Raw genomic sequence first — 60,948 nt, forward strand, 5'->3', positions numbered from 1 at the left:
ATAATACTCCATGAGCTGGACAGGAGGAGCTTGTTGATGACCCCAGACACTTCGGCCACCGTGAAGGAACTGTCCACGTCTGTATGTCAATAGGATTGAGAAGGGCCTACATCCTTAGTCGAGGTCAGCAAAGCCCCGTCCCCACTGTAAACGGTGTGGACCAGACATTGCTTCCCCTTTTTGAGGTGTCGGGCGGTTTCCCAGAACCTCTTCGAGGCCGACCGAATGTCATGCTCCATGGCCTCAACAAACTCCGAACCACGGCCAGAGCCATGTGGCACTTGACCTTCAATCGGCTACCTCAGCAATAGAGGCACAAATATGGCACATTCGGACTCAATATACTGGTTCTCCACCCGGGAGGCGGATGAAGCGAACGGGACTTAGGACACAGGTTTGATGATAAACCTATGAAGTTGATCATAGACCTGCAGGCTAGGGTGTCCTGGTGCCTAGTTACGGTTCACACAGTGAACTTCTAGTCCCAATCATGCCCTCTCCAGCACCCCTCTGATGGGTGAGCTGCCGTTTGGCGCTTACACACAAACGACAGTTAGGGCCCAACCCATAGGGAAATGACCCAGAACTCGATAGCTACTTTTATTGCTATTGACAAGCAGCCCTTTTTTTGTGGCTAAAGTTCCATAACACGCTTGAGCCTGTAAGATTCCTTCACAAAACTTTTTCACCACGAAGGCTGTTTTTGTTTTTATACGTGGGTCTTTCATTTAAATAATTTTTGTTCTAAGACCTGTTTTTGTTTAATATGCTGCTGACAATGTACACTACCCCTGAAAACGGGTGTGATATAGCTTTGGTTCGTAATATTTCTTCCTTTGTATATCTTTTATCTCTGCTGCTAAGAATGCAGCTCATGGATCTCCATTCGAATCATTTTTATATTATTATTCCAGTGTTTTTTTTGTTTTTTTTGTCTTATATGGTGCTAAGTGTAGCAGACCTGTACTTTTAGAAAGATGTTTTTCAATAAAATTCAGAATAAAAAAGGCAAGGAAATTTCTTTTATATCGAAAACATATCAACTGAAACATTAATTTTGTTCATGGCTGCACGTGTACTTATTATGTATTATTATACTACAATTTTGAAGTAATCTGTTCCATATTTATGTTCTCTGATGTGTCATTTTCTCATCTTTACTGCTTTGCTTTGTTGTATTTTTGAGTGATTAATTTAATTTTTACTGTTTCCAGAGTGATTCAATTTCAATTCAAATGTGAATTCCCCTTTGAGATAAATGCAGTATCTATCTATCAATTTAGGATAGTGGTATTTTTATTTTTATTCTTAGTTTTATTTTTATTCCAACGCTACATAATGATTTTTTTTGTTCTTTTGTGTTGTTTTTAACAAATCCAAAGTGCAGACAAGTTGTTTTAAAGCATAAAGTTGTGATGATTTTTGTTCAACTCCAATTCCAAGTGGGGGCTCTCTCGAGTCTCCCGTGATGCCAACATTGTCTCCCCCTGAAGGTTAACTGGAGCAGTGGATGGTAAAAGTCTGTAAGAATATGAGCAGTCCAAAGGGTCGGCTATCTCTCGCTCCTTTCTTTCACAGCACCAACAACACCAGCTCTCGTTTCTCCTCTGTGCCTCATCCTGCGTGTCCCGTGTTCCTCCTTCTTCCTACGCCTCCTGCACCACCGGAGCTTCTTGTTCCTCCTGTGTCTCACGTTCCTCCTGTGCCCCCGCTTGTCCCTCCATGCTGGGCCTTCGAAGACTCAACGCCGTTTCACTCTGTGCATCAGCATTCTGTTCATTCCATTGGTCACACTTGACCACAAACATCCGATAGAACTCAATGAGGACGATGAGGATGTTCTTGCAGGTGAAATAAATCATCAACTGGTTGAGCACGTTTTCCATCACCATGAGATAAAGGCGGTAGGCCAGGAAGGGTCCGTCTTGGAAGCCCACCGTGACCAGCAAACTCCACACTTCGCTGGGGCAGCAGCTTGTCAGACAGTTCTTGCCCTGCCAGCAGACGAAACGTCCTTTGCTCCTTCGGTGGTGGCTGCTCTTTTGGGTGAGCACCAGAGGGAACTGGAGGAGAGCCCACGTGAAGAGGGCCAAGCCCATATATATCACCTTTATGTTATTTTTCACCTTGGGTTCCGCGAAGGTGTCAAAGATATCCAGGATATCTGCACCCAGGCCCACATATACCATGAGCAGCTGGGAGAGTTGGTCACGAGACATGTGGCCCATGGGCATCATCCACCGACCTAACACCAACACGATGAGCATGGTCTGTTCCAGACCAGCCACCCAGCTCTCTGGCTCCAGAGGAATCTGGGGGAAGAAAAAAAAGCAGAAATGTGTCAAATGTGTGCTTTCGATTAGCCTACGTCTACTGTACCTCGACCAATACCGTCAATATCAGTCAACAAATTTGGAGAGTTTATTCTTAACCTAATTGTCAGAGTAATATATATTATAATACATTATAATACATTATAATATAATATAATATAATATAATATAATATAATATAATATAATATAATATAATATAATATAATATAATATAATATAATATAATATAATATAATATAGGGGCGGCACGGCGATTCTAGTGGTTAGTGCGCAGACCTCACAGCTAGGAGACCAGGGTTCAATTCCACCCTCGGGCATCTCTGTGTGGAGTTTGCATGTTCTCCCCGTGCATGCGTGGGTTTTCTCCGGGTACTCCGGTTTCCTCCCACATTCCAAAAACATGCTAGGTTAATTGGCGACTCCAAATTGTCCATAGGTATGAATGTGAGTGTGAATGGTTGTTTGTCTATATGTGCCCTGTGATTGGCTGGCGATCAGTCCAGGGTGTACCCCGCCTCTCGCCCGAAGACAGCTGGGATAGGCTCCAGCACCCCCGCGACCCTCGTGAGGAAAAAGCGGTAGAAAATGAATGAATATAATATAATATAATATAATATAATATAATATAATATAATATAATATAATATAATATAATATAATATAATATAATATAATATAATATAATATAAAATAGAGTTCATTCAGTGGGAGTTCACTAGCAAAACTGCTAAATTTGGTATCGATCTGATACCAACTGAAGCCTAAGTATCATTATTTTTACATTGGTATCAATCATTATCAGTGTTGGGTACGTTACTTTAAAAAATTAGTTATAGTTACTTCTCAAAAAAAGTTACAAACCGAGTTACTCCACTACAAAAGTAACTAGATACCAATAAGTAAGTTATTTTAAACGCTGTTATTCCCATCACTGATCATTATTTGTACCGATTTTGGGATCAATATTATCGATAATTGGACACTGTCTTGGAATTCATTCGTAACGGGCGTCTAAGTCCTTGCAGCATAAGAGTAAATAATACAAGTGTATCGGTGACTCTGTGGGCGTTATTTCATGTCTACTAATTATGTTAAATTGTTAGAAAGTCACGTCGAAATGAAAGTATTCCATGTGTTTGCAGAGAAATATTATGGGATTTAAATCTTAACTCAGACAACAAGAATCTTAATATGGCATCTGTATGGTTTGCATTCAAAAACATGACAAATTTTAGTCATTCTGTTGATTCTTGTTATGTTATGTTAACAAATGCTGACGAATCCAATTTTGAAAAGCGGCCAACCTACATCTGGCAAATCAATTGGTATCGAAGTGATCTGCAGTGTTTCGTTGGTGGGAGTCTGCACCAGGTTCAGCTCCAGGAGCCAAATGGAGGGGACAACGGTGCAGAGGTAGAGGAAGACCATGGGGGAGAACCTATGAGAGAAGAAATATTGGTCGTGGTCACAAGTCGAGAATTATTAGTCTGAAACCAAGGTCAAGAACTGTACAGTGAAGGAAAGGAACAGCCCATGGTCCAAAGCATACCACCACATGTGTCAAATATGGTGGCCTATTGTAGGTTTTCCATCTTTTAACAAGTAGGATTATTTATGGATAGATGGTCCAAAAACTGATAATACGGCATTGGCGTACATTTTTAGTGCAGCCACTAAATAAAACCATCCATTTCTTTCCTCCAAGAGAAGCATCATCTTTCAGAGGGGCAATTATTCTAATCATAAATGCAAATTCCACTTGACAGTGCAAAGCCATTTGTGCATGAGAAGAGAACTTCAAAGTAGCAGTAATACTTTGAGAGAAAAGGCAGAGGCCCGAAGAAAGCTGGCATCTCAGGATGTTCAGTCAGCTTTCCATTTAGAAGGTATGACAGGAAAAGCTGACATCCTTTAGAAGCTTGATAATGGAGGCTAACCTCAGTTTATGTTTACCCTTGTCAAATACAGCTTGATTAAATGGCCACCTACAAAAAGAGCTGTCTACGCTCGCCGAACCATTACAGAAGCACTGGACATTTCAAACTTAGACAGTTGGGAATAAATTCATTTTTTTAATGAAACATACTACAATTTATTATATTTGATTAGAGCAAAACTCTTCAACATGTTATGCCCACATAATCGACATCTCTAGTGAGCAGATGTGGTTTACTTAAAGGGGACCTATTATGCTCATTTTTTTGACTGATTTATAGAATCCCATAGAGCAGCTACACACAATAACCAGCACAGAACGCTTTCTAGATCTTCCAGAATTGGCACCTATTCTAGCTATATTCCTTTGAACTTCGTGCTTCCCGCAACAACTGTCTGTTTTAATTTATTCATTTTATATATACAGTAAAGTCTCGTTATATCGATATCGGTTATAACGAATTACTACTTATTACGATACTATTTTCATTTCCCGGCAAATTTCTAGTCTTTTATGATATAATTAGCTCCGTTAGTACGATACACGGTTATTATGATAATCCGGTTACTAGGATGCCCTTTTCATCTCCCGCCAGCCAATTTGGTCTGCTTATATCGATACAAAAGCAGCTTAAGGATTTCAATACCAAAAAAGAACACGGCGAACGGCTGCTTCCAGTCAACTTTATTTTTCACACTTCCACCACCAGAGTGCAGCACACACAGCGGAAAACACCCGTCCCTCGCGCCTACCCCTCCGGGTGGCAACACCTTCCCTATCGATAGTTCCGGGGTGAATTATGTCCCGCTAACCGGTAATCACTACAGCGTAAGTTTATTTTTATTTACTGTAGTACAAAATGTATTGTAGTACAAAAGCATGCTAGATACGCAAGGAGAAAATTACATGCCATATCAAAGATCCGCCCACTTTTAATGCAGTTCGGCGCAGGATCGGATATATGGATAGTCCGGTTATATCGGTATTTTTTCCGACTCCCGAGAATATAGATATAACGAGACTTTACTGTATATAGAAAACATATTATTATTGTTTTGTTTTTGGAAACCGGCTCTTGGTATTTGGTGACCCGTGTATCAAATGCACCACCTGCCACTGTGAAGTGTAGCCCAGTGACCAGTAACCACCCTCATTTAGACCGAGGTTCGTCCATTTGCCTCTTTGTTCAATAACAATTAATAATCCTCTTATTGTGACAAGCTTTTGTGAAATATGTACTTTGCTTGTGTGAGTTACCATTTCCATTCTCCGTGATCTGTGCACCTCAAGGTGATGAACATCTCAATACCCAGTAGACCCACTCCAGATAAGAGCAGCCAGTACATGTCTCCTTTCACTAGCACCACGCGCCATACTGTCACCGCCCCGTGGACAGCAAACAGGATGCGGCTCACCAAAGCCAGAATGATGTCCAATAAACGGCACATAGTTTACGACAGAACCTGTGTACCACTGTATGTTTTACGTCATGATAATAGAACTGCAATACGGTGTACGATGGGGGATGCGCCAAAGACCTGATCAAACTCACACGGGACTGGTCAATGTCAGACTGGCTCATGTGAGAGCAGACAACTAATTGTTGAAACATATGCTCACACTGCACCATAGGAGTGCAGAAACCTCCTTTCCTATTAATTAGCGGGCGGAATTAAAGGGCCTAAGCTTGAGGGGAATAAAAAACGTGCGGGGAATGGAAAACAAAGGGCTTGTCGGTGGATTACAGTGATGACTTGATTATGACAAAATACATGTCATACTTTGTATGAAGAAGAGAAATCCTTGTCATAATACTTTAATTCAATCCTGCAATAATTCCCCACCAACCAGAGCGAGATTCGTAGGTAGTGATTAGATTTTTAATTATAAACCAAGGATTTTCTCACACTTCGTTCATTCTTATTCATTCTTCAGGAATGAAACAACCCCCTTATGATATGTTTGGGAAAAAAATCATTGGCCAGAGTGTCTCATCCATGAAAACAAGTTAGTATGTCTGTTAAATAGAAATAACTCTGTTAAATATTCATAATGTGTGCAAAATTAGAAATGTCTTTTTTTGTTTTGTGCATCAGTGAATGAATAATGAATTGGCCCCATGGATACCCGGTTTTGTTTTGAGCTCAGGAGCACATTGTCATGTTTTTTCTTGCTTGTCTTTTCCTTGGCTGGAATGGGCAATGCCATATTTTGTGAAACCTCTAAAAAAATATAGCTAAAGTTAAAAAAGTTGTCAATCCTTGACATAACCGCACAGATGCATGCAGTACTAACCTACAGTCCAAGATGGTATCGACGCTGCTTCAGATCACTTCAGTTTTGAGAGAAAGCCGTGTTTGAAGTTGGTCTCCTCCGCCGTCGAAAGCTGTCACCAACCTGTTCACTGGTCTGAAGAACATTGAGCATCTAACACCCTTTGAATGAGGGGGCATATTTACCCCCACTGGGTAAATATATAGCAGGGTATAGCAGTACAAGAATGAAACTGAAAACCAATTAGTGCAGTACCTGCACTGCTCCAGTCTATGACAAGGCTATGTAATCCGTGATAACTCAAACACAGCAACAGTAGATAAAATAAATTAATCTTAAAATTGCTTCGATATACAAATTGCTGTATACGGTGTTTTGATTTCTGTCTGCTCTCGTCTAATTTCTTTTGAGAAAAATACAGTGAACTAGGCTAATGGACTATTTCCCTGTTTGGCGTCATTGCATGTTTGCATGAATCACCAACTTACAGATCACTTACACATACACAGTGCACATTTCGCGGCTTAATAATAAATATAGCAACTTCTGATCAATCCATGGCAATTTCACACTTAAAATTCATGTACAGATGTAAGACCTACACATTTCTGGTTAAACCATACCCGCCCACCGCGGTGTTTCACCTTCAGATTGTAAGTATGCAATGCGTAATGATTATAAAGAGCTGCCTGGGTTGGGCAAGATGTCTTAAAAATACTTGTAATTTAACATCACACCTCAGGAATAATAATTGTGGCATCACAGTAACTGTATGGCATTACATACTGTAAGAGTCAATATTGCTATCAGTTGCTATTAGTACAAATGGAGAGCAAACAAGCATGTTTGACAGTCAAATTGCATGTTGAGTACTATAAATACACTACCGATCAAAAGTTTGGGATCACTTGGAATTTTTTTTGTCCAGTCTGAGATATGGCTTTTTCTTGGCAGTCCTGCTATGAAGTCTATTTGTCTTATTTGTCTTCTTGCACAGTTGTGCAGCGTTTTTCTGTCCATGTTAGACCCAGTTTGTGCATCGTTTTTCTTTCCTTGTTAGACCCAGTTTGTGCTCCTCTCTGATGGGAGTAGTTAACAGCATGGTAAGAGATTTTAGTTTTAGTTTAGATTTTTAAATGGATTTTCTAATAATCTATTAGCCTTATAAAATGATGAACTTGGATTAGCAGCCATACCAGGAGATTGATGCAGAGGACTGACAGTTGTTGATAGTAGGCCTCTATGCAAAAATGTACATCCTTCTTTGAAAATCATCCGATTCAATTTAATTGTTTGTGAAATGGATAAAAATGTTTGTGAAATGGAAAATTTATTGTTCTTTGGAAAAAAGACATTTTCAAGTGATCCCAAACTTTTGAGCGGTAGTGTATGTGTACATATTGGTAGATCTGCATCTGCCTCCTGTCCTCCCCGCTGACAGTTTCTTCTGAACCCCCCTGGGAGGATCCACCCAACTATGTGAGAAGCACTGGTGACCCACTTTTTTTTTTAATCACATTTTTTTGTAATGCACACTCTTAGACCAGTGGTGGAAGAAGTCATTTAATGGCGAGGGACCAGGCAAAAGTGGAAAAAGGAGATAAGACACTCTGGACAGCGTCCAAAATGAAAAATGATTTGAAAAAAAAAACAGGTAGTGGACCAGAACAGGGATGAGGCCGGTAAGGCCACAATGGCAATTAGGTGAAAGAGTTATCAGCCATGCAGAATAATAGGAACACATCGTCATCATCATCATCATGGTTGACAGCATCTTGTCATACTTGTTTGAGTGGCGTCACATGACAACACGCGTCTCACTCCTGACTGCAACTCCAAGCGAATAGTTGTGTTGGAAGGACGTGTGGTCACTACTGCAGGGTGAGGAAGCTGTTAAAGTTGTGGCGTCGCTCTCTATCTCACTTATGGCTCACCGAGTCCCTTTTGAAGGTCTAATGCCTGCTTTGGAAGCTCACAGCTTTCCTTAAGGATCTCGTTTTCCATTTTGACAGGCTGGGATACTTTGTTTCATTTCCTCTCATCATGCCATTTTTGTATATTTCCCACCGTGCTGCATAAGACTGTCAATTGTATCGGATTATTGGATGGCATTTACATGTTTACATAGTGTATGCCACCCAGTAGATTACATTGACCACGGCAAACGTGAACGGGAACACGGCCCTGGCATATATGTCGATTGTGTCGGCGTCAATCGGCTTGCAGACGCACTTGGAACAGCATTTCTTCTCCTCTTCCTCACTCTCTCTCATAGACCTCCTCCTGGACTCTGACTCCTCAGAGACGCCCTCCCCTGGGATCTCACTGCTGGAGCGCTGGGCTCGGCTGTGGCGATTGGAAATGACCACGCCCTGGTTCATACCGGTGACGGACAAGGAAAACAGAACCATGGCCTGTTTGCCGTTCTTTACTATGGCCTGGAAGGACACACAAGGACACACGCTGAAAGACAAGGTCAAAACGGTCTGAAATAGAATGATTCCATGTGCAAAGACAACGATAATTTTATGTAATCGGGCTATGCGGCATTATTTAAAACAATACAGTCAGCATGCTTATTTTTGTATTACAATTTTTTTATTATTAGCATATTAGCTCTTAAACTCGCCCACCAATGTAATTATAATTTAATTAATATTTATTAAAAAACATTAATATTCATAAAATAGCTGAATATTATTTTATTACAATACTGTAGCTATTACCTAGAAATGCCACCGTTTTTTAATGTTTCATGCGAGCTGTGATTTGTCCTGCTTTGTTTGATGGTCATTGAACACACCATCTACCATTCTCTGACGCACAGAAGGATATATGCCCACCAATGTTCAGCAACAAAAAAATGTGAGTGAGACCTCTCACACTAACGCAAACATGACTACAGTTTCAGCTCAAAATAAGATTTATGATACTGGTTTTAAATTCTGAATGTTTGACTAAAAAATCCTTTTGGGGAACATTAATTAATATTAATATTTATTTTGTGATATTTAATATAATTATAATTTAATTAATATTTATTAAAAAATATTAATATTCATAAAATAGCTGAATATTATTTTATTACAATACTGTAGCTATTACCTAGAAATGCCACCGTTTTTTAATGTTTCATGCGAGCTGTGATTTGTCCTGCTTTGTTTGATGGTCATTGAACACACCATCTACCATTCTCTGACGCACAGAAGGATATATGCCCACAAATGTTCAGCAACTACAAAAAGTGAGAGTGAGACCTCTCACCCTAACACAAACACGATTACAGTTTCAGCTCAAAATAAGATTTATGATACTGGTTTTAAATTCTGAATGTTTGTGACTAAAAAAGCCTATTTGGGAACATAATATTATTTTGTGATATTTCATATAATTATAATTTAATATTTAAAAAAATATTAATAAAATAACTAAATGTAATTTTATTACAATACTGTAGCTATTACCTAGAAATGCCACTGTTTTTTAATGTTTCATGCAAGCTGTGATTTGTCCTACTATGTTTGATGGTCATTGAACACACCATCTACCGTTCTCTGACGCACAGAGAGATATATGCCCACAAATGTTCAGCAACTACAAAATGTGAGAGTGAGACCTCTCACCCTAACACAAACACGATTACAGTTTCAGCTCAAACTGGTTTTAAATTCTGAATGTTTGTGACTAAAAAAGCCTATTTGGGAACATAATAATATTATTTTGTGATATTTCATATAATTATAATTTAAGTAATATTTTCAACATTATTAATATTAATAAAATATTATTTTATTATTATATTCTTTTTATTTTATTATTTTATTATTTAGAAAGCCCACAGTTTTGAATGTTTAATGTGAGCTGTGATTTGTCCTACTTTGTTTGATGGTCATTGAACGCACCATCTACGTTCTCTGACACACAAAGGGATATATGGGTGAATTTGGATGTATTTTTCCCCCTTTTTCTTTCACCTAATATTTGCTCCCAAATACTGATACTATGTGTTTATTTAAGCACCTCCCTACTTATCTTTAAATAATTTTTGCACCCTTTCTGTAAATCCTAGAAACTTCATTTCACTTCTCATCTCTCACTGTGTTCGTCTGCTTGCAAGGCATGTTCCCTTCTCCCGAGAGCGCCTGCAGCAGTTAGTGGTTGACGGGACAACATGTCGGGTATGAGCTGCTCACCTCGGAGCCGAGCTTGTTAGCCTTCACCTTGGCCTTCTCTTTCAGTCTGTAGTCGGCATTGTAATGAGCAAAGGCATACTCAATTAGCGCGGCGAACACGAACACGTAGCAGATCCAGAAGTAGACATCCAGTGCCTTGATAGCTGATGCGCGAGGCAGAGACGAGCGGGCACTCACCATCAGGGTGGTCATGGTGAGGACGGTCGTGATGCCTGTTTGGACGGATACATCACGCTTGAAACTAAAAACTATTCACAACAGTCGAGCGAACCGATGACCAATAGTCAACCAAATCTGTTTAAACTGATACCGACCTAAGGACACACGAGCGGGGACTGCTGACTGACTAATCCAAAAGGACACCCAGGACATGGCCACCAGTAATATGGAAGGCATGTATGACTGGATGATGTAAACTCCTCGGTTACGTCTCAGCTGGAAGCGAAGGCTCAGCCGTGGAAATCTTCCCGCTGAGAAGAAAAAGACAGCCTCTGGTTAATTGTTGTATTTTTTTTTAGAAAACTAATTATCAAATCTCTTCTGCTGTTCTTCACAGTCATGCTGCTATTCAAGAAATATCAAAGTTTAAAGTATTATTGCTGCAGTATGGCTGTATCTGTATACCATGTCAGTCCATTCCTTCTGTGCATAGAGTAGACCCCCTCAATTGAAAATAACTAGTTACTTCATAAAGATATATAAGAAGAACACAATGCCTGAAACAAAAATGGATCCTCACCAGATTTGAAATTCATCATCTCTGTTACAAAGCGATAGTCTGTGATAGTGAACTGTGAGAGCTCCAGTTTGTCCAGTCCATGGATGTGCCTCTGACTTTCCGACCAGTGGTAAACAATGTCCTCAGAAGAGTAACCGTCTGGAACAGAACAAAAACGTGAACATATTCAGCAAACATACTGCCGTCTTGCATGCAAGCATGTCCATAATATATGTGTTGCATCCACGTAGTAAATAAGATCCTCTATGGGTGACTACCAGAATACGTGGTGATCCATCTTAACACCTTAAAGTCACAGTAGGTCTTTTGTAGGGCTCATGCAGGTTTAAAGTTGTGTGTAGGAGCTTACAGCTTTCCAGGTCGAGCATACACTCCTGTTCGTCCATGGGATACTTGGTCAGGTCCATGTCACATGCCACTGTTGAGGTAATTCTGGGAAGGAAACAATCCAAATGAATCCAAACGCTCCTTAAAAACACTAAGTACAACGAAACTGGACAAAACAACACAACTTTATTGAATCATGATGCTGTTAAATAACATTCATTCATTCATTTTCTACCGCTTATCCTCACGAGGGTCGCGGGGGGTGCTGGAGCCTATCCCAGCTATCTTCAGGCAAGAGGCGGAATGCACCCTGGACAAAGCCAATCACAGGGCACATATAGACAAACAACCATTCACACTCACATTCATACCTATGGACAATTTGGAGTCGCCAATTAACCTAGCATGTTTTTGGAATGTGGGAGGAAACCGGAGTACCCGGAAAAAACCCATGCACACTCCACACAGAGATGGCCGAGGGTGGAATTGAACCCCGGTCTCCTAGCTTTGAGGTCTGCGTGCTAACCACTCAACCGCTGTGCAGCCCTGTTAAATAACATGTGACATTTATTTTCTAGGCAATTTGTACCGGCTAACATTTGCAGCATTTCTTTGGTATGCTGGCTGTTAACTGTAATAAAGTCCAGCATTTCTTTTCAATGGCTTTCTGTGAACGCACATCATTTTTGCGCTGTTCCTTTTGTATTTACTTTGATGACCAAACATCCCAGTGTATATTGACTGTCAAGACAAAGGCTCGGCATTTTGATGCATGTTTTTTTTTCCTGCCTCCCCCCACAGCAGTGGTCTCCAACGTGAGAGTTACTTTTACAAAATAAAAATGGCCGAAAGGTCATTTTTGTAACATTTATTTTTATAGCTTATTTTAATTTGTCATAAATTAGTAAAAAAGTTAATTTGTGCCCAAACAGAAGGTGGCCACACTACAAGCTGCCTTCTGGGATACATAGTGGTTGTCTACAACCATGTGTTCCTAGTCATGTTTGATTTTGTCATCGTCTAGTGTCTTATGGTTGCAAAAGGTTACAACGCACAAGTAAAAGCTTCAGAGGTTACCATAGAAACCGTGGTTATCGGTGCTGTGAATAACAAGGACAAGAGACATCAATTCACTCGGGTTTTCCAACCTTCTGCTTGTGCGTACCTGCTGCTGTACAGAATAACTCCATTGGGCTGCAGACGAATCAATTTGTTCTCCACCGTCACGTCGTGGAACCAAGCAGATTTGGCATTGACGATGAAGGTGTCAGGCAGCCAAAGCTTGTCCACGAAGCGACTATCCAATCCCAGCGTCTTGTTGGTGTGGTTGTAGGACAGGCGGTCATCATGCCAGCTCTGGCGTAGAAACACGGTCATGGTGTACTCCTGCCAAAATCAACACACACACACACACACACTCAGGCTGCGTCACGGATGTACCAACACATTCCATATAACGTGTGAAGGAAGGAATATTTTTCCATATACACTACCGCTCAAAAGTTTGGGAACACTTGGGAATTTTTTGGGCCAGTCTGAGATATGGCTTTTTCTTGGCAGTCCTGCCATGAAGTCCAGCATCCTGAAGTCGCCGCTTCACTGTTGATACTGACACTGGTGTTTGACGGCTACTATTTAGTGCAGCTGCCAGGTGACGACCTATGAGGCGTCTTTGTCTTAAACTACACACTCTCAGATATTTGTCTTCTTACACAGTTGTGCAGCGTTTTTCTGTCCTTGTTAGACCCAGTTTGTGCTGCTCTCTGAAGGGAGTAGTTAACAGCATGGTAAGAGATTTTAGATTTAGTTTAGATTTTTAGATGGCTTTTCTAATAATCTATTAGCCTTATAAAATGATGAACTTGGATTAGCAGCCATACCAGGAGATTGATGCAGAGGACTGACACTTGTTGATAGTAGGCCTCTATGCAAAAATGTACATCCTTCTTTGAAAATCATCTGATTCGTATTAATTGTTTGTGAAATGGATGAAAATGTGTTCTTTGGAAAACAAAGACATTTGCAAGTGATCCCAAACTTTTGAGCAGTAGTGTATGGATGTGTACTTTTGCAGTATACATACTAGGGATGAGCGAGTACACCACTTCATCCCTAGTATGTACAGTATTCTAGCCCCCAAATGTTTGTGAAATTGAAAAATTTGTTTTTGAAATGCATGAAAATTTGTTTTTCCTTGGAAAACAAAGACATTTGCAAGTGATCCCAAACTTTTGAGCAGGAGTGTACATAAAACCAACGCTGACTTACATTTACGTTTAATATGTGGCAAGAGATGCTGAACGCACTCAACACCTTCTGAAAAGTTGGCAATTATTTCAAATGTGATATATAACAGTAATCATGCCTGCAGTCCAGCACTGCACACAGCAACAGCATCTGATGGATCAGCTCCTCACACAGGTAGGCTAAGTCTACCTGTCTCAAAATGTCAATGGAATCACTGAAAATCCTGCTGATAGTACACCTGTTTAAGTTGTCCTTTACCAATAAAAGCTACTGTAATTGATATATTGTTTACACAGTGGTTTTATTTCAATATGATAACAAGCAGGATATATGTATAGGCAAGCCTTTAAAGCAAAATAACTGTGGATTGTAACATGTTCATATTTAGTATCTATGCACGATGTTTCATACTACAAAGTGATGAATGATGAAACAACTCGAGCAAATATGATAGCTTCCCCCAAAGCCGTCCAGAGGGATAAATGAGGATTGTGAAATTATTCAATGTTTGTCATCTGCGGCGTGTAGAGAGGATGGCAACATTACCATGTTGGCTTCAGAGATGTGATCAATGCTGGCCACTTCAATCGCCATGGCCACGTTCACGGGAGGACCTGCAGGGGGAGACATTTGAGCAGCAAAACAAACATGCATTCTCGCTGTTCCAGCCTACTTCCGCATACACACATAGGGCTCTGTTTTCGTGGCGCAGCGCAAGGAGGCGCGCCCCGTGTAGTGGTAATTTCGTCCAGCGCACCATTGTGTGCAACCAATTTGGTAATCGCACATTTTCAGCTTGGTGCAATGAGAATTTCATGGCAAAGCTCGCCAGCTCCGAGCTGGTCTATTTAAGTGCAAAGCGCACCCTGAGGAATGGTAAATTGGCAACTGTGCACACACGTGTCAGGCACATTTCAATGCAATAAACAATCACAGCCATCAATATTTGTACATCAAAGGTTCTCCTACTTGGCGATGAGCAGGAATGCAGATGGACCACAAGCATGATGCATGGATTAGCCTGCTGCTGTGTTTAATGTCAATGTCAGGAACAGATGGCATGGTTTATGTGGTGCATGACGCACATTGTGGCCTCTGATGTGCAGTCCATTGGGCCCTGCACATTTAAAGGCAATGAGAGGCGTTCATTTGATTGGTTAAGATTACACTCGGCTGTGTTAACTCCTCTCATGCCAAAAGTTTGGATTCAGTGGTATTTGGGAATTGAAGGAGTTGAGACTTCTTCCATTTTATGTTAAGCCCTGGTGCCCCCCAGCCGGAACATAACACCTGGTATACAAAAATAGAGCCCATAGTGCTAATCCTGCATCCTTGATAGCCTATCTAGTTCCCTTCCACATCTCCAACACTCCTGCATTGCAAACAGTTTTACCATGATAAGTGGTACATCACACTGTGGGCCATCATAAATAGCACTGAGCTTTCATGGCCTCACAGGAGGCCAGCTTCTGCTGGTGTTCCAGCACACACGCAGCCTGGTACTCCCTCTGCTGCTTGCCATATGATTAGCATGGAGTGTGCCTGCAAGGCCTGAGGGCACAAACTACAGGGGAGCTCAGCAACGCAGGCTATTTAGGCTGAACATAAAGGAATCATCCCTAGCCATACCCACACCATTCAACACCTTGCTCCAATTGTTTATGGCAAGTCAAATTCAATCGGCCAGATACTGTACATACTAGGGATGGGATAGTGGTGTACTCGTTCATCCCTAGTATGTATACTGCAAATGTACACATACATACACTACCGCTCAAAAGTTTGGGATCACTTGCAAATGTCTTTGTTTTCCAAAGAAAAATAAATTTTCATGCATTTCACAAACAAATTTTTCCATTTCACGAACATTTTCATCCATTTCACAAAAAATTTAAATGAATCAGATGATTTTCAAAGAAGGATGTACATTTTTGCATAGAGGCCTACTATCAACAACTGTCAGTCCTCTGCATCAATCTCCTGGTATGGCTGCTAATCCAAGTTCATCATTTTATAAGGCTAATAGATTATTAGAAAACCTATCTAAAAATCTAAACTAAAATCTCTTACCATGCTGTTAACTACTCCCTTCAGAGAGCAGCACAAACTGGGTCTAACAAGGACAGAAAAACGCTGCACAACTGTGCAAGAAGACAAATATGTGAGAGTGTGTAGTTTAAGACAAAGACGCCTCACAGGTCGTCACCTGGCAGCTGCACTAAATAGTAGCCGTCAAACACCAGTGTCAGTATCAACAGTGAAGAGGCGACTTCAGGATGCTGGACTGCCAAGAAAAATCCATATCTCAGACTGGCCAAAAAAAATTCCCAAGTGATCCCAAACTTTTGAGCGGTAGTGTATTTTTTACCATGATGAAAACTTCAACATGACATTCACAAATATGTTGCAGTGTACAATTCATGACGTTTCAGCTGTTTGTATACTATAATAATGAGACATAATTGTTATGTATTTCAGTTGTAGGACTCAAGGAATATTTGTGAATGTAGATTGAAATGAATGGTTTATACTTTTGGAGACACCAGTGATGGAAGTGAGTTGAATGAGAAGAATGGCAGCAGACAACAACAACACATGATTCCTGAATGGTCAGCGCAGCCCGTCATTTTATCCAGCATTGAGCACAGGATGCATGATGATGGTCATTGTGCACAAATTCACTTTTGCACAACTGAGTTAAGCTGTGAGATTGAGAAATCTCTCTGCGTGGCCATTGGATGGTTCACATCATGCAGCCATTCTTAGCAAGATGCATCATATTCCATCTATTGTTCTTTGTGGTTACTCAATTGAACATTAAAAAAAAAGCATATTAGAGTGACAACATGGTAAGGATGGCTGTAAAATGTCAGTGGGATGAAATGCAATCCAACACCACCAGCAGAAGATCTCACACTCACCTCCTATCCCAGGACGAAAGTTTCGGGCATAGCCCTTCATTAGATCATCCAAATTGGGTAGCCAGGATATTTCAATGTCTGTACCTACATAGTCTCCTATGTCACTCAGCATGGCCCTGAAGGAGACACAAACAAGGGCAGCCTTTAAAGGACATTCAGTTTAATACAGCATCATTATTACACAAGCATTTATAATGTTTGATGTGTCTTAATTTTGTGTTTATTGTGTTATTAATCATTTTGATGGTTATATCTGTGATCATTATTTATTCCATCCATCCATTTTCTATACCGCGGGCATGCTGGAGCCTACCCCAGTCTTCCGGCGGGAGTCGGTGTACACCCCGGACTGGTCGACAGCCAATCACAGGGCACATATAGACAAACAACCATTCACACTCACATTCACATCTAACTACTCGTCCACCATGCAGCCTCATTATTTATTATGGTTGTATAGAAAAATCACCATTACATCACCTTACAATTTCTTATGCTTCTTTCTACTCCTTTTGGACATGTGGAACTGTGAATAGAATTATGTGATGCATTCAATTGGAATCTGATGCATGTTCAAATGAAATTAAAACATTACTATTCAGGAGAGACCAATTGAAGTACTGGAATCTGTGTATTTTGTGAATATGACATACAATGACTTTACATATTTAGAAGTAAACAAAATAATCTTGCCAAATTGGGATGTTTTCTTGTGTCATATCCACTGGCGTCATTAGGCCTATTTTAGGCAAGGTAATTTTATATTTTTTATTGATTTTTTAAATTTTTTTAATAGATTTTTTTTTACCAAAAAAAATCTCTGACAAATTTCATATAATAAGGCAAAAGCAGGCTAATAAGCAAGCCAATAAGTAGGCTAATACTAGCCAACTACTACTACTACTAGTAGTAATAATCAGAAGAAGAAGAATGATGATAGTAATAATAATAGGCATATTAATAATATAATAATAATTATTATATAATTGATTACTGTCCACAGGACAGAATAGTTGCAGAGCTTGAGCAGCGGTTCTTGCAGTGTATATTGTGTGTACTTGTGTAAATGTAATGGTGGCCTAAAACAATTGAGTATCTCTACTAAATCTGTAAAAAAAGTGGGAAAGTTATATCCTGGTTCTTGTTCCTTATTTGTTTTTTGGATATTTTGGATTTTTGGAATGTCTACTTCATTCATTCATATCCTGTGCATCTCCAGGGGGCTAAGCCCCCCCCCCCCCCCCCCCCCCCCGTCCTCAGAACCTAGTGACGCCCCTGGTCATATCCATACATACGTATATGGCGTAAAAACAAGCCGTCAGCAGCTTCAATCTGAATACAATGCAGTGCCTAGGCAGTAAAGTGCAGTGTGGCTATACAACCACCAGGAGGCAGTGTTGCACTCCACAACACAGAGCCTACATCATGGACGTCATCTTTCATGCAGACAACAGTCAACTCTGCATCTTACTGCACTTGACAGAATGTCAAATCCATTCCACCCTGTCACTGGAAGGGCCCATGTTCGATAATGAGTTTTCACTCGATGCAAAGACCCGTCATCAAAGAATGACTCTGACACGCAGAAAATAAATCCAAGCAAACACTGGAAAAGCTATCGCTGACATGCAGTCAAGAACGTCTCATATCGGCATGGAGTGGGAATAAGGGCTCAATGGAAATCATTTATATTTGTCCATCAATGAAAAACAAGCACGCAGCATCTGGTTAGAATCCTTTGAAGAGTCACTTCCATATGTTCTAAAAGCATACTCAGACAATATCTGCAATCATCCATCCATAAAAATAGCAATTCTAAATAGATTTCTGCCATCATTCCCTAATTGGATACATTTTGTAGTAGCAGTAGCAACAATATTTTTAGCCTGGCAATCACTGCCATATCTGAAAGAAACGGGAGTCTTGTACAAATTAATTAATCACTAATTGTGCTCACAAATTGGTGGTTCGGAATGTGAAAATGCAGAGTTATTATTTTCCCTTGTTCTCTGAATATGTTAACACAGCAAGGTCAAACAGGCCTTAGTTCTCATGACAGATGTGAATGACAGTGACTGCTGTCGTCTGCACTGCGTTTCCCAAATCTCTTCCTTTTTTTATGACCATAATCACAACACAAGGACAGCTAAGCATTTATCTACATGTAAGCAGGTTTGACTGAACGGGGTCGAATTTCATGGCACGGCGCAAAGTGGCGCAAGGTGGCGCACCCCACACAGTTGTCATCTCGTCCAGCGCACCACTGTGCCCAGCCCATTTGGTATTTTGGACTGGGTGTGTGTATTGAATTTCAATACAGTGTATTAACTTATTTACAGTACATGAATTATCAAAAACTGAAAACATAACAGAAGAGGCTGGGGGTCGGGGGGGTTAACTGCACAGAACACAAACAATAGTCGTGGTGTCAGATAATGTAATAATATCATGTCATGATGTTGAAAACTTCCATTAAAAAATATTAATTTAGTTGTCTGTTTCATCCGTGATATTGAATATTTTTACTAAAAAAATCAAAACATAAATGAAACAGAATTGTAAACATTTGCACCGCCATCGACGACAAACAACTCAGAGAGTCTTTTTCCACTCTTTCAAGGATCTTCAGCCATCTGTGTGAGAGCCAACATTCAACAGACGGGAGAATGAGAAGAAACTCGGGATGAGCCGGATATTTCTTAGGAATGAGTATCCGTTACAGATTATGCATTTTTGACAAGTATGAAACATGAATATATACCTGTCAATTATGTGTATCTGTAAGGGAAATCCTGATTGTGTTTGTATACTGTTCTGTGGTTATCCAATGGCGTCATTAGGCCTATTATTTTTTATAATTTTTATAGATTTTTTTCAATATTTTTTATAGATTTTTTTAATTTTTTTTTTTGCAAAAAAAAATCTCTGACAAATTTCACTGTCAGAGATGAATCATTAATAGTGATTAATGAATTTGTACAAGGCTCCCATTTCTTTCAGATATGGCAGTGATTGCTGTGACAAATACTCATTGGGTAATGTATTCACTTTTCAGTCTGTGATTGGCCGACCTGCAGCCATCAAGTCTGTCTTTATTGTGTTTGTGTACATCCAAGTGCGTTCTGTCGAATTGCAAAAACGTATGCAAAATTCAGGGATCCAGACGTGGTGAGTACAGCCTGAGAGCGGATTTGGGAGGTACGCACTTTTAGTAAAGGAGGAACTATGTTATTAGGATACGCTTTCGCTTGGGGCTGCACGGTGTTCGAGTGGCTAGCGTGCAGGCCTCGTATGTTTCACACTGCCCGTGCTGGAGTTTGAACATAGGACCTTCAGAATAAGAAACAAGGAGAAGCGGCATAGAAAAGAGCTGACCATTGACCCAGCTTTTAGCGCAGCTCTTAAGACGACGATGGGATGATGTTTTGCCAAGTAGAATTCTTAGTTTATAAATGGAAGGTTTTGGGATTTAGAGCATAGAAACCCTGTTCATGACCTTCTAAATAGGGTATTTAACATGATTAGAGCCCTCTCCACATGAAATAACACCCCTATAGTCACCTTTACACTCATATTACCCAATATAGCAGATTAAATAACACATAAACAAGGACTCACACTTGTTTAATATTGGTTTAATATTTTTACATATCACTGTCTTTCAATGCACTTTCTTGTATTTGTATTTTAGTTCATTTTAGGTCATTTTTATGCTTGAAATGCTTAATCTAGGCCAAAAAGACATAAAATGTGATTAAACAAGTATATTTTGAACTAACGATTGTGTCATCGGTCGAGTTGTTAGCGTGCAGGCCTCACAGCTAGGAGATCGGAGTTGAACTCCACCCTCGGCCATCTCTGTGTGTTCTCCCCGTGCATGCGTGGGTTTTCTCCGGGTACTCCCGTTTCCTCCCACATTCCAAAAACATGCTAGGTTAATTAGTGACTCCAAATTGTTCATAGGTATGAATGTGAGTGTGAATGGTTGTTTGTCTATATGTTGCAGTTGATGTTTGCTAAATACAAGGATGAAGAGTCTTGAACCAGTCATGATGTGCTATATATATCACTATATTGACACTTACTATGGTACCCATTATGTCATTGTATGGTCATATAAAATTAAAATTAAAATTAAAATTAAAATTAAAATTAAAATTAAAATTAAAATTAAAATTAAAATTAAAATTAAAATTAAAATTAAAATTAAAATTAAAATTAAAATTAAAATTAAAATTAATTAAATAAAAACTATATTAGGAAAGCAGGAAGTGAACAAATGTAACAGTTACTGATTGTCTATATGTGCCCGTTGATTGACTGGCCACCAGTCCAGGGTGTACCCCGCCTGTCACCTGAAGACAGCTGGGATAGGCTCCAGCACCCCTCGCAACCCTCATGAGGATAAGCGGTAGAAAATGAATGAATGAATGCTTTCGCTTCATAAAATACAGTGAAAATGTGCCTGTTTCAGACACAGTTGAAAATGCTGATTAATCATGCTGAATTAATTTACACTCGAGTTAATCTGATTCCAAACGTTTTTCATTTCACATTTCACCATAAAAGAAACATAAACAAAAGAACATTAAAGTAGCCAAAGACACTCCCAAAGTACTACAGCGGACAGTTTACATATTCAAAAAGAATAATCTATTGATAGATAGTGAATCGGCAGGTGAGTGACAGGTGAGCAAAAACAGCAACTGACATATCAAAACTGCCAGGCGGCAACTTTAGCCATAAGCAACTTCAGCAGACTGGAGACATGTGGAGCTGAAAAGCAAAGCAAAAAAGTAACATTATTTTCTCAGATGGGTAGGCGGTTGTGGTGATGCGGGCAACTTTAAGTGTGTGTGTGTGTGTGTGTCCGAGATCTGACACACAACGAGGTGGAAGAAACACAGCCTACGCTATGCATTGTGCTGTGAAGAAAACAATATAGTTACTAGAGGGAGAGCGAGAGAAATCTCATCCTCCCAATAGACAGCCAAAAGGGAGAAAACCAGTGATTTGACCAAATTCAAGCCAAAGCTTAAGCAGCTTCACCCTTTGGCCTTTCACTTGAGGCCCTTCCTGCCATATAAGCACTTTGGGGAAATCACAGCTCAGTAGATTATGTTGCTTATCCCAACAAATTGTGAGAGCTTCAGTTATTTTTTACAGCATGAACATAAGTACAATCAATGAAGTCCATGTATTGTATATAAATATTGGCTTTACCGATTCCTGCTTTATGTGCTATATACACTACCGGTCAAAAGTTTAAATGGATAAAAATGTTTGTGAAATGGAAAAAAATGTTTGTGAAATGCATGAAAATTGGTAATGGTTTTATTTCAGTTGAACATGCATCAGATTACAATTAAGTGCATCCCATAATCAGTTCACAGTTCCACATGTCCAAAAGGAGTAGGAAGAAGCAAAGCTTATTAAATCCTACCCCTCCATCTGGTACTTTTACAATCAGTAACTGTTACATTTGTTCACTTCCTGCTTTCCATAATACAGTTTAAGGTTTTTTTTTTGTTTGTTTGTTTTTTAATAATGTACCTCGTACCGAAGTACAAGGTGATATGACCATCCAATGACATAATGGGTACCATAGTAAGTGTCAATATAGTGATATATATAGCACATCATGACTGGTTCAAGACTCTTCATCCTTGTATTTAGCAAACATCAACTGCTTGTATTGTTTCTTGAATTGGCTTGAATTGTTTGACTTCCTTACTCAATCCATTCCATAGTTTGATTCCACATACTGAAATGCTATGGCTTTTTAACGTAGTCCTAGCATATAAGTGTTTCAAATGTACTTCTTCCCTGAGATCATATTTCTCCTCTCTTGTAGAGAAGTATTGGATGACATTTTTAGGGAATTGGTTATTTTTAGCCTTATGTATTATTTTAGCTGTGTGAAGATTAACTATATCAGCAAGTATTTGTGATTTTAGAAATAAGGAGTTAGTATGTTCTCTGTAGGCGGCATTATGAATTATCCTTACTGACCTTTTTTGCAGTACATTTAGCGAGTGAAGATTGCTTTTAGTTATTACCCCATATTTCCACACAATAAAAAATCTGTTTTTCTTTGGAAAACAAGGACATTTGCAAGTGATCCCAAACTTTTGAGCAGTAGTGTAGGTGAAAAAAATCTAATTAACAATATTGTTATCCTTCAATATTGATATTTTGGCAGCCTACCCAACATGTTTTGCAGTTAAGCAATTACGGTATTTTCTGGACTATAAGTCGCTCCGGAGTATAAGTCGCACAAGGCCAAAAATGCATAATTAGTTAGAAAAAAAACATACATAAGTCGCACTGGAGTATAAGTTGCATTTTTTGTGGGTAATTTATTCTATGACCAAAACAGACATTACGTCCTCTTGGAAGGCAAGTTCTAACAATAACAAAAGAATAGAGAACAGGCTGAATAGGTGTAAGATATGCTAACACAATGGTTATTCAGATACACAAAAAATAAACATGAACAGAAAAGGTGTCCAGTGTTTATGTAACATAAACAGTTTTTTCATTTATAAGTCGCTCTGGAGTATAAGTCGCAGGAACAGCCAACCTATGAAAAAAAGTGTGACTTATAGTTACGTAGAAAGCTTGCTTCTCCAATCATCAGCTGTTTTGTCCACAGACCACACCCACTCTGCTTTTTATCAAAGCCACTAGAAAGCACAGTCTCTAACGTCTGAAAGCATTGAAATAGTTTTTTTGACCACCGCAGATACCTCAGCCACATTGATGGAACTGTCCGCGTTTGTGTCCTCTATGACTTCCTCTATAGAAGGTATGTCAGTGGGATTGAGAAGGTCCTTAAAGTATTCCTTCAACCATCCGAGTATATCCTCAGTCAAGGTCAGCCAGAACCTCCCACAAGCCATCCATGCTTGTTGGACTCCTTCTTCAGCTTGACGGTGCCAGCCCTGACCTCTGGTGTCCACCATCGGATTCAGGGCTTCCTCGGCCACCTCAGCAATGGCGGCACGGAATACGGTGAAAATTGAAGACTCGACAAATGGGAGACTGCCAGGGTAGATTTGAGCATGAGATCGACGGATGGATTGGAAGGCAAAGTCTACTGGTGGATCTACTGTATGTTCCTCATTCTTCATGACTGAAAGCCCTAGCCCTGGGATGGGCAAACTATGGCCCGGGGGCCACATGCGGCCCACCAAGCGTTTGAATCTGGTCCACCGGTTGCTTTCTAAGTATTTCAACTTTTAACATAAAAACTGGCAACATTACTTGCAAGTCGGATGTCTAATTTAGTAAAATAAAAAACAACAAAACTGTAAAATTAAATGACATTGTTTGATCTGATGGCCTGATGTTTAAAGTGCTCCTGAAAAAAGGGACATGAGAACATACAGCTGATAGTATAACACTTTTACAGATACAATTAGACAAAAAATAATTCAAGGAAAATTCTAACCATAAAATATTTGGCGGCTGGATGGCAAGAGAAGTTTACAAAAATGAACAGACAATGGATCCCATCCATGAAACCGTCTTCACCGCCTAGAGTGACATTTATTCTACAGTAAACCTCGGATATATCGGACTCAGATATATCGGAAATTCGCTCACAACGGACAGATAAAAAAGAACCAATTTTTCTGTAATGCATTTCCAATAAAAATTCATTGCATATATCGGATTTTTTGTAACCGATTTCGCCTATTTCGGACAAAATCTCCAGTCCCGTTCCAATGCATTCCATTAAATTTCCCTCGCATATATCGGATGGCCGCATCGTGGCGCTCCGATTCGCCGAATTGTGACAGGCGATTTATATTCACGTTTATTATTCAGATTTAGGACAAATATAAAAGTGAGTGACGTCAATAATACTAGCACAGCAGTGAATGAGATCTTAACCTCACTATTGGAAATAACGTAGGCCTGACGGGCGTAACAGGGCCTAGCTTAATTAACAATTTGTTATGCTCAGAGTCCAATAAAGTTAAATTCTCATTACCTTACGTCTCTTTTCATTGCCCAGTCCAGGTACATTGGAAACATAGTCAAGGAAGTGCCTTTTTATAACGGATAAAATCCGATTTACGCATATACCGGATATAAATCCGATATATGCGTAAAACGGACATTTTCCGGTATACGCATATAACGGATTTCGCTTATATCGGACAAAACCAGTGGGAACAATTGAATCCGATATATCCAAGGTTTACTGTAATTGAATCCCTTTTTTTTATCTGTGGTCTTGAACATCACTTTCATGGTAGTTTGAAATAAATTACTCAAAATATTTTTGTCTCACTTTGATTTGGAAGTTCGACTCAGAGCCCCCTGAAGAGTGCTAAATTGAATTTATTGCAAATTTTGATCTGGAGTGTATTGTCCCTTCCCATAAAGTACTATGTCCTATTCTAACTGTCATTGACATGAATTGGGTTTGTTTCCAAGCTGGCACACAAGGATACCAAGGTAAGACCGCAGCTCTTAAAAGCAGGTGAGATGAGTCTGTCTTTTCCACCTCCTGATGTTTGACCCATCCCGCCCCCGTGTGTGAGGATGTGGGTGACATTGCCTTGCCACCACACACAAGGGAAGGCTGCACCTGACCACCCTCATGTAGCATACATCTCCATAACAAACAAGTCACCTCCTGCCATGCATATGCATTATGGAAATGCTGTCAGAGGTAAAGCAGGCTGTTTTGTGCTTTAATGGCAGTAAGTTTAAATCATAATTCAGTATTGTTCATGAATATGTATGAATTCAGGAAGGTGCAACGCGGCCTCTGAAGGCATAAACACAATTTAAAGTAAGGCTGATAGCAAAATATTGTCCTCATTCATACGTGGAAGTTGTTTTTCTTACTTATGCATTATTAACAGCAAGCAGAATGTTGTCAAATATGGACACCTGCAATAGTAAAATCAATAGTCATCTCACCTGGTGAAAAGATCCCTTCCAAGAAGCAGCAGAGCAAGGCTCGTTAGAAAGAAATTTGGCAGCTCCATCTTCCCACAGGTTTAAAAATGAAAGCAAATGAAAGTTTTTGCAGCAGTGGAAATCAACGCCAAAAGCCCGAGTTATTCAACTGCATTCAAGGGAGCTCTCCTCCTGACCCAATGCTGCAAAACAAAGTAAAATGTGCTTTTAATGCTGAGAAAGATGGCGGCAATAGTGATGATGAAGATGACGAGGACCCCATGTTCCCGATCCCTCTGCGTCCTAGGACGCACCGACCGGAGGAAAAGCACCAAAGTCCCAGACGAAACCGCAACGAACCGATCCAAGCAGCAGCGCGCACAGCCTCCTCCTGCTCCCCAGCACCAGGCAGAGAGGAGGTGAGGGGGGGTTGGGGAAGGGGGGGCGAGGGGTGTTAGAGCTCCAGAGAGAGACAGAGAGAGAGTGAGCGACACTAATCTGTTCTCCTTCCCTCCATGGCTTGGCATCCTAACACCACACTCAATCTGGCCACACAGACACGAATATGGGAGTTTATGCGTATATTATAATACGGCATATTATGTAATGTCATGCAGTGGCAGTTCTGGCTGGAATGACACCCTGGGCGGACCGAGGCTGGAGCACCCCCACAACGCAATTTCTTTGTATAAAAACGATTTTTTAATGAAAAAAATAAAGTATTAAGTTATACATTCACACAAAAAATGCAAAATATATAAAAAAAAATAAGCTACAAAATATTAAACACAAGAAAAATATCTTTTTAACCCCTCCCAGGCCCCCTTGTCCCCACCTCCACGCAGAAAAGTGTTAATTTCCTTAAATCCGCATTTCAATTATTCATTCATTTTCTAACGCTTATCCTCATGGGGGTCGCGGTGGTGCTGGAGCCTATCCCAGCTGTCTTCGGGCGAGAGGCGGGGTACACCCTGGACTGGTGCCCAGCCAATCACAGGGCACATATAATAAGGGTAATGGTTTTATTTCATTACAATTGAGTGCATCACATAATCAGTTCACAGTTCCACATGTCTAAAAGGAGTAGGAAGAAGCAAAGCTTATTAAATCCCACCCCTCCATCTGGTACTTTTACAATCAGTAACTGTTACATTTGTTCACTTCCTGCTTTCCTAATATAATTTTTATTTTTATTTTTATTTTTATTTTTATTTTTATTTTTATTTTTATTTTTATTTTTATTTTTATTTTTATTTTTATTTTTATTTTTATTTTTATTTTTATTTTTATTTTTATTTTTATTTTTATTTTTACAATCAGTAACTGTTACATTTGTTCACTTCCTGCTTTCCTAATATAAGTCTTTTGTTGGTTTTTTGGGGGTTTTTTGTCACATACCGAAGTACCCGGTGATATGACCATCCAATGACATAATGGGTACCATAGTAAGTGTCAATATAGTGATATATATAGCACATCATGACTGGTTCAAGACTCTTCATCCTTGTATTTAGCAAACATCAACTGCAACATATAGACAAACAACCATTCACACTCACATTCATACCTATGGACAATTTGGAGTCGCCAAATTAACCTAGCATGTTTTTGGAATGTGGGAGGAAACCGGAGTACCCGGAGAAAACCCACGCATGCACGGGGAGAACATGCAAACTCCACACAGAGATGGACGAGGGTGGGATTGAACTCGGGTCTCCTAGCTGTGAGGCCTGCGTGCTAACCACTCGACCCTTGACTTTGCCTTTTCCATGTTTATTGACATCTACCATCACCCAACTAGCAGCCAAGGCTAAACCAAGTCAGTAGTCAGTGTACAGCTGTAGCGGTATATCTTTTTATTTACAGTGTTTACGGGTTAAGCTGGAGTCTATCCCAGCTGACTTCGGGACTGGTCGCCAGTCAATCACAGCTTATACAAACACGCATTCATAGCATGGACATTTTGGAGTCACCAATTAACTTGGGGGAGGAAGTGACTCAAGAGGTAAAGCTGGTTGTCCAGAAACCAGGACCACAGCTGTGGCTACATTTCATTATTTCTGGTAATCTATGTTTATATGTAGGGATATCCGATATTGACTTTCTTGCCGATATCCAATATGTTGATATTGTCCAACTCTACATTTCTGATATCTTCTGTGGTGGACTTAACACATATCGGTTTTATGTTATGGATTGAACATCAGCAATAAGCCTTATCATCACGGCTGTCAACAGCTGTAAAACATCTGAGAAATACTTGCCATTTCCATCCCTCCTCTGACACACAAATTATTACACACTCTTACTAAAAAACCTGCGGATGCAATAGTGATCAGCTGGAATGCACTGTCAATGTTTTTTTTTTCTTCAGAGGAGCTTCATCAGATAGGGACAGTATCTTGCATGCATAACAAAAGATTTTGCATAGCTCACAGATTTATCCTTCTTTCTCAACCGGTCCAGACATTTTCTGCTGATTGTGGCTCTCGGAATAGTATAAGTCATAGTTCTGCAGTATGACATTGGACTGGTGGTAAAAGGAGTGTGTTGCTATACTACAAGAAATCAAATGGATTTGCGAATGTGATGCAATGCGACATTATTGCAATTACAATTGATGTACTAGGGATGAGAGTACACCATCTGTTCACCCAAATGATCTGTATCTGTAGCTGTACTAGGAGTGGGCGGGGCATAAACCGGAAGTGGGGGTCTTCAACCAGAAAGAAGTCTAAAATTTACATGGCTTGATGAGAAGTTACAATTTAGTTACAAATTTATTATCAAAATACCTTTTAAATTACAAATCTAGTCTTTTGGCCCGTCTATTTGAGCAATTAATGGCATTCCTAAACACAGAAAGGAAGTCAGTGCTTAACTGCAAAGTAAGAGTCTTGTCTCAATTCTGTGAGTAATAAAACATTGAATTAAATTCCCAATAATTGGCCAAAGAATGTTAACAAGAAATAATAACACAATTTACGTCACAAGTCATAAAATTGATATTTTTGGGATACTGCGAGTTAGGCTGCATCTTTTTAAAAAAAAAAAAAATTATTAACAAACAGAATGGCATTACAATAAAATACAGTATTTATAAGCAAAACAATTTAAAATGTAAGTATATAATTAACAAAATAAAACGAAACTAATAAGACACCGGAAATTAGGCTGCACCTGTCGCTAGCACGTGACTTGTATGCACTTCCGGGTTAAAATACCGTTGCCGGGGAAACAGTAACAAACATGTCTGACTGAAGTGTCGTGAGGAGTAAAGAACGAACGGGTAATTTACATTTGGATACATTTTGGATACTTTTAGCAACGTCCTAATAAGTTCGTGTTGCTTTGTATGTTATTTTTGTAGCTATTTTCTGGTGGCTGCTATATACCTAGCCTTCGATATGAATCTATCGCAATATTCAACATATAGCAATGTTAGCAATATAGCAAAAATAACGATTTTCATTCGTTTACATGTTAGGTAGATTATTTGTTCATCTTAGGTCTCGAGTGAATAAGCAATGGGGACCATAAAGTCACTATTTTCCCGTATTTTCCCCTGCTCTAACTGCATTCATATTTGGGGTAGATAGTGAATGCAGTATCAAATTCAAATAAAAGTCATGCTCTATGAGATAGAATTATGATTTTACAAATTTCAAAATGTTGTCAGCAACAAACTGCCTTTGATTGACAAGGTTCCTTTGAGCAGCTGTCCACATATGGAATTCCATATGTTGACAGCTACAACGTTAAGCTAATCCAAAGCTAATGTTTTCAGGCAAAATGGAGGAGGAAGACAAAGGATGCTGTGAAGTCAACACTGACCACCTTAGCACAAATGATGACAATGAAGGTGAGTCTTATTTAATCATAATCAATCAGATACATACTGCATGAAAGTTCAAAACGGTCAATAATCTTGTTTAGTTGAATACTGTCATCGATCTAATGTGTATATTGTACCTAAACACTATATCTAATGTTGTTGCCATTGAAATATGTCGACTGATGTTTGTTTATCAAGACAAGGACGAGGATTTTAAGGATGAAGCAGAAGAGCTTCCTGATCTTGAGTGGTTAGAAGAGTTGTCCCAGTGAGTATTTATTTATTTTAGACAACATACAAAGTTATTCTGCTTTTGTTTTCATCTAATTTGGGCTGTAATATCACCGTAGAGCTCTATTTTAATATACTTGAGTAAAATATTGTACATATTGCATATCACGGATCATGTTACAGAATATGGGGATTTTTAAATATTTTTTTGTGCAACAATGTACTTATTGACAGTTTTTATCCTGCCCCCAAGGGACAATGAGAGTGATGATGACCTTGTGGCTGAGCAAGCAGACGTGAAAGACATTACTTATGACGAGGCAGCACGGATGTTCAAGCTGAGACGGAACCTGGACCAGCTGGACAGCTTCCAGAGACAGAAGGAGTGTGCCTTCTTGAAAGCCAGGTTTGGTCTAAGCAACTAAAACCGCTCTACAGCTTCCATGTGCCTCGATCTTTGCTCGAGGCCCCATCAGTTAATTCCTGTAACAACCAATTTTACGGCTTGTCATCTCACCTGCAGAGAAAAAGTGTTTCCAAAATGTCAGCTTTCTTCCCTCTGCATGATGCAGTCCCAGCAAATGTGTCTGTCATTTTTCTTCCACACTACATTTTTCAAAGTCATCACAGAGCTGTGCCGGTCTCTGATTAAACATGAGTTAAATGGAACTCGAGCACTCACAGCTTTTAACCCTTCTGCGGCTTTTACCACATGCCATGCGCCATTTCATTTCCTTTTCATGATGATCAGCACTCCTTCACAAAACTGTTGGCCCACTGTACACTGCATTAGCCTTTTTATTACATCGCCTTTTACTGCAATGGTTGAATATGTGAGATTTCACATTGTATCACTCTGTCAACCTTTGCAATATGTCTGTCCCTTCTCATGTTTGTTCCCATTTCAAGGGAGGACCTTAACCTCTTACATGAGCGCATTCAGAATCTACAGGAGCAGCGGGATGTCTTGGAGCATGAGATAGAACGCCAGGAAGCAGCAGAAAATAAGTCAGTTAGTTCCTCATGAACAGTAATGAATGAGTCGTTCTGTGTTTTAAAGCCCCAATTATAGCGTTTTAGAACAATTGTAAATTGTAAAATCTCAGAGGTCCCACAATAGTATATTGAAAGTATGTTGGCCAGAAGTTTTGGGAACTCGAATAAACTCAGCACTTCCCCGATGTAACTGATGCCATATATGACATACAAATGGACCAGGATTACCCAAAAATGAGCAACACTAGCATAGTGCTGAAATTAGTCACGTTTTAACAGCTATGTCAAGCTAGATAGCCTATTTGCTGAAGAGAAATACAATTTTGAAAGTTTTTAACATTATTAAAAACCCTTTGGCTGCACGGCGGGCAAGTGGTTAGCGTGCAGACCTCACAGCTAGGAGACCCGGATTCAATTCCACCATCTCTGTGTGGAGTTTGCATGTTCTCCCCGTGCATGCGTGGGTTTCCTCCCACATTCCAAAAACATGCTAGGTTAATTGGCGCCTCCAAATTGTCCATAGGTATGAATGTGAGTGTGAATGGTTGTTTGTCTATATGCGCCCTGTGATTGGCTGGCCACCAGTTCAGGGTGTACCCCGCCTCTCACCCAAAGACAGCTGGGATAGGCTCCAGCACCCCCGCGACCCTTGTGAGGATAAGCAGTAGAAAATGAATGAATGGATAAAAACCCTCTTTTATGATCATACAGTCAATAATAACAACAGTTGTTTTGTTACATTCTCTGCACTTACAAACGTATTTTATCTCATTCGGCAGCATGGCACTGTATCGTTTGCGAGCTCAGCATAAGAATCTTTGCGCCGCTTTGCAAAAGGAAGTGGAGATGGAGACCCACACCAGCAATGAGCTGAGGCAACAAGAGTGAGTGCCTGTGGGGCAAAAGGGAGTAACTAACTCAACCACTGAAAGCTCATTCATAAGCAGTCCCACACCTTGCAGATGATCTCCTGTGTAAATATGCATTTCAACTAAATCCACTTCTATTTTGTATTATGGCTTTTATTAAGCTTTCAAACATATGCATCCATCTCCCACCATTTTTTCCTTCAGTGTTGCCAATGCTCTAAATGACACTTGCTACACCTACTTCAACTCAGCCACTCGTGTTTTTTGTTTTGTTCTATTTTAATACAGTCGTGTTTTCAGTCTGATCGGCAGTTTACATAACACTTTCTACAGCAGCAGCTCCACAGTGCTAAAGGCATCTTCTTTGGAGCAAGACAGTATATACATATAATGTGTGTATATAAGTGTGCTTCAGGGTGCATTCAAAGTGAAGTATGTAAATGTAATGAACAACACATAAATAGATAGGTTAGTCTATCCTATTTTTCCAGATCTTAAAGTGCTAGTGCAGTGCATGGGCCGTGGGCCCTGTTGAGTGAAATATTTACAGCCCCAGAGCAGCAGTGCTATCTATCAAAGTGCCCAGTCTGAGTATATTTCCCACCACCACCACTCTTTTTCTCGAAGAGCATTGTTCTTCCGAGATAGTATCCTGCAGTGGCTGTGCTCCGCGACCTTCCTCTGTAGGTCTTGCTGCTCTGCATACTGAGCGGGGGACTTGTGACCCACATATACTGTTGTTGGTCTGTTTACTAGAGACCTGCTATGTGGCTGATGTTTTGAGTGGGCTGGGTAGCACATTCGGTTCAGAAACGTCAAATCAGCTATGCTGCGCAGTTACAATTTATTTTAAATACAAGTGAGTTCAAGCTATTTAAAATGGACTGTCAGAAGACTGAGATGGTGTAGTTGTGTAATAGGAATGTCTTATTGTAAATGCTGGACATTGCATACAATCAGAATCATTTTTCTAATCTTTCTGCTCAGGCTGGAGCTGAGTGAGGTGGGGCTACAGGTCGAAAAGTTCTCCATGTTGCGGCAGGAGGTGCAGGAAGAAGAGCGGGTCTTCAAGGTCTTCAAAGCCCAGAAGGCAGCAAAGAGACTGCAACAGGAGAGGAAAAACAACCAAACCCTGCAGCAAAAGATTGTACATCTCAAGAAGTAAAGACCATTCTCCTCATTTTTTACTGAACTGCTTTTTTATGCACACAACAGAAATATTGATGCTGCAATACCAAATGCAACCATTGTGTACTTTGTGCCGCAGCTTTCACTTATTGTGTATAAACCATGAAAACAGGGATGTGCTCACTGTGGTTGTGTGCATGTTCAAGATGAATTAAACCATTACTATTTGTTGTGATGACAGAAAACAGGCAGACAAGATGGAGAAAGAAGCAGGTGTGTGTCAGAAGAAAATGGAACAGGTCCACACGAACCAAAATATCGCAGCCAAGTACTTGAAAGAGACCGTCAGAAGGTAACCCTGTCAACATTTAATAGTATGAAAGTGGATTTATTGAGGTGGACAAGTGGGATTATGCCACACACACCCCTCCACTGCAATACAGGGTGTATCAAAAAAGTGGACTGTCCAAAAAGTAGCCACTATAGTTATTCATTCATTCATTCATTTTCTACCGCTTTTTCCTCACGAGGGTCGCGGGGGGTGCTGGAGCCTATCCCAGCTGTCTTCGGGCGAGAGGCGGGGTACACCCTGGACTGGTCGCCAGCCAATCACAGGGCACATATAGACAAACAACCATTCACACTCACACTCATACCTATGGACAATTTGGAGTCGCCAATTAACCTAGCATGTTTTTGGAATGTGGGAGGAAACCGGAGTACCCGGAGAAAACCCACGCATGCACGGGGAGAACATGCAAACTCCACACAGAGATGGCCGAGGGTAGGAATTGAACCCTGGTCTCCTAGCTGTGAGGTCTGCGCGCTAACCACTAGACCGCCACTATAGTTAATTATAGTTAATTGCTTCATGCACGGCGAGTGGTTAGCGTGCAGTCCTCACAGCTAGGAGACCAGGGTTCAGTTTCACTCTCGGCCATCTCTGGAGTTTGCATGTTCTCCCCGTGCATGCATGGATTTTCTCCAGGTACTCCGGTTTCCTCCCACATTCCAAAAACATGCTAGGTTAATTGGCGACTCCAAATTGTCCATAGGTATGAATGTGAGTGTGAATGGTTGTTTGTCTATATGTGCCCTGTGATTGGCTGGCCACCAGTCCAGAAGACAGCCCGAAGACAGCTGGGATAGGCTCCAGCACCCCCCACGACCTTGTGAGGAAAAGCGGTACAAAATGAATGAATAAATGAATGAATGCTTCATTTGCATATGTTGGTATGGACATCATACTTCAGCCCAGAACAAAAGAAGAACAAAAATTGTCTTTTTTGATACACCCTGTACAACTATTCTTACTTTTCCGAATAAATAGAAATCCCGAAACAACACAACAGTTTGTGTATTTACTACCTACAGTATTGTACTGTGTCATCCTGTGTATGCTTCTTTTAGGATATGGAAGCAAGAGGCTGTGAAAGAGCAGCAAAGGAAAGAGGCGCTGGAAAAGAGAATACAGGCTGTGAAGCGGCTGAAATCTAACATAGAAGCAAACCAAGTAGGCAACGAGAACGTCCCGTATCATATCCTATTTTGGGAATTAGAACACACGCATCATATCTTGAGACTGTCTTGGTAATCGGAGATCAATAAGAACATGAAATATGCATCTGCTGGCTTCATAGATGCTGTGATTAAAGCCAAACATTTTTTAAAGCAAGATGGTGTTCACAGTTGTGGATGCTGAGTTTCTGCAGCCATGGTAACCAACAGTATTGTCTGTTTGTTGAGCCTCTTTTTGCAGAAAGGAGGCTCTACCAACAAAACAAAAAAATTTTGTTGGGGTACCCAAATGTATAAAGTCCCCAATTAAAATACATGAACTGACTGACCTTATTTTAATCTACTGATAAGTATGTATACTGATGAATATGTACAGTATCTCTTCTTGTTTGTTCTTAAATGTGCAGCCGTCCCTTAAATCAGGAATATTTTCCAAGTCTGCCTGCATGGAACAGGTTGTGGTGGTATTGTTCCTTATACTGTAAATCTTCTACTGTTGCTTTAGGAGAACTTACGGGTCAGACAAAGCAAAGCCAAAGCAAACGACCTGAAGAAAGAACGTCAACAGAACCAGCTGAAAGAAGCCCTGCAGGCCCAAGGCTTCAACAGCACCAAGCACATGTTCCAGCAGAAACAAGACGAGGAGATAAAAAGAAAGCAAGAGTATGTCCTTTCCGCTCCCTTTCTCACATGAATTTAGAGGGAAATTTTTATGAAAAATTGTGTATTCGAAGCAGCACGGCGGTCGAGTGGTTAGCGCGCAGACCTCACAGCTAGGAGACCAGGGTTCAGTTTCACCCTCGGCCATCTCTGTGTGGAGTTTGCATGTTCTCGCTGTGCATGCGTGGGTTTTCTCTGGATACTCCGGTTTCCTCCCACATTCCAAAAACATGCTAGGTTAATTGGCGACTCCAAATTGTCCATAGGTATGAATGTGAGTGTGAATGGTTGTTTGTTTATATGTGACCTGTGATTGGCTGGCCACCAGTCCAGGGTGTACCCCGCCTCTCGCCTGAAGACAGCTGGGATAGGATCCAGCGACCCTCGTGAAGAAAAGCGGTAGAAAATGAATGAATGAATGAATGACTGAATGTGTATTCGAACTGGACACATGAGCATCACTTTGACTGAGCAGGGCTCCAACCCTCGCAATGGCACACTCCCAAAAACGCTATATTTCACCACCATTTGCATTATTTAAATCAGGTTTGTGTCAATTTTCTGCTAATTACAGCAGATGTTTTGCACAAAATGCGACTCATTTATCACAATTACATTCTCCCTCGCCTTCCCTCTCCTCCCCTCGCCCACGTGCATGTTCTCCACTCCCACTCTGTGGAGAGGTGTGTAGGTGTTTTTCTTTCGTCGTGTGCTGATGTCTATGTGACCTCATTTCTGTATAAACCATGCTGATGTTGATGTTGTGCTCTTCTCAGGGAATTCAAGGAGAGACAGAAGGCAAAGAGAGTTGAGATTGTGGACAAGATCCTTTTGGAAGAGCAGGCGCTGAAGAGTAGAAAAGCTCAGCAAGCACCACCGCCAAAACCCCGCACTGGCCATAGCACCCTTTCCCCAGGGAGGATTAGAGAGAAGCTCCTGCGTTACCTGGATTGCACACCACCAACGTGCGCAGATAGAGACGCAACAGTGGGTGGATCTCATCATCATAACATTTGTGTGAAGTAATGTCACAAAGTCAGTACACCACACACATTTTTGAGATCATTTTTATTATTTACTGTGGTGTGAAAAAGTGTTTTGTCACACTTAAATGTTTCAGATCATCAACCAAATGTAAACATTAGTCAATTACAACACAACTGAACACTAAATGCAGTTATTGAATTAAACTTTTCACTATTAAGAGAGAGGGGGGATACTCAAGTTTGTGATATTCTAATAATAATTTTAATAAGAACATTTTCTCAACAGTTAAGAAGCGTCAGTGTCAGCAGCGGCTCATCATCAGAGTCCCAGTACCAGGAAAGCACCATCCAGAAGGGTACGCTAAACCTGAGCCTTCCTGACAGCCTGGAAGAGCCGGAATTCTGTGGGCTGTGGGACCAGAACTACAAGGTTAGGCTAAATGGAATCCCCCAAAATACACTGAAGTGAAAATAATTTCCAGTAGCGTCTCTATGCTTTAAACAAAACTGTGACTGTCTAGTGCCTTTAGTGCCTATTAGTGCATTCCAATAACTGCAACTGGATGGGAAGCAGGGAATTGTCTTGCTTTCATGTGGGAATATGTTGTTCATTTTGTGGTGGAATGGTGGAAGAATGTAAATGAAGGTTGGTGGGGATACATCCGCACGGTCCCATGCCATGTGTTTTGTGTACACCCTCCACCCCCCCACCCCCCAGATCGCATTTAGACTCATTCAAAAGTTATTTTTTCATACAGCTTTTTCATTGCAACTCATTAGATTTTCCAAGTTGTCGCCATGTTGCAGCAGGTTTGTAGTGTGCCAAAAGTGCTGCAATATAAAATGCTTTGCTCAAAGGCTCACAACTGCAGTGTATCTGACGGGTGCTCTCCAGCTCATCCTAGAGCCCGTACATGAAATGTAGGGTGACAGACATCACTTCTCATTGTGCTGGTGCCTTTGATACCTCGGTGCAGCTTCAGAGGCCTGAGCCTGCGACAAGTGGAGTGTAAGTGATCTAATGGACCCGACGCGTGCCCTCATCAAAGCTCCGTCCCAGCACAGTTAATGGCCACCGTAATAGATGAGCACAGCAATAGGAGCGAGCAGGCTTGTGAGATGCGGATGATCAAGTTTACAATATATAGGATGAAACCACTTTTTTTAATATTGAGGTTCTCCATTTTTTGTCTTTCTCTGTGAAAAGTGTGAATAATTGGCATCAAATGTACTCTTGATACACCTAATACAGTCACGTACTGAAGATGAGATAATTGTCAATTTATCATTTGTCTTACTGTGTTTGAACATTGGCTTGGAGGTTTTATTTTTATCCATTCGTGTGTAGCAACCAAGATAGAACTATATTTATGCACAAAAATGTCTTTTTCATCCACTGAGTGCTTTGCTCTATAATAAGCAGCTCTCTTTTAATGCCACTGACCTTTGATTGTATTACGTTAGTATGTTTTATCAGTAATATCATCCTTGTGTGCTTACAGTTCCCTTTGAATGAGAAGAGAGTGTTGGCGGCAACAGTTTTGAAACAAGAACAAACAAAACCAGCAGCAACTAGCCCAAAGCTTAGCATAACATCCAAAAAACTTGAAAAAAAGCTGAAAGGACCATCATTCAGCAGTAAGCCGGAAGTCATCCTGTTTAAGGTATTTCACTAAATTAGCTTTCCTAGAGGTTTGAATCATACTTCCAAGCTATTCCAGCGTAATAATGAATATTTTCATCGGTTAATGTTTGCTGTATGTTTTAGGACTTTGAGGTGGGGGAAACGTACAAAAAGAAAGTAATTCTGACTAACATCAGCTACTTAACGAATCACTGCAAGCTCCTCGGGATCTCCGCTCAACTGCAGGATTTTATCCTGATCAAGTAAGTCACCCGACAAAACAATGGGCCAGGGTTCAAAGGTCACATTGCGCGTCACCATGTGACCGGCTCTACGCTAGCGCAAGATACTGGATATGTAGCACCTGAAATAAACTGTGTATGGCTACATTTTGTACATAATTTGGAACATTTGTCCTTGATTCCTGACTCAAGAGCTTCGGGGTTACCAACACATTTAAGCCTACAGTATACAAGCTGTGACACAGCAAAGCTTTACCACAACCGAGAGAGGGAAGGAGAAATGCTCAGGCTGCTTCACACCAGCCCACAGTCCAATATACGCCCCCAGAGTTTCTAAAAATGAACCACCACGCCCCACCCCTTGGCCAGCGTGGGTGCAATTGTGCCACAACATGTCAGAATTACCTCTTATCTGGCTTCCCACCACTAGAATGTTACAAGACTAAACCATATTTTACAAGTTGTATGTTTCTTTCTTTCTTTTTTGTTTTGCTTTATTGTGGGTACTGTACAGTATTGTAATGAGCTAGCAGAGCGGAAGACACCCCTGTGAGATCTTGTGTGGTTTCGGCTTGAGCTGTGAGCTAAAGCTGTGCTACCAGAGCTTAGTGAGAATGTCTGTGCTTGACCACATCTCTGAGCGTGCAATCACACCTACCATTTATAATTGGCTCAAATCATGCCAGCATGAGAAACATTGCTTCCACTCCATGAGATGAAATTGGGGAATTTTTATATATTGTATTATAGTAGTACTGTCACTGGGCCACAAAGTCCCATTTGTTATATTGTGCTATTGTTGGTGCTGAATTGTAATGCATCACTCACAGAACGTATGTGACTTGGTTCAGAGACAACAGAGAAGTAAAGGAGGTTTAGAAACCCATGGAGGAAAATAGAGCATTATGCAATGATATCAAGGTTCTACAGTATGGATAAAGGCACTATTGGAAGATAATAACAGAGAAGTAAAGTTTTGTGTGGACCTCTTAAGGAGGTTTAAAACCCCTATGGAGGAAAATAGAGCGTTATCCAATGATGTCAAGATTCTACAGGATGGATGAAGGCACTATTGGAAGATAATAATATAGCGGTAAAGTCTTGTGCCGAGCTCTTAAGGAGGTTTATAACACCTATGCAGGAAAATAGAGCGTTATGCAATGATATCAAGGTTCTTCAGGATGGATAAAGGCACTATTGGAAGATAATAACATAGTGGTAAAGTCTTGTGTGTAGCTCTTAAGGAGGGTTAAAACCCCATGGAGGAAAATAGAGCATTATGCAATGATATCAATGTTCTACAGGATGGATAAAGGCACTATTGGAAGATAATAACAGAGAAGTAAAGTTTTGTGTGGACCTCTTAAGGAGGTTTAAAACCCCTATGGAGGAAAATAGAGCGTTATCCAATGATGTCAAGATTCTACAGGATGGATGAAGGCACTATTGGAAGATAATAATATAGCGGTAAAGTCTTGTGCCGAGCTCTTAAGGAGGTTTATAACACCTATGCAGGAAAATAGAGCGTTATGCAATGATATCAAGGTTCTTCAGGATGGATAAAGGCACTATTGGAAGATAATAACATAGTGGTAAAGTCTTGTGTGTAGCTCTTAAGGAGGGTTAAAACCCCATGGAGGAAAATAGAGCATTATGCAATGATATCAATGTTCTACAGGATGGATAAAGGCACTATTGGAAGATAATAACATAGTGGTAAAGTCTTGTGGGGAGCTCTTAAGGAGGTTTAAACCCCCTATGGAGGAAAATAGAGCGTTATGCAATGATATCAAGGTTCTACAGGATGGATGAAGGCACTATTGGAAAATAATAACATAGCGGTAAAGTCTTGTGCCGAGCTCTTAAGGAGGTTTAAAACCCATGTGGAGGAAAATAGAGCGTTATGCAATGATATCAAGGTTCTACAGTATGGATAAAGGCACTATTGGAAGATAATAACATAGCGGTAAAGTCTTGTGTGTAGCTTCTCAGGAGGGTTAAAACCCCATGGAGGAAAATAGAGCATTATGCAATGATATCAAGGTTCTACAGGATGGATCAAGGCACTACTGGAAGATAATGATGCCTTGCAGCAAAGCCAGCTGCCAACTTCCTCCAACAAAGGAGGTGGATGCAACACCATGGATGCTAGCATCCCCCTTTATGGTCGAAACAATACCACACCCATCATTCAAAACTTCAATTCAGGTATGGGTATTTTACTTAATAAAATAACTGCTCTACATACTGTGGGTATGTTAATCACACAATGTTTCTTCATGACTGGACAAGGTTATTAATGCAAGGACAAACTATTGATTTAGAGGAGCCACCAGAGGAACGTCCTCTGAGGATCATAGTGTGTGCGTGTGCGTGTGCATGTGTGCATCATCATATCAGCCGTCTGCACATATGTATGCTATCCTACTGTATGGCCTCATTTGCAGCACTTTATATAGTGCTGTAGTAGGCTTTTTCCAACTTTGTCTCATTCAGCATTAAATCCCCTGTGAACTGTTCCATTTTACATCATGTTCCTTTTCATATCGGATCTTGGAAATGGAACAGACCGAATGACACCCATACGAAGGGGATTTGCCAAAAACAGACTCGGAGAGAGAGGAATTCTGTATGTGTTTATGACAGTGAAGGTCACTCAAACCAGGTGGAATACCTTCATACACTGCCAGATCACAGTGGTGAGCTGTATGGTCGCTTCGAGGTTCTTTGTTATCTGGGCAGCTGGACCAATGCTCAATGACTCAATTGCAGAAAATAAACACAATTGCTGCTTAGTGATGATGCTCACAGTCGATTGTTTGCAAAGAAAAAGGAGGGAAGTTGGGATTGATCAGAAGTTGCAATGTGTGTTGTTTATTATTCAGCTATATGTGTGTGTGTGTGTGTGTGTGTGTGTAAGTGATCCTTGAGACTTTATTCTTATATTATTATTATATTATATTATTATTATATTATGTGTATATTGTTGGCAGATCTACACTAATATTAAAACTTCTCGCTGCCCCCACACCCAATCCCACCCCACCCCCGCCCCCAACAGTTCTGTTAAACGTTGGCTTGTTTCTGCATGTCCAACTGTAATATATATTATATAATAATATTATTATTATTATATATAATTTATATGTATTTATATATATATTTATATTTAGATATATTATATATTTTATACCTGTAAAAAATGGCTTTGGTTAGCATCCATTTTAGACCTTCTGGAACGAATTAATGGTACTCATCAAGGTTCCACTGTATTTGCAATTTAATGCACTTCAATAACCTGACCAATCTCCCTTGGAATTATGATACTTACATTGTTTTCCATTTAAAATATATATTTTTCTAAGGCTCTATGGTTTTCCCTAACAATTGTCATCTTTTTCTGCAGCTTTCGACCTCCAGGTCCCTTATCTACTGGGATGTCCTGTGAAATGCATGTTACTTTCCACCCTTCGGTTAGTAATCCTGTTATTATATATCTCTTTGGAGTTAACACTAGTTGATGCGTTTGAAATACTTTCTCTTACACTGTTTAATTCATTCACTATCAAAGACGTATTTATTATCTGGTGTTTTTGTGGGGTTTTTTCCCTAAAGGCAAAAAAGAGGCAATGACACATCTCCTGAAATAGTTCATAGTGTTATATTTGTAAATGAATTGGTATTCATAGACCCACTACATAAAGCATAGAGGTCCGGTACATTGCGTTTTGGGTGGCGGTGGAGGGCGGGCACCAGAGCGACCTGGTCTTTGGCGGCCCAATTTGGTTCTTGGGACATGGAATGTCACTTCTCTGGTGGGGAAGGAGTCTAAACTTGTGGGGGAGGTTGAGACATTTTGACTAGATATAGCCGGATTCACCTTGTTCTACCGTTTCTTGCTTGATCCCTTCAGGTCAACGAGGAAGTGGAAGGAGAAGTTCTGTTTGCGACAGCAGCCGGTCGCTATTCTGTGCCCGTCAGATGCACCATAAAGAGATGTGATGTAAGTGGGTAGGTGTTGATGATGCCACCGTATGTGATGTTCCACTCAATGTTACCTGCCTTGTGACTCTATCATCCAGCTGGAGGTCGACAGCCAGTTTATAGACTTTGGTTTGCATGTTGTGGGCCAGACTATTTCACGGACGATCACCTTGACCAACAAGGGTGCATTGGCAACCTACTTCAGCCTGGAAACCACAATCCCCATTTCAGAAAATCACCAGCTCTCTACCAGCACATGCCAGGTCAGATGGACAAGTGTGGTTTGTTATGGCCTCAGGAAGTGAATTTGATTGCAGATGCAGTTATGGTTTGGGTGGATTACTATTTAAATGTAGAAACATTCCTTTATAGTCTGTGTAACAACAAAGCAATGTGCTTGACAGGGCACATTTACTCAACCTGTTTCAACTATTACACATGAGGATCTAACCAAGAGCTCTACATCTGTGGCCACCAGAGAACCACAAAAAATGGATCAGGTTTCAGATAGGTCCACGGTATCCCAGAAATGTCAACAAGGTAAATGTGCTAATAAAAATGTATGTTTGTCATACATTTGTTAATTAGTCTTGTGGTTTGATAGCACATGCTAATGTCTTGTTGTCCTTAACACTCAAAAGTACACAAAGACGGTCACATAAAGTAGGCTTCACCTTGCTGTCACAGCGAATGAGTTTGAGGCCCTGTCTCTCAATTGGCGTGTGTCAGATCTCTTCATCGCTGCTTTCAGCACTTTCCCCACCGATGTTTTGATAAGCTTCTCCCTCCCTCCTTCTTGCTTTAACATGAAGTTGTTTAGTTTGTTCATCATTTTCTGCCTTAGCACAGACAAATGTTTGTGCTAAAACTGTAAAGAAACAATACCAGTGCTCCGGTGACAGAAATTGGTAATATTATTTCATGTTTTGTCAGAGTCACAGCTTCTGGCTGCAGATCCAAAAGCTTCTGAGATGCGTGCGTCTTCCAGCATGGACGCTCAGATCGAAGAGAACATGTCTGATCCCTGTGACATAACTATCGGGAATGTAAGTATTATCATTGTAATGGTCATCAGTGGCATATAATGGAACTAATTTCCTTTGATCCAAAGTACATATCCATTTATAGTACCCGTCATATACCATTTGGACAATGTAGAAATCAAGTTTTCTCAAAAGGACTTTGGAATGAGTAGCTGTGCTATTCTTGTCAAATCACATCCAAAATATGGTCTGAGCATCCTTGATGCCAGTGTTTCCAGGAGGCTACATGATTTCGTTGAAATGTCAGTCACGTTGGAAGCCATCCGGAACGTCAAGGTTACTTTGTTTTCAACGTTCAAAACTTTTCAACGTCACATGTTTGGTGCAAATTCCAAACAGGCCTTCAAAGACATTCATTGTTCTTAAAGCCCTTCTCCCACAAATGACCTCTGATTGCTATTTGACAGCACCAGTAACAACCTTGATTTGGGCCAAGGATTGTCTCGGGTCTTGGCGGACTTCCAATCGGACATCCGTCCCCTGGCTCAGGGACAGTGACAATTCAGCAGCAATTGCACGCTGTGAGAGGCCTTGCTTATGCAGCCGAGGAATGTGACCACCAGTGGTTTCATCCACATCACATGGTGGACCTTTGGTCGTGTTTGGGTATCGCACCTGTAGCAGCCTGTAGATGCGTTCATTTCAATGCAGACCTACCAACATGTACAAATGTTTAGTACTCAACATGCAATTTGACTCTTGACTCCCATTTAAAGTTGCTCAGCTTATGTGAAAAGTAATGGTTGTCTCCTGTATGTATCATTGTGTATTCTTTTTTTCTTTGTTGCATTCCCAACATTCTATAACTCTATAATTCATTTACTGTGTTGCCTCCTACAGGTAAGGGAAGGGGAGATTGGACCTTTTGAGAGCATCAAACTGGAGCTTATATTCTCTCCGACTGTCCCTGGAGAAGTCAAACTCGACCTGTACATAATGTTTTCCGATCCCACCAGCAACCCAGTAAGATGGTTTTATTTATCATCTTTCTTAGTCACATGATTACACAAAGGTCATTTTCTGGGCCGAGACTGCTTTTTTTTTTACAAAACTGTTCTCAATGAAGATGGCCGTATACGTAATGCACCGTGGTCAGTGTGAGCCCGGCCGTTGACCATCATTTGTAAATAACACATGGTGTCTTTAACAGATACCCATCCAGGTGAAGGGCGAGGGAGTGGGCCTTCCTGTGTGGGTTTTGGAACCCAACATTGACTTGAAGATCTGCATGTTTGACCGCCTTTATCAAGATGTTCTTACGCTCCAAAGCAGGTATGTCCTTGAGTATATTGTGGCAGCTTTGTATTGAATAGAAATTGGATGCATATGGCTGAATAGTGGTCAACTGTAATGCAGTATAAGTCTCAAATATGAATGATTAAACAATTGGTGGAATCATTTGTCTTTATTTGAAACATTAAAACATTTATTATACTTTTGTGTGGATTATAACACGAGAAAACAAGTTAATTTGAGCTAGCTTACAATGCTGTAATTGGAATACACTATGGTTTGATAGCCATGCTGTGATCATGCATTAACACTTACACTGATGATAACATGTAAAGGTTGCAGTATCTTTCCACAGCCATAGACATGTAATTTCTCTGTTTACAGAGTCTGCTCTGTGAGTTGTTTGTCCGACATCCCTGCAGCCCTGTACAGTAGTGTGTACGGTATAAATACTAAATAATGAAGGAGTTACTGCATAATTCAGGAGCATGGTAACACATGGACTATTACAACAGAAATAAATAAATATTTTGGCAGAGCAGCAACCCTGCCAACAGAAAGTACACCACATTCAAAAGTCAAGCATTGTCAAGACACGCATTCATGAGATGAGAAATGCCTTCGCCACAGATTGCATTGCACAGCACGTTTGACTGTAGATGAGATGCATTATGATGCATGCAGCAGGTTAAGCACAGCACAGCAGGCTGGGATAGTAACACTGGTAGGAGTGTGCTCTACCACCTATACAGTCATCGTGACACAACATGTGGAGGAGGAAGCACATGGGTGCGGGGGCTTGGGTGGGGGGGGGGGGGGGGGTTGGGGGTTGTGACAACCGCCATCTGGTGCGTACATGTGACAACATGACAATGACTACAGGCGCAGTGTGGACGGCGGCTCTGAAATATGTCACTCTGTTTCCAGTGAAAAATAATGGCTTGACAGTTTTTTTTTTTTGGAGGCTGGAAAAATCGGTTATGAAGAGGTTATTAATAGATATCCTAAATGCACAGAGCTTTGGGACAAAAATGTTTAATTACAAAACGTTTAATTACAGTATGTCCTCAGAAAAATCCCATATTTCTTTTCCTAGTCTGTGATTTAAAATTGACAGCCCTATTTTGAATTGAATGTTTTTCTTCCTCAGCATCATTTTCCCGTTTTTAAGTTTTACAAAGGTGTGAAGCTAGGACCGGATTTTTGGATTCCCATGGTGGAAATCCATTTATAAGTTGAGGCTTACAGCTGGAGGCAAACCATCTGTTAGAGCTCCTGGAAACGCGGTGACCTAATTGATAACGGAATTGGAGTGCAGAACTCGATACCAGCCAATCTGTGGTTGTGATGCCTATAACAATGTAGTCATTGTGAATGTGCTAAAATAATTTTATTTCATTTTAGCACCAGCGCGGCCTTGAAGCTGACCTTTGACCTGTGCCCGGAGATGAGGAAGCACATCGAGATCCTGCCAAGGACAGGTTTCCTCCAGGCTCAGTCGAGTTTCACGGCTCACCTCAAGTTTGTGCCGAGGTACAGGAAGATAATGGATAGTGGAATTACGGTGGGGGGGTGGGGTCGTAATCACATTTTTTACTTTACTCCAAGCCTGTAAGGATTCTATGGATGTGCAAAGGAACCTGTGGCCCAATCTAACCCATATAATAAAAAAACACTAATACCCTCACAGATCAGCAGAGATAAAAATATGACAAATATTACTAAAATGACAAGGTTAGGCGTTCCCCAGTTGTTATTCGACGGCGAGGCAGGAGGCAAATGTAGGGAAAATGGCAGTAATCTGCTTTAGTGAATCAGCAGAGGTTTTAATGTGAGGATTAGAGTGCAAGTCGTGCTGCTGGTGCTGCATTCACGAGCACCACCAGCAGCAGCCTCAGCCTCCACCCCCTCCTTAGCTCCTCTGTCCTCGCTGCTTCTCCACTGCCTTCTGCCTTCTCCCACTCGCCCGCACAGACTTGTAATTTTCTTAGCCTTTCACCTCTGTGCTTTACTTTTGTAGACCTTTTTTTTTCCCTGATACAACAGATCTCCCTCGCGGCTCCTTCACGTTCTGCTCTCCCTTCAAATCCGTTGGGTGTCATTGGCAAACACGCTCATCCCTCCTCAACCCATCGTGCAGAGGCAGCGCTGTTTGTGAGCAAGCCCTTATTCCACTTACGTAACACCAGGAGATCACACTCATTGACCACAGGCTATTTCAGTGTTTGGCTAGTATTGTCAAGATTATCCGACTCATCGAAAGATATGCAAGTCCAAAAGGCCAAATTATAAAAAGTCATTAAAAACAATAGCCTCACACTTGACTACTTAGTTTTCACTTAGTTTTCATTCATTCATTCATTTTCTACCGCTTTTCCTCACGAGGGTCGTGGGAGTTGCTGGAGCCTATCCCAGCTGTCTTCGGGCGAGAGGCAGGGTACACCCTGGACTGGAGTAGGAAGAAGCAAGGCTTATTCAATCCTACCCCTCCATCTGGTACTTTTACAATCAGTAACTGTTACATTTGTTCACTTCCTGCTTTCCTAATATAGTTTTTATTTTTATTTTTATTTTTATTTTTATTTTTATTTTTATTTTTATTTTTATTTTTATTTTTATTTTTATTTTTATTTTTATTTTTATTTTTATTTTTACAATCAGTAACTCTTACATTTGTTCACTTCCTGCTTTCCTAGTATAATTTTTATTTATTTATTTTTTTTGTCACATACCGAAGTACAAGGTGATATGACCATCCAATGACATAATGGGTACCATAGTAAGTGTCAATATAGTGACATATATAGCACATCATGACTGGTTCAAGACTCTTCATCCTGAACTCTTCATCCTGAACTCGGAGAAAACCCACGCATGCACGGGGTGAACATGCAAACTCCACACAGCTCCTAGCTGTGAGGTCTGCGCGCTAACCACTCGACCGCCGTGCAGCCCACTTAGTTTTCAGTGCATAGTAAATCTATACCGCAACACAAGATGTACACTGACTACTTTAAAGTACATCCATGTGATGGCTTTGTAGTCTGGTTGATAGGCATTGAGGCCTCCTATAGTTACAGACAACTGTTGAATTTCCAAACCCGCACTGCTTTCACTCATCGTCTTATCCCCCCCACACACATACATTTGTGCAGTGTGCTGTTAAATCTAGATTCTCGGAATGACTCATAGCATTCATCCTTTGTGCAGGTCTTTGCTTCTTGCTCTGCCTCCTGTCCATAGTCTTTACTTTGGGCTCCGAAAGAATACACACAACCTACCCACAGCCTTCACCAGCTCTCCTTCCTCTTCTTCCCCCACTTAATATTTGTCACCATCCAACCCACACATTTCCCACAGCCTGCTCCTTCCACTGTACCGTACATCCACAGTATTGTTCCGTATTCTCCTTAATCCCTTGTGCACAATATCAAGGCCAGTGGTTCATATGCTAGTGACCCTGTTCAGCTTAGAGGATTGTTATTTATTGTCATTTAGATGGGCACGCAATGTTTGGCATTCATGTCAAGATTTTTGTTGTTTTGCTGCTTCATGACGTGATAATTGATGCGATAAATGTAAACATGAATTATGCTGTCTCACAAAAAATTACAAAGGAGTCATCTTTTCATGACCAAGCTGAAACCAGTTTGGGTTCTGCAGCAGGACAATGATCCAAAAGTCAATGCTGAGGCATGACCTTATACAATGTGACTGAATGACAACATTCGAGCGGGCCAAAATTCCTCCACAGCACCCCACAGTGGTTCTCAAATTGGGTGGGAATTAAAGGGGTCCTTTTTTTACAGTTAACCCTGTGCCTTATACCCTGCCACTTTACAGTATGTAAACTCGCTATAATCAATTGTAGAGCACTGCTTATGGATGGGGCTGTGGATAATCTTGCCACATGCAGGGACAAGAACACACCAATCTGTGCAGGACGTTGATAAACTTCAAACCTCATCCTTGCCCAAAATCCTCCAGAGCATATGGGCCCGGCGACGTCCCACCGGGCTTTTCCACTCGAGCCTGCCAAGCCATTTCAAGAGTGACTCTCCAGCAGTGATTCTATTAGCAGGCAGCACCAGAGTGCTTCCTTAAATACACCCTCTGCACCCATTGGTAGGGCTACAACTACTCATTTTCATCACGCCCCTTTGTTACTGCAGAGAATTCATTTGGACATTTGAGGAAGTGATGTTTTTCACTCTGAGCTGCACTCTGAGTCTTGGAGTAAAAACAGCGAGTAGTAACGTGACACCATATATCAAATAAACACTATAAAAATAAAATAAAAACACATGTGACAGATTTGTTGATGACAAGGCTTGCCTCTAATGCTACCGGAAAAAAGCCACCGACATCTGGAGAGCCTTAAAAGCTGTGCAGCATTAGCAGCTCTCAAACCATCTACCATTAAGAGTACAAAAGAGAGAATACATTTTGCAGAAAAAAAAAATTGGAATGCAAAAATATGTGAGAGGTGAGAAATGGATGTGTATTTCCAACCCTATCTGACATTTGACCGCATGCATCTAGCCATGTACTGTACGTGTTTACCAAGAGGGCAAATTGAGGTACTGGATTTTTTTTACATAAGCCTGTGCATAACTATTGGGCCTCTTTGAATCATACTTACGTCTTCCATCACCATGGATACAACCTACAGCAGTGTGGAGGCGTGCTCTACATCGCTCTCCTGCTTTCCCTGGCGAGCTGATCCCACAGTCGTGGGTTAAAGTAAAATAATGGGCCTTCTGGGTCTCAATCTTGGGTTTTCTTTGAAAAGCTTGTGGCTTTTGACTCTTTGTATCAAAGATACAAGCGGAATTGTTGGGTTTGTCTTCTGCGCTTTTCATTAGCATGAAACCTTTTTATTCGGTAATGCTATACATTTGTTCTGTTTTGATTCTGAACCAAAGGTCAGAGGGCGGACATCATAAAACCTTCACTAACTGGAAAGGCAATGTTTACATAACATTTGTCATGCAAGTATAACAATAATAATTGTTAATATTCAAATTGAAAAAATCTTGAGTTTCAATACTATGTCTTTTTGCCTCCTTGGTAGACAGTCCTTATCCCAAGATGCCAGCAAGTATTTTGACAGCGCAACAGGAGTCCTGGAGGTTCCAATGACCGTGCAAGTTGCAGGGCAGGTGTGTATTGTAATTTAGACCAGGCTGACAATATTTTGATCAGTGCTGATTTAAAAAAATATTGATTATGATCTGTTTAAGATATTTTTAGCACATAAATATTGCTGAATATAATATATGAATGTAATATAAAATATTACCTTGAGGTATTTTCATTGAATCAAAATATTGATCAGGATGATTGGCCGATGAAGGAGAGGGAAAGGGGAACGACAAGAGGAGAAGAGCGGGAAACAAATGCAATTCCAGACTAAACTTCTAATGAAGGAACACAGTGTCGGACTGTTACAAAGCCGTGGCATACTTTTTTTTTTTTATATACAACATGAACACAAGACGAGTTCCACGTTCCACAAAGGGGAAGGGTTCCCAGTGCGGCCAGCAGCCAGCCACAGCTACCTGCGTTGAACTGCTGCTTCCGTCTTATAAATTCTGCGATACACCAGGGCAGTGCAAAAGGTAGCTAAGAAATATACAAGTTTAAAATAAAAACAACAGCTGTCTTAATTTATTCAGATAATATGTTTGTTCCTAGCAAAGCATTCCATTCAGAGCATTTCAATGACGATTAATTAATTCATCACAATTAATCTGTGACAACCATAATTTTAATGGGTCACTCGACTTTAGTCCATTTTAAACATCGTCAATGTCATGCTAAAGGAAACACTTTTGTTCTTCGTGCGTTGTCCCAAACACTAGCAAGCAGAGCCACTGGAGATTGTAACCTATTTTGCCGCTTAGCTAAAATTATCTCATACCCCCAAGGCCCAGTTGCTCCATGGGCGTTAGCAAGCCAAGCATAAAGGTTGCTCTGTATTGTCTGAAGACAAATGTCTCCAAATATGGAGAAGCAGGAATGCATTTGTGTAGTCACTACCGTGTCCTTATCCTATACTGTATTGTACTTATTGCTCCTTAAGTCTAATTTAGAATTTGGAAGGAAATAACTACTTGGGCTCCTTCAGCAAGTCGACAGAAGCCTAGTTTGCAAAACACAGAGCAGCTGCTTCAACATTTGTGTCATATTGATTCCAGTTATTTTTTTTCTGGAAATCTAAATTTGTTTCATCTTCTCGCCAAATCATCACCTTCCTCTTCCTCATTATTCCCTGTCGCTGCAAAGACAAGGAGAGAAGAGGCAGAGCTCTGACTGTGAGCCAAAGACTGGGCCAGGCTTCTCCTGTGGAGCACCAAATGTGTAGCCTACAAGCCCTTCGAGGTCTTGGCATTAAAGCACATGCACACATTGGCTACGTTGACATGCAGTCATATAACCGGAATATTAGCAATAACCTGGTTGTGCACGGCCATGTAAACACGAATAACCCTTTTGAGAAACCTGAATAGCTCATATTCGGGTTTTTAAAAACCAGAATATTCCCCCTGGGTTACTCCTTTTCTAACCGGAATATTGACCGCATGTAAACGTAGTGATTGTTATTAACTGGTCAAGAACAGCCTCCTGGCGTGCCTGGAGGAGGGGGCGTGGCTGGAATAAATTAAAACAGATTGTTTTGGAAATCCAAGGAAATTCAGCTGGAATAGGTGCATATTCAGGAAGATCTAAAAAGCTTTCTGTGCAGGTAACGCATGCAGCTGCTGCAGTGCCAAAAATGTGCATAATACGTCCTCTTTAAGATTATGCACACACCTTAGACATGCACTATTTAGATATACAATATACTATTTAGGGCTGCATGGCGGTCGAGTGGTTAGCGCACAGACCTCACAGCTAGGAGACCGGAGTTCAATCTCACTCTCAGCCATTTCTGCGTGGAGTTTGCATGTTCTCCCTGTGCGTGCTCCGGGTTTTCTCCCACATTCCGCATGCTAGGTTAATTGGCGACTCCAAATTGTCCATAGGTATGAATGTGAGTGTGAATGGTTGTTTGTCTATATGTGCCCTGTGATTGGCTGGCCACCAGTCCAGGGTGTACCCTGCCTCTTACCCGAAGACAGCTGGGATAGGCTCCAGCACCCCCCTGTGACCCTTGTGAGGATAAGCGGTAGAAAATGAATGAGTATGCCATTAGCACAAATACAGTTAGCTGTTAGCTGACTAATAAAACACTACAATTTGTCCATAAATGTCTGCCACATTTCCAATGTGTTCAAGGTGCATCCTGTCATTTACACAATCCAAGCAATCGTGACATCCTCTGACTTGAAGTTTGACCAGCTGGAGTTGGACTTTGGCTACTGTTCCATTTACCAGTCCGTCAAGAGCAGTGTACGTCTGACAAACATGTCCCTGTTGCCTCAGGAGTTCGGCTTTGTGGCCATTCCAGAGGTACGCCGTCTTAGCTGGATGTGTTATATACTATTTTTTTTTTTTTTTGCTTTGCTAGCAATTACGTTTATGCTCTCCTCATGCAACAGTGTGTTGAAGTCCAACCAAATGATGGCTTTGGTACTCTACTCCCACAAGAAACGCTGGAGATTGATGTGATTTTCAGCGCCAGCAAAGCCAAAGAGTACCATTTCCAGCTTAGCTGCAAGTCTGGAATTAACAGGTGAACTTTAGTCCAGTATTACATCCCAGAGAAATCTATATTAAACAATTTTGTATATTTATTTGTTTTTCAGGGTTTTTCCCCTCGCGTGTCGTGCCATGGGTGTGTGCCCTCCATTGGAGCTCTCCCATTACCTGGTCCAGTTTGGGCCCACGGCAGTCGGCGACAACTCCACAGCTCTGCTGTACCTGACTTATAGCCAAACTGGACAAAAGCTGCCTAAACAGCCCGTGTGTGCTGAGGGAAGACTCTTCTCCTTCACACCATCTCGGGACTCCAGTTTCAAGATCTCTCCTGCTGCAGGACGCCTGCTACCTGGAGAGGTGAGGGGACCCGGTGGCTCATTTTATGTCCTCACTCAAACACTTGGCACTTTTTGTACACTTTGTGTCAAAATCGTGGCTTTTCTTTTTTTTCATCCACCCGTTTTTTATTCCACTTACGCTCATTAGAGTCACAAGGGTATGCTGGAGCACATACAGTATACACTATATACAGTGTACACACTGTACACACTGTATCCACTGTACACACTCACATTCATACCCTTTCTTTTTTCAATCTATGCATATGCATGAGAATATATGCATGTGCTTTTGTTGCAGAATGTGTGTTGCCTCCCTGCCTCTCAATACAATCCCTATATTATATTCCTAATAGGGTTGCACCCCCCGCGACCCTCGTGAGGATAAGCGGTAGAAAATGAATGAATGAATATTTATAATAAAGACATAATGATTACAGTCTCCAGCATACCCCCATGACCCTGATGAGGATAAGCGGCATAGAAAACTGATGGATGGATGCATGGATAATGATTACAATAAACAACCACCCCAGAGTTCAAAATAAGAAGCCTGCCTTAGTGATTGCTGGCTTCATGGTGTCAGGGCGCCATCTCCTGGAAATATGGCGGAAGTGAACATCCTTAAAAGGGACCAATTATGTTCAATAATTTTTGTGCATTTTCATTCAACAGAACTGTGGCCCAATTGAAGTAATTAATGATTTATATAGTATTAATTGTAAGCTATGTGGAGGAGCTTACATTATATAACATATATATAACATTATAGTGATTTTAACTGGTGTTTCTCCACCACTACAGAGATGTCTGATCCAGGTGACCTTCAGACCCAAACTGGAAGACGAGGACATCAAGGAAGAGGCTCAACGTCTCCTCCTCAAAGCTAAGCAGCTCACTGAGGAGCAAAAACTCCTTGAGGATGAGGTACTTCTTTGTTCTCTGTTAGCGGGCACACATATATTTTGGTTGGCATTCATGCCACGCTTCTCTGAATGTTTTGTTTTCAGATGAAAAAGGCGAGCACCGTGGATGGAAAAGGGAGGAAATTATCTAAAAGCAGCAAGCTGTCTGACAAAACTGTGAGCCCCATAGAATCACCACCTCCTGACAACATAGAAGCAGGGTAAGAGTGACCAAATATCAGGGCATAATGCTATACTGTATTGGTGAGTGCATTGTTTCGAGGACGCCACTTTACCAAAAAGATATTTTGGCAAATGGGTGGGACAGCATTTATGTCTTCTTTTCCTGTAGAGCAGTGATTCCCACTGGTACTGCAGGGGAGCCATTAGAGGTCATTAAAAATATTCATTTTTGCAAATATTATTTTTATTGTAAAATATTTATTGCACGATTAAAACATATTTATAGGCATAAGTAATAACCTATTGAGTGACCTGTCCCAATAATAAAATGCAGGTACCTTATACAGTTTATGATTGGAACGTAGCTCTCTGGTCATCATGCCAGTCTTGAATGCGGTTATGAAAAGTATGAGAATTAATTCTGTCTTGTGTGTACACCACAGATTAAAAGTTTGGGTTTCCTTTATCCCCCTGCTTTCATTTCAATCCTGAAACTTATAATAATAATAATAATAATAATTTAAGTGCTCTGAGAATGCAGTATTTCGTCTATGTACTGTTTATAGGACAAAGGTGGGCCGCAGACATTTTTTAGATTTTCAAGTGGGCCCTGAGTTGGTAAAGTTTGGGAACCCCTGCTTGTAGAGTCTTTCCTGCAACGATCCAGTATAATGTATAATGAACATTTCAGAAAAAGAACATCATACCACCAGTAAAATATGGTGGTGGTAGTGCGATGGTCTGGGCCTCTTTTGTTGCTTCAGGACTTCACCAGTAAAATATGGTGGTGGTAGTGCGATGGTCCGTGCCTATTTTGTTGCTTCAGGACCACCAGTAAAATATGGTGGTGGTAGTGCGATGGTCCGTGCCTATTTTGTTGCTTCAGGACCACCAGTAAAATATGGTGGTGGTAGTGCGATGGTCTGGGCCTCTTTTGTTGCTTCAGGACCTCACCAGTAAAATATGGTGGTGGTAGTGCGATGGTCTGAGCCTACTTTGTTGCTTCAGGACCACCAGTAAAATATGGTGGTGGTAGTGTGATGGGCCTATTTTGTTGCTTCAGGATCTGGAAGACTTGCTGTAATAAATAGAACTACCAAAAATCCTGAAGGAGAATGTCTGGCCATCTGTTCATGATCTCCTATTATGCCTTTTTGGCAATATGGGTAAATTAATTCTGTGTGAATTAAGCTTGCTGCCATTCTTTCATTCTGCTGAATTCTTATTCCTAGATCTCAGAAGTTTGAGGAGGCAAGGACATCTTTGCTGCACTCCTTCACCCCGAGCTACAGAGAGTACACCATCTCCTGCTTTGTGTCAGATGGCGACCCCCCAGAGGAAGACCGGCAGGTCCAGCCAACATGGAGGTAACACACTGAGCTTAGGTTTGATTCATTTTTCAGAAACAGTAGAGAAGAGGACACATTCATGTATTTTAAAATAACATTGTTTTTGGTTCATTATTACTCTTTTCATATCTTCTTTCATTTCATGTGCCCTCAGTCCTCTAAATACGCTCTACCTGAAGCTTCAGTGTCCTGTTGTACAGCCCCCTCTAGTGGTGGTATCCAACAACATCAGACATTATGCCTTAGAGTTCCAGCAAGTGGCTGTAGGTGAGTTCATTTGTTTTGTTTTAAAAGCATTTTGAACATACAGTACATGTGTAGTGTTGTGTGTTCTATTTACACAATGCTTTGGGGCCTTTGATTTTTAGGAGAGAGAGTCATTAAAAAAGTTGCAGTCCAAAACATTTCAGAGGAATCTTTGGAGGTATATTTTCACTACCAATAATTATTACTATTGCAGTTGAAAATGTCTATTAATATATTGATATTTGCAGTTGAAAGTGTCTATTATTATGTCGATATTGTTAATAATATTATAAAATGTTGTATTTGATTTATTTGTCACATATTGAATAGCCCCTGCTGTTATGACTCTAATCCAGGACTAACATGTCACCCTGTTTTTCTTTACATGTTTTCAAGCTAAAGTCATCATTGCTGGACATATACGGCCCCTTTTCGCTTCTTAATTCTCTCAGAGTCATATCACCTGGAGATAAGCACATTCTCGTATTGGCCTTCTGTCCGATGCTGGAAAGAACGGTAGGTAAATAGTTGGAACGATCTTATGTACTTAAATGTACCAAAGTGGTTCATGCATGGATAGCAGCAAACTCTTAAAACTCAAAATAAAAAGTGGGCTTTGGTGACCCAAATATTGTAATTTAATACTATAATTTTAAATTCGACAAATACAAAAAGTCAAACTTTTTTCAATATGGGACCCCCGACCAGTCCACCCTCCATCGCCTCCAGGGAGTGCAGAATATAGCAGCCCTCCTGTTGACACTTTTTTCCACTTTTCTGGCCTATAAATGTAGTTAGAATGTAGTATTCTCATGTTAAACCATGCCAAAGTTTCAGATAATGAGGTTTGCGCATTTGGAAGTGAGCCCTGAAAGAAGTTCGGGATGGCTCTGAACGCTCAATTTCAAAGATTTTTTTCTAACACGGCTCACTGTGACTCACTGTGACACTACTTCTCCATCCAGACAGTGACTTCTTCATATGGGCGTGCCCGGGTACAAGCTGTTAGTCGTGCAGCCTGAGTGTGACCAATCCAGGCTTTGTGGGTGGAATAGTCGAATCCTATGACGTTTATTGCCTATTTTTATTATTTTTTAAATATTTTATTTATTGGCTGCATAGCGGTCGAGTAGTTAGCGCGCAGACCTCACAGCTAGGAGACCCGAGTTCAATCCCACCCACGGCCATCTCTGTGTGGAGTTTGCATGTTCTCCCCGTGCATGCGTGGGTTTTCTCCGGGTACTCCGGTTTCCTCCCACATTCCAAAAACATGCTAGGTTAATTGGCGACTCCAAATTGTCCATAGGTATGAATGTGAGTGTGAATGGTTGTTTGTCTATATGTGCCCTGTGATTGGCTGGCAACCAGTCCAGGGTGTACCCCGCCTCTCAACCGAAGACAGCTGGGATAGGCTCCAGCACCCTCCGCGACCCTTGTGAGGATAAGCAGTAGAAAATGAATGAATGAATTTTATTTATTTATTTGTTTTTTATTTAAAAAAATATATTGCCTATTTTTAGCTGTTTTATATCTTTAAAACACACAGAAGAGAGAAAGACTTGTGTTCATGTCTCACATTAGGATTGTGGATGATGGGCAAAATCACCCTCAAAAATGCAGTTTTCCTTTAACACCTTGCTGAATACTGTTTTTCATTTGCATATTTATTTATTGTTTACTTTTGATTGTTACTGTCTTTTTGACATGACTTAACTTGATAGAGCTTTTGATTTTTAGTTCTGCGAGACTTTGGAGGTGTGTTGTCCGAAGATGACCCTGGCCCTGACTCTGCGTGGAGAGGGTGTGTTTCCTGCTATCACCTGCTCCCACTCTGGAGGTGTCCTGGACTTCGGCTGCGTGCGAGAGAAGGAGAGCATCTCACACGTCCTGAAGGTGAGCCCACATAAGTTTTGTTGAGTAAAAAAAATATATACAAAATGAAATATGTTTGCGACCAATAACCGTGTGTTCGTTTTAGCTGGAGAATAGCTCGGATGTTGCTGTTGGTTTCAAAGCGCTGCTGTACAGCCTCTTGCCCTCCAAAACTCAGGGTGCTGATGAAAAGGTGTCCGTACTGATGGGTGGTTACACGGACTCCAATATCCAACCTGTAGTAGGTAAGATACTATATAGTCACACTCTTAGACCTCGGCTCAAGTTTCAGTGGGTTCATAGACAGGAAGGTAAGTAGATTGCTAGGTAGATAGCTAGCTTGTGAGGTTTAGGGGTACAGTTGGTCAATACGGTGTCTTACAGTGAGATTAGTCAGTGTACAGCTTGTATATTGACTATCCACTGAAAAGGATTGAGCACATAGCCATTATTGTCTCAATATCTGGCAACACAAGTGAGGAAAAAGATAATTGTGTTTTCGTAACCAGTCAAGCATGGAGGTGGTAGCGACATGGTCTGGGGCTGCATGAGCCATGCCTGCATAGGGGAGCTGTGGTTCATTGAGGGAAACATGAAGTCCAACATCTATTGGGACATTCTAAAGCAGAGCATGTGTTAAGTCAATCTACATAACACTGTATATAAGCTGTACACTGATTACTCTGAAGTAGTTAGGTGATATGATTCATTGTTCAGTATTTCATTACCAACCTTATCTGAGGTAGGTCACACAGTCAGGAGATCGGGTAGACCGGGGTTCGATTCCCTGCTTGGGCATCTTTGTGTGGAGTTTGCATGTTCTACCCCTGCATGCGTGGGTTTTCTCCAGGTACTCCGGTTTCCTCCCACATTCCAAAAACATGCTAGGTTAATTGGCGACTCCAATTGTCCATAGGTATGAATCAGAGTGTGATTGTGCCCTGTGATTGGCCGTGGCGACCAGTCCAGGGTGTACCCCGCCTTTTGCCTGAAGACAGCTGGGATAGGCTCCAGCAACCCCTGTGACCCTTGTGAGGATAAGCGGTATAGAAAATGTATGAATTATGAGATAAAGTCCTAACTAGCTTCACGGTAGTCAAGTGGTTAGCGCGCAGACCACACAGCTAGGAGACCCGAGTTCGATTCCATCCTCAGCCATCTGAGTGTGCATGTTCTCCCCGTGCATGCGTGGGTTTTCTCCGGGTACTCCGGTTTCCTCCCACATTCCAAAAACATGCTAGGTTAATCGACTCCAAATTGTCCATAGGTATGAATGTGAGTGTGAATGGTTGTTTGTCTATATGTGCCCTGTGATTGGCTGGTGATTGGCTCCAGGGTGTACCCTGCCTCTCGCCCAAAGACAGTTGGAATAGGCTGTTATTTATGTATCCGTGCAAATTAAATTTTATGAAAAAAAACATTGTTTGACTGTATATTTTGTTTCATGTACAGGGACCCAAAACTACAACGGACTAAGCGTTTTCAGTGTTGTGCCTGTGGAGGGAAGCATTGCTGCAAGACAAAGCCAGGACGTGGTTGTCACCTTTCACCCCGATCACTCCTCTGTCAATTATTCCGATCGACTCACCATTGAGCTCGCCAATAAAGTGACTAAACACTCACATGACATGATGAAATCATTTTTCCATCATGAACTAATGTATTGTGGTTGTGTTTTTGGTGTCTAGAGTGAGCTGTGTGCTCTGGATCTAAAAGGTGCAGCATCTTCACATAATACGTATTTACAAGGGGGAGACCCTTTGAGAGTTCCTGTTGAATCTCTACTTCCTCCACTAATAACCAGTCCACTTTATCCTGCAGGTGCATTATTACAGCCCAGTACTATACAGTATATTTGGATGAGAGTGAATGAGTTACAGTATGTTTCCTCTCCAAGTAGTGCAGTCAGGTGACATGGAAAACACCGTGCTGGTTACGCTGCGTGCCAGCTACAACATGGGGACCATCAGACCTGCAGTCAGGGAGCTGACAGTGGGCTCCATACGGACGAGTAAGAAGGTATATATATACTAAGCATTTGGTTAAACTGCTCTGCAGACCATTATCTTCATTCTACATTCATGTTTCAGGGCTGTGAATTTAACTGGGACAACCTGGCATCCCTGCAGCAGAAGGGCTTCAGTGTGGAGCCCGGCAAAGGCTATGTTGAGGCAGGCAGCAAACGTGCCATCGCACTTACATGGACCCCTCAGAGCGGACACAAGGTGAGGGGTTTACTTTTAGTTCATAGGTATTTGTCATTTATTACAATTGTGATATAATAATGTGTGTGTATGTGTGTGTTTGTTTGTTCCAGCCCAATGAAGTGGTGCAAATGTGTGTGGCTCTCACAGTAAAAGGTGATGAGCTGAAGGTGTACAGCGTCACCTTCATGGCTTTAGTGTCCACCTCTGTGGACTGATTCCGTAGGACAAGATATTCATTGGATTTTTAATGATGTAGTTATTTTCCTTCTTCAATATCTTCTGTAGGTTTAGCCTCAAAAACATAATTTATGCAAACTTATTGTGGCACATACTGCCAAATTTGTATGACATACACTACCGGTGAAAAGTTTGGGATCACTTGGGAATGTTTTTGGCCATTCTGAGATATGGCTTTTTTTGCAGTCCTGCTATGAAGTCCAGCATCCTGAAGTTGCGGCTTCACTGTTGATACTGACACTGGTGTTTGACGGCTACTATTTAGTGCAGCTGCCAGGTGACGACCTGTGAGGCGTCTTTGTCTTAAACTACACACTCTCAGATATTTGTCTTCTTGCACAGTTGGGCAGCATTTTTCTGTCCTTGTTAGACCCAGTTTGTGCATCGTTTTTCTTTCCTTGTTAGACCCAGTTGGTGCTGCTTTCTGAAGGGAGTAGTTAACAGCATGGTAAGAGATTTTAGTTTTAGTTTAGATTTTTAGATAGGTTTTCTAATAATCTATTATAAAATATAATGATGAACTTGGATTAGCAGCCATACCAGGAGATTGATGCAGAGGACTGACAGTTGTTGATAGTAGGCCTCTATGCAAAAATGTACATCCTTCTTTGAAAATCATCTGATTCATTTTAATTGTTTGTGAAATGGATAAAAATGTTTGTGAAATTGAAAAATTTCTTTGTGAAATGCATGAAAAAAAATTTTCTTTGAAATCAAAGACCTTTGCAAGTGATCCCAAACTTTTGAGCGGTAGTGTACGTATATTTTCAAGAGTTTATTTTAGTTTTGCATTATTTCCGGACAAAGTGAGCAAACAAGCCATGATGAAACAGAACATGTTGCACTTTTTTGTGTGTGTCCATATGTGAAATAGGAAATTGCAGCAAAAGCACTGCAGTTGAGTGGAGCGTCATTTGCTTCACTGCAAGAATTACAAAGTTTTAATCTTTTTTTAATCTGTTGGTTGGGGCCTTTCTTTTGGGAGGTTGTCAGTCCTGTAAATGACAGGGAGCTGGGATTGGTTCCAGCCCCCCACACTACAAGGGGATATACAGTACAGTAGAACTGGATGGAATTTCTTCAATGCGGCTCGCATGTTATTTCATGACTATTAATTCCACCAGAGGGCGTCGGTGAGCGCGTGAGAAATATCATGATTGGGTGTGTCAGATGGTATTAAAAAAACAGAACCTTGAACCTTGTAGAACCTTGAAGTCAGAGGCAGGCCAACCAAAAACATGTCTATGAAATGTAAAATAACAAACTGACATTTGTGCTTATTGTTAGATTGATTATAAACTGTATATATATATATATATATATATATATATATATATATATATATATATATATATATACTATTAATAAACATCCAACAGCTTGTATCTTAAAGGGGAACTGCGCCTTTTTTGGAAATTTGCCCATCATTCACAATCTTTATGTGAAACATGAACACATATTTCTTCCCCTTTTCTGTGCTTTCTAGCACGAGAAAACAAGTTATATCAGCTTGCTAGCAACTGGCATCATGGGAAATACCTATTTTGATGCTAAAGTCATCACAAAAAAAACACTAACATTAACATAACTGACTTGTATATTCACAGACGGAAGAGTGGATATTTACCACCACTTTGCTACAAAGACTCAACAAGATGCTCATTTTCCGTCAGCATTTTTTTACCTAAAGACAGTAGCACACGTCCTGTGCTGGAAGATACAGCCAT

General features: G+C 40.8%; 3 protein-coding genes across 3 annotated transcripts; 1 reads left to right on the top strand and 2 right to left on the bottom strand.

Moving 5' to 3' along the window:
* Positions 1-1,646: 1,646 nt before the first annotated feature.
* Positions 1,647-5,728, bottom strand: LOC131136830 (transmembrane protein 26). Its single transcript, XM_058084100.2, has 3 exons — positions 5,529-5,728; positions 3,644-3,773; positions 1,647-2,312 (listed from the first exon to the last, which is right to left on the bottom strand). Exons 1-3 carry the CDS (start codon positions 5,717-5,719, stop codon positions 1,647-1,649), a joined length of 987 nt encoding a protein of 328 aa, XP_057940083.2. The 5' UTR covers positions 5,720-5,728.
* Positions 5,729-8,092: 2,364 nt separating this feature from the next.
* On the bottom strand, positions 8,093-26,319 carry gabrd (gamma-aminobutyric acid type A receptor subunit delta). Its single transcript, XM_058084941.2, has 9 exons — positions 25,913-26,319; positions 16,973-17,088; positions 14,598-14,665; positions 12,970-13,190; positions 11,827-11,909; positions 11,478-11,615; positions 11,053-11,208; positions 10,739-10,950; positions 8,093-8,983 (listed from the first exon to the last, which is right to left on the bottom strand). The coding sequence occupies exons 1-9, from the start codon at positions 25,978-25,980 to the stop codon at positions 8,666-8,668; spliced, it is 1,380 nt and encodes a 459-aa protein (XP_057940924.1). The 5' UTR covers positions 25,981-26,319; the 3' UTR covers positions 8,093-8,665.
* A 3,589-nt stretch (positions 26,320-29,908) lies between these two features.
* Positions 29,909-59,241, top strand: cfap74 (cilia and flagella associated protein 74). The gene is made up of 37 exons (XM_078797985.1): positions 29,909-29,994; positions 30,211-30,363; positions 30,867-30,965; positions 31,733-31,837; positions 32,810-32,983; positions 33,192-33,302; positions 34,361-34,463; positions 34,974-35,131; positions 35,905-36,115; positions 36,401-36,544; positions 37,617-37,778; positions 37,883-38,001; positions 41,387-41,453; positions 41,894-41,983; positions 42,063-42,227; positions 42,369-42,504; positions 42,898-43,010; positions 43,848-43,970; positions 44,158-44,279; positions 45,645-45,773; positions 49,315-49,402; positions 51,522-51,695; positions 51,785-51,918; positions 51,992-52,241; positions 53,027-53,149; positions 53,233-53,348; positions 54,543-54,677; positions 54,814-54,926; positions 55,028-55,083; positions 55,302-55,421; positions 56,643-56,798; positions 56,884-57,022; positions 58,230-58,384; positions 58,466-58,598; positions 58,678-58,796; positions 58,868-59,002; positions 59,095-59,241. The coding sequence occupies exons 1-37, from the start codon at positions 29,909-29,911 to the stop codon at positions 59,197-59,199; spliced, it is 4,821 nt and encodes a 1,606-aa protein (XP_078654111.1). The 3' UTR covers positions 59,200-59,241.
* Positions 59,242-60,948: the final 1,707 nt, after the last annotated feature.

Source organism: Doryrhamphus excisus, linkage group LG17 (assembly GCF_037039965.1).
Source record: "Doryrhamphus excisus strain RoL-2023G ecotype Guam linkage group LG17, RoL_Dexc_Guam_v1.1, whole genome shotgun sequence".
NCBI classification, from domain to species: domain Eukaryota; kingdom Metazoa; phylum Chordata; class Actinopteri; order Syngnathiformes; family Syngnathidae; genus Doryrhamphus; species Doryrhamphus excisus.

Coding starts and splice junctions, on each gene's coding strand:
- cfap74 (XM_078797985.1), top strand. CDS start 29,909: ATGTTTGTTTATCAAGACAAGGACGAGGATTTTAAGGATGAAGCAGAA. Junction 33,303..34,360: donor TTGAAAGAGACCGTCAGAAG/GTAACCCTGTCA, acceptor TGCTTCTTTTAG/GATATGGAAGCAAGAGGCTG. Junction 54,678..54,813: donor CAGGTCCAGCCAACATGGAG/GTAACACACTGA, acceptor ATGTGCCCTCAG/TCCTCTAAATACGCTCTACC.
- gabrd (XM_058084941.2), bottom strand. CDS start 25,980: ATGGAGCTGCCAAATTTCTTTCTAACGAGCCTTGCTCTGCTGCTTCTT. Junction 11,616..11,826: donor TATGCTCGACCTGGAAAGCT/GTAAGCTCCTAC, acceptor GTTCTGTTCCAG/ACGGTTACTCTTCTGAGGAC. Junction 11,209..11,477: donor GATGATGAATTTCAAATCTG/GTGAGGATCCAT, acceptor TTTTCTTCTCAG/CGGGAAGATTTCCACGGCTG.
- LOC131136830 (XM_058084100.2), bottom strand. CDS start 5,719: ATGTGCCGTTTATTGGACATCATTCTGGCTTTGGTGAGCCGCATCCTG. Junction 3,774..5,528: donor GATCACGGAGAATGGAAATG/GTAACTCACACA, acceptor CTTCTCTCATAG/GTTCTCCCCCATGGTCTTCC. Junction 2,313..3,643: donor TACCAATTGATTTGCCAGAT/GTAGGTTGGCCG, acceptor TTCTTCCCCCAG/ATTCCTCTGGAGCCAGAGAG.